This window comes from Cryptomeria japonica, chromosome 1 (genome assembly GCF_030272615.1).
Source record: "Cryptomeria japonica chromosome 1, Sugi_1.0, whole genome shotgun sequence".
In the NCBI taxonomy this organism is placed as follows: domain Eukaryota; kingdom Viridiplantae; phylum Streptophyta; class Pinopsida; order Cupressales; family Cupressaceae; genus Cryptomeria; species Cryptomeria japonica.
The window spans coordinates 594,037,238-594,099,591 of record NC_081405.1 but is presented as its reverse complement, the minus strand read 5'-3'; the positions used below and the strand labels follow the sequence as shown (position 1 = coordinate 594,099,591).

The following is a 62,354-nucleotide window of genomic DNA, read 5'->3' as shown; positions in this document are numbered from 1 at the left end:
CTTCTGTATGAACTTCGGGTGATTACAATGGCCAACAGTTATCAGAAAGTACTACGAATAAGTCTTATGAAGATCAAGAGTTGAATAAGTACTCAGGCTTGCCCAGTCTATCATTTCCGGAAAGACAAACCTCTTTTAGGTGGCCTTCATCACCTAGAGATATAATTTATACATTCCGGACATTTTCACATATGCCTCGGCCTCTGCAATGAAACGCTTCGCTGGAAAACTCTAGAGGAGAAGTCCTTGTCGTTTATTCGTTTTCCTTTCAAACTCCCCAGTCACTTCGCTTGGGCTGTGGTTGCTTGCTTTGTTAGGGTTTCTTGTAATATCGGGAGCATACCCATTAAAATGTGTGCTTCACTTCGAGAGTATTCGCATGGAGTATTTCGATCATGTAGAGATCACTGGGGCTTCCCTCAAATATAGCACCCGACAAAGTCCACCCTCTGTTTTGTTGTATATTTATGGTTCTCATCACAGTGTTAGAACTCACAATCTACGGCCAATGGTTCACAAAAGGAAGAGATCTCTGGCTCAAGTCACAAACCCTTCCACTCATTTGTCAGAAATGAGGATTGTAAAATGCAGTCCTAGAAAAAAAACCACTGCAATATATCAACAAAACAATAAAAATGAAATAAAAACAGAACTGTTACAGTGCTGCAGCAGAGACAATGATACACAACAAAAAGTAAACTCATAACACACTCTATATGAACAGCGATCAATACATTCCTTCCCATAACGCAAACAAAAAACAGAAAATAACTAAAATAAAGTCTGATCATTTTACACCGATGGAAACAGTCTATACTGCTGACTTGAAACAGAGATTATTACATAATGCGCACTGAAGCACGCTTTCTTCCAAATGAGTCATGTTGTACACACTTGAATCTTTGAATTCCGTAAAAAAGCACGGCAAAAAAAAAGACGTCGTAACTATAATCTATAGTTCAACAAACATCCGCTGGACAAATTCCAATTTAAAAACATTCAACGAAAATATGGATATTTCAACTACCACAAAGCAGCCATCGATATTGCGGGTCCATATGGTCGGTATCTAGTTATTAAAATTTGACGAATGACATTGTAGAAGCAAGAGATAAAATATATCTGAAATTAATAATGAATGGTTTCTAGATTACACTTAATACTTTATTATAACAAAGTTTTTATGATTAATTATATTAACTAGCATATCTATATTTTATAAATAAAATTTATGAAGAGGACATTGAGAGATATCAATTTTTTTTAAAAAGTAACATCCATAAATATAAACAAATTAAAAGATTTACTATTTAAAACAATTAAAACATATATAAAGATCATATTACATTGATCAGTTGAAAAGACAACCTTATTTAAAAGATAAAGAAATTCAATGTAATAAAATCTATAACTTAGCAATAAAATCTAATAAAGCATTGTTTTCAAATAAATAATTAATCAATCGCAATCCATTAATCAGTATGCTCTATCCTCTTTCCTTATCACTATTATAATTGTATTATATATTTGATTATGATAAGTAATCAATTTTAGTTCATGATTCAATCATATCAAATACAAAACTAAATATTCTATTATTTCATTTATAACATGGTTTTATTTTTTATTTAATATTACTTAATTGAATCTAATGATGGCTTTAAAAATTAATCGAACACAATAGTAGATTTTGCAAAGTCAAATACTTTAAATCTTAGATTAGATAAGCTTGATGAAGATTGCTTTAAGATTTAGTGTTATAGTTCAATTTAATTTTCAATTAGATTTAAGGTTAGTATTTAATTTTTGTTAAGGTTTTATATGTCTTAGAGTGCAATTTAGGTTTGGGTTTAGAGTTAGGCTTCAATTTCATTTAGTATTAGGGTTCAATTATGTTTGGTGTTAGGGTGAAGGGTTAATTTGGTTTTAGATTTGTGATGGATTAGATTTTACTAGTTTAAAAATATGTAATGAGAATATATTAATTAGAAATGAGATCACTTGATAAGAAACTAATTACCGTTGTCATTTAATTAAAAATAAATAAAATAGTGTTAGTATAAGCTCAATTCAAGATTTAGCATTAAGGTTTAATTTGGTTGAGTATTAAGGTTAGGGTTTAAAATCTAGTTTAATGTGTAGTTTGGTTTAGGGTTAAGGTTAGGATTCAAATTGGTTCAATATTTAATTTGATTTCTAAGACGATTATTTCTTTATCTTCAATAGGATTTTGCATGACCTAAAAATTAAGGTTTAATTTGGTTTAGGGTTTGTGTTCAATTTGGTATAGGTTAGGTTTGAATTTGACTTTGATTTTGAATAGAATTTGGCTTAGGGTTCCATTTGGTTTAGTGATAAGGTTCAATTTGGCTTAGTGTTAAGGTTAGGTTTAATTTGGTATAAGATTAAGGATCAAAGTGGTTTTTGTGTTAGGGTTCAATTTGGTTTGATTAGGACTAGGGCTAGGGTTGGGATTAAATTTGATTTATTGTTTAGTTAGGTTTAGGGTTAGGGTTTGATTTGGTTTAGTGTTAGTTTTATGGTAGATTTTGTTTCATGGCTAGGGTTAAAGTTTCATTAGGTTTAAAATTTAATTAAGATTAAGATTAGATTTCAATTGAGGATTAAGGTTACAATTAAAATTGTTTTATGATGTTAGAGTTTGATTTGGTTTAGTGTTAGAGTTAAGTATCAATTTAGTTTAGGATCTGGGTTCATTTTGGTTTAGAGTAATATTTCAAGGGATCTCTTTGTCTGTTTTTCTTTTCTTTTTATAGATTATAGTGTGATTCAAAAAATTATCACCTAGTTAAATTTGAAAGAATTTTATAATGATTACGTGATAGTTTATGAATTAATATTTTTAGAATTTCCAGGATCCATTTTTTTAATGATAGACTATATTAAGTATATGTGAAGGTCAAGAAATTTCACCATCATTCATCACATTCCAAGCCTTAGTATTGAATTATTTTTATTCTTCATGGAAAAAAATAGATAAGTTTTCCCAATTTTATTTGCTAATCGTATTGGTTCACTTTCAAAAAACTCATAAAATATTATATATAATAGGAAAAAAGAAATTTTGTATATAAAAAATAATAATTTTCTTACTATATTCATATTTATAGATATGGAAAAATAATTTTTAATATAATCTTAATGTTTTTTTGTAGGTAAATTATAGAAACATTATGGAATTGAGAATTAAATGTAAAATAAAATAATAAATATTTAAAACTAACAATTTTGTTTCTAATATTCATATTTATAAATATGAAAAAAAACTTTTGACATCATCTTAATTTACTTTACTACTTAAATTTTAGAAATATCATTGAATTGAAAGTATAGAAAAATCTTTATGCTTATTAATTATTTTTTTCTTTATTCATAGAGTTCAATTTAGTTTATGGTTATTTATTTTATTTTGGTTCTAGGGGTGGTAGTCAATTTGGTTTAGGTTTAAGGTTTCATTTGGTTCATAATCACAATTTATTAAGTAATTAAACTATAGAAATATTAATACAATGTTTTGTATGAGATTCTAATTTTTCACATTGCAATGTCACTTTCGTGTGATCCCAAAGAAAGGGCATCCTACAAGTCATCTAGGCAAGTTGATGTGTGGCAACTGTGCATTGGTCCATGACCTCTTGCCTAAGTAGTTCTTTTATCCCTCAGGGAAATGCTCTTGGGAGCCCTACAAAGCTTTCTTAGGTGGTGATTGGTGCTTGGGTGGGATTGTTTAGGGATTCTAATTTGTGTACTAGGGTTCTCAATGGTGAGAAACATCCATCATCCCCTATTGAGTCGATCTAGGATATGGAAGATGACATTTTGGGTTGGTGGGTGTGGATCAGCTGGCTCATAAGATGGGGAAATAAAAAACCCCTTGTGATGTAGTCTACCAAAACCCTTCTACAAAATTATTTTGAGAAGGATGTTCTATAGGAGGTTGATGACAATGCAGAATAATTTGCAAAAAAAGCCCTAATTGGGAAATTTTATCAGTTGTGGGTGAGTTTAACAGAGTTACATAAATGGATCTTTGATACTTGGATCCCTATTATAAAAGACAATTTGCAGATATACCCTTGTGCATGGGGGTCCTTCATTATGGTGTTTGGTAAATTGGATGGTTTTCCCTCCATCCTTTGTGATTACCAATGGGATTGTAAGGAACATTTTTTAATGCCGAAATCATGACACCATACTTTCAATCTAAATTCAGAATATTTTTTGGGGTTTTGATTTGGATAAGGATCGCGAACCTCCCTTTTTAGCTTTGGTAAATTGACTCTTGTTTCAAAGTAATAAAAAAATTTACTTTAGAAATTTCTATGGCTTGATGAGGGATCCTCAATTTTTTTGCACAACATATGCCCACATTTTTGTGGATATTGACATCACTAAAAACAACATTGTTGAGATATCACTAAACACAAAAAATGGTTGTTGGAATCAAGTTGTTGACTATGAAGGTATCCCTAGTAGATGTTGTCGATGCTACAACATGGGGTAAATTGCTTCCCATTGTACAAAATGGACATCTAGTAACTAGGCCACACGGTGGAAAGATGTCTCCATGCAACATTACTTGATGGATAAGGATGAGGAGGCTAAGGACGGTGAGTCCATTGAAGTAGATCCTATAGAATCTAATAGTGATCTCTATGACCCATCTTCGCATAATATTGGAGAAGTCCCAATGGGAAAGGCAGTTAATTCATTTATGGGAAGTGACAGAGGCACATCTATAGAGGTCCCTAATAAAATAATGGTCAAGTAGATTGAGAGCTTAGGAATGGTGCTTCTGAGAAAAAGGGATGAGGCTTAAAGGGTGGTAGATTAATTCTTTTGGAAGAAAGAGGAGACCCTCAACACTATAATCCCAAGAGAAAAATAGATAGCGGTTCAAAGAAAAAGGAAGAAAATCAGGTAAAATTCAATATGTAACTTTGCTCCCATTCTAAAGCTGGAGTAATTTCCTAAAATCATTTAATGTTTGGGCTTATCTCCATTTTAGACTAAGAGACTCTCTGCATTGTTTCAACCACCTATTAGTGGGTGTGTTTTTCTTTGGTGAGATTTGGGATTTTTGACCTAGTGTCCCAAGAGGTAGTATTATGCTAGGTTGGTTATCTATTTTCTGTGTAGTGTCTGTTAATGGGCTTTGGTGGCTTACTATCATGACCAAGTGTAATAACTCTTCCACTTTTAATATGAATGGGTGCATCCCCCTACTATTATTTACCTACAAAAGATAAATTATAAAAATATAATAAAATTGAATGTAAAGGCAACAAATAGAAATTAAATAAAAAATAAAGAAATTATTACTATATTGATATTTATAAATATGAAAAGATACTTTGAAATAATTTTAATTTTTTAAGTAATTAGAAACATTATAGAATTGAATATGTAAAAGAATAATTATTCTCATTCATTACTTTCTAATAGAACTTCGTAAATAAATCTTTCATAGGTTTTTTCAAAATAATAATTTTAGTACTATCTTCATATTTATAAATATAAAAAACATAATTTTTTTATGTAATCTTAATTTATTTTAGTTAATTAAATTATATAAATAAAATGGAATTGAGAATTGAGAATTGAATGTAAAAGAAATAAATAGATATTTTGGAAATAACAATTTTAATACTATAGATAAACTCATCAGTCAAATCCTAAATAAGATGGGAAAAGCTTCTGATACTCCTGCTTCTCAAGTGGAATATGTGGTCAAATAATATCAAGTCGACATCGCTAATGTGTTGTTGAATACGATGATTGCAGAGCTAAGCCTTTCTTTAGTGGGTAAGTTTGTTGATTTTTGCCCCTCTTTGGACTAGGTTAGGAAGTGAGTAGAGACTAATTTGAAACTAAAAGGAAGTGTATCTATAAATGCTATGTAAAATGGACTTTTCCTCTTTAGCTTTATTAATCAAGAGGATATGGCTTGCATCCTAATGGATGGGTTCTAGGATTATGGGAGCAGTAACTTCCTATCCCTTTGTAAATGGAAGCCAAATATTGACCTGTGGAAGGATTTAGGTACAGTGGCTCCTACCCGGATCCTTCTCCCTGATCTTCCCCTAGAGTTTCAAAATCTAGAAGTTTTTAAGGGGATTACCAACTCCTCCAGTAAATTCATTGCAGTTGATCGTATCACCCAAAATAAATCTAGATTATTGTTTGCTAGAATATGTGTTAATGTTGCTATCAATATTGTGTTACCGACCAAGGTGACACTCCTCTCTAGGTTAGGCTCGCGGGTCTAACCAATCGAGTTTGAGAATGCTAAAGCCTTTTGTCAAAGTTGCAATAGATATGGGCATCCTAGCACAACTGACAAGAAATATATGGGGGCAAAGAAATAACTCTTTGGGGTCTTGGATAAGTCAGAGAAGAAACATTGCAAGACTCTTGATATAGGTATGGAGAAGGGTCCCCCATCTGGTACGGGCCCTTCTAATCAAAATATTGAGAATAATCTTGTTAAGGACAAGAAAAAATAAATGGATGACCTCATGGCCTCTTCATCAAATAGTTCCATGCAAGGTGGTAAAATCCCACTACCTACTAATAATTAAATTGAGGATGAAGTGCAAAAAGATGCCATTGAGGAAGGGGAAATGGCGATTGATCTAACCCACAACCCAGTTCAACAGATGAATAATATGGGAGGTGAGGCATCCAAGATAACAAAGGATGCAGAGTCAAATGTCCCTACCCAAGATAAGGAGAATATTAATGTGATATCAAAAAAGGAGATCAGGTAGTTTAGGACCTAACTCCACTTTCCTCCCCACATTGAAATATGAAACAATCTAAGAGATAATTCACTTTGACCACTTCTTGTAAGAGAGAGAGAGAGAGAGAGAAAGCATCAAGGAATGTAGTTAGGGTTTCTATTTCTTTGTTACAATGATAGGAAGTGTGCAAAATGTGATAGTGTGGTCAACTAGGCTAAGGAGATAACTAGAGATGCTAACATAAACTAAAAATCCAGAAACTTGCAGATCTAAAACTGAGAGACTAAATATAGAGAAGGGAGGAAAATTCAAATGTGCATCTATTTCTGAAATTGGGGGCTGACTAAGAAAGACCATGGCGCCAAGCCCTAGTTCCTGATACAGAACTAAGCTGCAAGTCTGAAATCTATAAATTTGAGATCTTGCACTATTGAACTACCACAAGAAGTAGAAAACCCTAGATGACCAGGGTGCCACGCCTTGGTCCTGAGCTACAGAACCACACCCTGGTCCTATAAAGTTTGGATCTAGCTCTAAGATTGATTATGCACATGTGTGTTCCGTCGGTTTGAAAATTCATGCATCCGTCATATTCTTGTACCTGCACCTGCAACTTGAAAAATAGTGTATAGGTTTTTATTTAGGGTTTTTCTTTAGTCAAACCCCTTTGTTTTATGATTTCCACTTCCACAAATAGTCGATAATGTATTGAAAATGTGTGTGCAAGAATCTTGTGTGTATGCAAGATCCTAAATGAACAAAAAAGTAGATCTAGAGTTCTACCCTACACTTTGGAGAGAAAAATGTAAATAATTGTAATTGTAAATGTAAATGTAAATGCTTCAAATCACAAATGCAATAATGGATCTAAAGCATGAATGTAAATCTGAAAATGAATATTATGAAGCTCATACCAAGACATGAAAATAACATGAATTCATACCAAACTCTAAGGGAGAGATACAAGCCAATCAAGAGTCGATGATCACCTATTACTCTTCAATGTCTTCAAAGCTCCTAATTGATGAAGGCTGGATAAATGCTTGATGAATTCTTGATGAATTTTTCTGGATGCATCCTTCAAATGAGGAAAGGAAAGGCTATATGTATGAAACCCTAACTTTGTTTTTAATCATAAGCTGACCTAAAAAAGATATTTTTCCTCAATTTCCTAGATTCAAACATTAAAGTCTCACCAAAACATGCTTCTGAAATTCGAGGAAAAAGTCGAGGCCAATAGGCTGCCTCTTGGTCTGACCAAATTTTTGCCAAATTTTTTATGAAGTAAGATATTGTGATTCTAAATTCAATTCCAAGAGTGTGCGAAGATTAAAGGTGTCTAGATATGAGAAATCGGGCCTTGAAGGTCAAAATAGGACATAATTAGGGTTTTTGATGAATTAATTAAATTGAAGTATAAAATAAAAAGGGGCACACTTAGGGTTAAGGACCCACTTTTATGATGTGTAGAGTTATGAAAGAAGACTTTAGATTTAATTAAATTAATTAATTAAATCCTTAAAGAGAATTTGAAATGCAGTATGCAAACACACTAAGGCGGGTGCTAACCTAAGCGTAAAATTGTACCACCCAATTAAGGGTGTACAATTAATGATGCTACAATTAAATCAGAGAACCAGTTGAAGACTCTAAAGAAGAAAAGTAATAGAGCTTTTGTGAACCTCAAGGAAAAATTATAGTATTTGGGGTTCTCTTCTACCCCCCAACTACCAACTCAAAATTTTGGCTATCGCTGAATGAAAGTGATGACAAAGAGTGGACCTAGATAACTAATAAGAATAAAAGGAAGAAAAAAATGGATGTTGTAGGTGGTAAATCAAGGATACCTTCGCAAAAAGTTGCTAGGCTAAAGGATGCAATTGGGGAAGTTTCAGTAGGAAGACAAACAACCTTGGATGGTCTCTATGAGAACAAAAAGAAGAAAAATTAATCTATCCCAAGCTTGGGATATAGCCTCTACTCAGGTGAGTAGATCTTCTTGTGTTGTGGTTAAATGAAAATTCTATCTTGGAACGTCAAGGGCTTGAATAGCCCCCTGAAACAACATATGCTAAGGTGTACATTGATGGAACTAAAAATGGATATTAATTGGATTCGGGAGACTAAAATGAGAGTTGATATCTTCAAGAAGGCTATTAAATCCTTTTTGTCATTTGCTTCTTTCTTTTCTAGTAATGCGGATGGTGCATCTGGTGGCATTGCTACTCTTTGGAACCCGCTCTACATTGAAGGCATTCTAATTCATTTATCTAAAAATTTCTTGATAGTTAAGTTGTGGGACCCTGGATCTCATCTAGAATGGTTCCTAATAAATGTTTATGATCCCAATGCAAGATCCCCATGTGCTGCCCTATGGTCTTCACTAGCCAACTTTATTATGAATTAGGCAAATTCTTAGCGGATGGTGGCTAGAGATTTCAATTCAACACTATATCCCTTAGATAAATTTGGAGGTGTCGAGGACTACCTAGAGACTATGACAGATTTAGCAGACTTCATTTCAAATATGGGTTTGATGGACATTAACCTTACTGGGTCCATCTTTACGATGCCAAACAAATGGCAAGGGTAGAATCTAATTCAAGTTAGATTAGATAGGTTTTTGGTGTCCAGTAACTTGAACAACTATGGATCCTTCTTTTTTTTCTCCTTCTCGAGATCAAGATTTGATCATAATGATATTCTTTTATCCCTTGAAGACTCTAGGGAGAAAAAGTGATACCCCTTCAGATATGAGATCATGTGGTCACATCATCCTGAGTTCAAATCTCTAGTTGAACAATGGTGGAATTTTCCTGTCAATGGTACTCCAATATATCGTGTTGCCCAAAAACTCAAAATTCTTAAAGAAAAGGTCAAAGGATGGAACTGTTAGTCATTTGGCAATATTTTTTAACAAAAAAGGTCATCATTAAAAATTTGGAGAAGATACAGAAAAATATTGAAGACACTAAGGCATCACAGGATGAAAAAAGGGAGGACATATAATTAAGAGATTGAAATGGATCAAGTTGAATAAGAAAGAGGAGTTGTTCTGGAAACAAAAATCAAGAATACAATGGCTCAATGAGGGGGATAAAAAAACTAATTTTTTTCACCAATCAACCTTGAAGCATAGAAGCAAAGAGGATGGCTCACTTGTTGAAAATGAGGAAAAGATGGCTGAAATGTTTGTTCAATTCCTAAGTCTAAGTAACCCAAATAACCAAGGCAGTTTCCAAGACCCTAATAGCCTGCTAGATGTGATACAAGAAGTTATTACTAAAGAAGACCTATCTCAATTGACTGACAAGGTGACCTTTCAAGAGGTTAAGGATGTGGTGTTTTCATTTGGTGCCTTTAAAGCCCTAGGTCCTGATGGTTTTCCCCTTGCCTTTTCTCAAGATCACTAGAGAATTGTTAGAGATGATATCTACCTTACAATGAAAGACTTCTTTAGGTCAGGTAAAATTGTTAGTCAAATTAATGCTACTTTCATTGTCTTAATTCTAAAAAATGAGAATATTGTCTCCACGAAAGACTTTAGATCAATCAACTTATGTAATACTATGAACAAGATCCTCTCTAAAGTATGGCTAATAGAATATTTAACCTTTGCTGGATAAGATGATTTCTCTGAAACAAAAAGTTTTTGTCAAAGGTAGACATATCTTAGATGTTTTTATTATCGCTCATGAACTTGTCCACTCAATGGAAAACAACAAAAAACCCTCTATGAAATTAAAATTGGACTTTCAAAAGCCTATGACAGGGTCTCTTGTAACTTCCTCTTTGAGGTTCTTTAAAAGTTTGTTTTCAAGGGTAAATTTCTGAAAAATGATAGAGAAATGTGTTACTACAAAAACATCAGTTCTTTTAAATGGATCTCCAAAGGGTTATTTTTCTGGTGGAAAAGGGCTTCATGAGGGGGACCCTCTCTCACCCTACCTATTCATTATCATTGCTAAAGTGCTAGGTATAAATATTGACAAACTCAAAAGATGAGGAATGCTAAAGGGGGTAAGGGAAACTTCTATGCTTGATCCTATCTCTCATCAATAATTTGTTGATAATACCATCATGTTTGGAGAAGCTTATGTCTCAAAGGTGATGTATTGGAAGAGGACTCTAGATAAGTATGCTAATATCTCAGGGTAACATATAAACCATGAGAAAAGTAAGATCTTCTTTATGAATGCTAGTCACATCCTACAAGATAAAATCACCACTATCCTTTCTTGTAAGACTGTTGTTCTCCTAGATTCTTATTTGGGTTTACCTTTCATTTCCAGATCACCCTCTATGACTTTTTGGAATGGGATTCGAGAGAGGTTCTAGAAGAAATTGGTTGGTTGGAAAGGAAAGCTACTTAGTATGGATGGGAAAATTCAACTACTTAAATCTTGCCTCCAAAATATCCAAATATATTACCTTTCCCTTTTCAAAGTTCCAGGCAATGTAGAAGAAAAAATAGAGAGGATTCAAAAAAGATTTTTATGGATGGGTATAGAAGAAAAAAATAGACTATCCTTAGTTGCCTGGGACAAGGTTTTCTACTCCATTAAGTCAAGTGGACGAGGGATTAGGAAAATCAAATCCTTCAACATGGCGTTATTATCAAAATTTGGTTGGCAACTAACTAAAGGAAAAAAGGACTGGGGTGACATTTTGATCAAGCAAAATACCTCAGCAATTAAAAGTGCAGAAAATTCATAAATCAATTTGAGTTTCCCTCAGGATCATTCATTTAGAACAATATGGCAAAAAAAAAAATCTTTCTTCAAGAAGAATGAAATTTTTTTAATAGGGAATGGAAAAAAAATCATTTTTTGGGATGATGTAAGGATTCAAGACCAAGCCCTTTCAGATTTACCTCAATTCAAAATGTTAAACTAATTTTAATCAAGAGATGTGGGAAGCTAGTACATGACTATATAGTTTGGCAAGGAGACAAAGCTAAGTGGAAGAATTTGGAAGAGGATGATTCAACTTGGTGATATTCTGGTCCATCACCAGGATCAATTAATCATAGAGGTAAAATCTCTATTCACACTCCTGCCTAATTGTACTTTCTTCTCCCCTCAGATAGAGGATGAGTAGATATGGAGACATAATTCATCGAGTGCCTTCTCAGTCAATTTTCCCTACCATAGTTTGCAGGAGGAATTAGTTGGAGATTTCAATTGGAAAAACATATGGATTAAGGGTCTAATCCCAATAATCAATTGCTTTTGGTGGGAAATAGCTCAAGGAAGAAACCTCACAGTAAATAATCTTAACAAAGGAGGATTCTCCTTTGTTAATAGATGTGTCTTATGCTACCAAGATATGGAGAGTATTAATCATTTATTTTTGCATTGCCAATACACCAAGGAAGTTTGGGATGCACTGCTAGAAGACTTGAAAACCTCTTGGATCCTCCTGGATAATATGAAAGATTTTATGAAGCAATGGCCCCTAACCCCATATGGTCACATTGTGTCTAGAAACCTCTGGCTTTAGACTCCTCTGGTGATGTCTTGGAATATTTGGAAAGAAAAGAATAATAGAGTGCTTAGGGATGAAACAAGAAGCAACAAGGTACTCTTCAATATCATAAAATGAAAAATAAAAGATAGTATTAATGCGAGTTAGCCATGCACTTCAAAAGTTTTTCCAACCCTGTTGGACTTGAGACTGAAACAAAATTGGGGGATCAATCATGATCTATTAAGGCTAAATTGGTACACTATGCTACTTAGGAAGGCCTATAATTGATCCCCAACTTAGGATGGTTGGCTCAAGTGTAACTTCGACGGCTAGTTCAAAGGGAACCCAGGATTATCAAGGAATGGAGGCTTAATAAGGGATTGTAAAGGGTACATGATAGAAGGTTTATGTGCTAAATTCAGAAGAGGCACAAACAGGAAAGAAAATACTATGGCGGCATGGAAGGGACTTACTCAACTACAACATCATAAAGGAAGAAACATGATACTTGAGGGGGACTCAAAACTTATCGTAGACTGCCTGAATGATTTCACTTGAGCTCCATGGGAGATAAGAAGAATAATCCAAAACTATAAAGATTTATTTAGGGCTTTTAGTATAATAAAAGTACAACACCAATATAGAGAAGGAAATGCAGCAACTGATGATATTACGAATCAAGGGTTAACGAAGACAGGGTGTTATTACTTTAATTTTGTTGTGTCCTCAATGGGATTAAATCAGATTTTAGAAAAAGAAAGGACAAACTCCTCATGGGATGATATGGTTAACTCCTCAAAGGGGATAGGTGATAACAATCTACTTTTAAAATGAGTGGCAAAAATTTTTAAATTAAAATTAACCACCTATTCTCCTACAATATATTGAGTAGGATGATGATTACATGGCTAATAGGTATGATGTGTAAGTTTCCAAATTGGTAGAAGGATGATGTGGAGGTCATAAATTTGAAGGATCTAGAGGGATTTATGAGACAAATCCTCCCTTTCTTTATGGGGATTGCAAAAGATAATGAAATGATTAGTGGGAAAGGCAGTGGTCCTCATTCCTGACATGCCTCAAATTTTATTAATTAGAAAAGAGAACCTGCATGTGTGAACAACAAATCTCATGACCTTCTTAGGAAGTATTGTTTAAGGAAAAATGTTAATCCAAATAATATAAATTATTTTACAAGTCCCTTTTGTATCCGTTGGCTCTACTCTGCAAAGAAGAAGATAGATATGGGGGGCCCTCTCAAAAGGATTGAACCAAAAAACTATGATGTCTTGCAAAGTAATAAAGAAATTTGGGAGCTCTTCCTCAATGTGGATTTGACTCCTTATTTTATTTCCATGAAAGGGTATAACAAGGCTTTGTCTACAAGATTCTATAATTTATAGTAATACGGTGTGGTTATTATTGGAAGCATCTCCTTTGTGGTGTCCCCAGAGTTTACTGTTGAGGTCATGGGGCTGAAAAATGAAGGTGAAAAAGTGGAGAGCTAAAGCAATGAGGACTATAAAGCCTATATGAAGAAGTTATTCGAGAAGGGTGAGCAGCCAGTTGCGGTTTAAAATGGGTATGGATGCTCTACTCTCCCTAAACACTACCCAATAGTTAGTTTTTTCATTATGAAATACTTCACTTTGGAAGGGTGTTACACCATAGTTCAATGGTATCACTTTTTTATTCTAAATTACATTAGGCATGGCAAAAAAGTTAGTTTTCCCTATTTTTCATTCTCGTCCTTTGAGTCATGCATTGCAAATTTGGCTAATTTGCTGCTTCATCAAGCCTTAATTTACCTCATTTATAAATTTGCCTTTGACCATTCCCCAAACCACATTTGTTTGCAATCCTTACCCAGTATTTTTTAGTACAAGAAGAAAAAATATGGGTCCTCTATCAAAATTAAATTAATTGAATCCAAACCTCTCCATTATTCAAACTCCACTCCCTCGGGTAATACCAAGGGAAAGAAAACCATAATGTTGTAGGAAATTGAACCCCTCGAGGTTTCCCTTTTAAATATCAATCCCAAAAAAAGGAAAATAGAGACCCCCAGGAATAGCCTTACTAAATCCAAAAATATATAAAAAGAGTTAGTGAGGAAGAATATCACAATTGACTTGGACCTAGATGACTCTAAAAATGAGGAGGAGGACATACTATAGAAAGAAAGAAAAGAGGGTAGTTCGGAAGAGAGAAGATCGGCTAGGCTTTGTGTGAAGGAGAAGAAATGAATGAAAGAGATAAAGGAGAATCTAAGTATGAATACTTCTAGGTTGAAGATGAGGACCTAGGTGAATAGTATAAGGAAGAGATGGAGAAATAGAGAAAAGTGGAGGAGGACTCTGACAATTATGACAAGAGCCCATCGCCCCCCAAGAATAATGTGGACGAGCAGATAAAGGATCTCAAAGAGCGTGTTCTCAACCTGGAATAAAGAAATTTATATTATAGACAAAATTTTGACAACTTATGCAAGGTCTTCAGTTATCTCTGTGATATTACTGATGGTGTAATTAATAAGATAGTCATGGGAGTGGTAACTGGATAAGGCAAAATAAAGAAGAAAACGAGGAAGTTACTGAAACAGGGGAAGAAAATGGAGAACACTGAAGGCAAGGAAGATGAGCAGAAGGAAACTTATGCAATCCAGATTGACAGGCTCCAATGCAACTAGAAATTGATAAAAAATAATCAGGAACTTATCTCTATTTTTAGTCAAGTGGAATACTAGGTATAGGAAGTTAAAGTTTATGATAGTGTTAATGCTTTGTTGGGCCTGCGTGCCACTTAAAACTAACAATATTTTGATGATGATTGTTGCTAATGGTTTTAATTTTGGTAATACTCATAATACTATTATGATGATAGGTAGATGGCAGCTAGTTAAAATTAGCATGTTTAGTTACAGGGAGATGATAATTTTTTATCACTTCTGAGGGTATGTTGGGATCTTTATGACTAGTTGTTTGAAGTTGAGGTTTTGATGTTGTTCTATGATTTTTTTGTTTCATAGATTTAGGGCCTTCTCCGTACTAATATAGTCAAAAACAATTTTGATACTATTTTTATATTTATAAATATGCAAAAACACCTTTGACATAATCTTAATTTCTTTTAAGTAATTAAATTTTAGAAACATCATGGAATTAAGAATTTAAAACCCTTAATTATTTTTTAGCATTGGTATGAGGATAATAGCTTTCCAAAGAAATGTTGTTTTTTTTAAAGAATTAATAAAAAAATTAATAAGAGCATTAATATTCTATTTACTCTATATTTTATCATAAATTTAGCAAAATAAATTTGTTTTTAATGTTTTACTTGTGCAAAAAGTTGATTTCCCTATTGTCTAGATGTTGATATATTTGTTCATTGAAGATGAAAGTGATCATTATCAATTACATTTACAAAATAAATCTATTCAAGTTTCTTAATCTTTCCATAATCTTGTGTCTAATAAGATTTAATGAAAGATTGTGATTGAATAATTCAGACAATAAAAATTGTTCTTGTCTAGATTGCATTGGGAACTTGGAATCTTAATTCAAAGGATAATATATATGACAAATTAAAATCAAATGAAATATATATCCTTTCTCAAGATCCTTCGCCTGCAAGATATACAATAATAATATGATTGTATGCAACATAGAAGAATTGGTGGTATTTTATGTAGTTAAACAAAAACATTTTTTGATTACATTCTTTTATCAAAGATTATCACATGCAAATGAAATTGCAGTAGTCTTGAAAATATAATTTTGAAAGATAATAAAAGATATAAGAATAGAAATTGTCTGTTCAATTTTCCTCTCTTTTTTCATAAGGTGAATCCAACTCATTTCCATCAAACTTGTAATATGTAATTGTACAATAGAAAAGATAATAACAACATTTGTATAAATATGATGGGGCGGTGAAGGGGAATCCTGGACTTGCACGATATGGGGGAGTGGTGAGTGATAACAATGACAGACTGGTCTCAATGGTGGCCCTCCCTTTGGGTACCTAGACAAACCACTTTGTTGAGGCTTTTGCAGCCTATGCCGGAATCAAATTGGCTAAAGAGGAAGGATTGAGGAGGGTTTGGTTGGAATGTGACTCCCTAAACATAATTAATTATTTAATGGGTTACTTCCCCCTAGTTGGTCAATTGAACATATTATTGAAGACTACCTGATTCTCCTTAGATACTTTGATGAATTTCAAATTTCAGATGTATACCATGAAGGTAATAAGATGGCAGATAATTTAGCCAACATTGGGGTTGGTTTACCAAGTAGAAAAGTTTGAAATATTTATGATCAGATCCCACTAAATCTACACATCGTTATCAATAATGATTATAATGTGTGAGAAGTGCAAGGGGTTCTTGGAAATGATGGAGAATAATGAGCTTCTTGGTGTCCTGGGCAAGACATCATTTATGAGGGGAAAGTCAAACTTTTTGGGATCTTTTTTAATCCTTTTCATCTGGTTTAGCTTGAACTTGGTTGTGTTGCAACTTTCTATGGTTGGGATTTTTCATAGCATGGTGGGAGAGAAGAACCATTTGGAACCCAGCATTTATGAATAATGGCGAAGTAAGCCTGTTGTTTGGGATCAGCTCTCAACGGGAGGCTTGACTAGCTATATCGAGACTCTGCATGGTGTGGATGCCCTTACCACTGAGGCCTTTGTTTAAGGGTGGAAGGATGGTGTGATTAGTATCTATGGAACTGATCTGGAGGTTAATGAGGATCTTGTGGCTACGGTTTCCAACACCCTGACTGAGGGAACCAAATTCTACAGAGATAAGAAATGTGCGATTGAGGCTATGGAGATTTTTTTCTAGTTGAAAGAGAGGGAGAAAGTGAGGAAGAATAATGATGGCAGGTGGTATATAACTTCACTCCCAAAGCCATGGTGTGTGATTGCGGAGGTCATCATGCAATACCTCACCCTTGATGATAAATTATGTAGCTTATTCAACTACCATTTCATAATTCTGAATCATTTCGGACATAACAAGTGCATTTCTTTTCCCTTCTATTTGGCCTCATCTTTAAAACATAGCATTAGATCTCATGTGAAAAGGGCTTCCTCCGCTATTCTCCATGAGGGCTTAATCTTATTGATTATAAAACATGTGAAAGCCATGCATGTTGAGATGAACCCTAGGGCTAAAACTGGTATTGAATTTCAGAAGAATGTATGTGTCCATTATGGGGATAATTTTTCTTATGAGGAGGTGGACTCTGATGGGGATGCGGTCTTCCATGTGTTTGATAATCAGGGCCCCTTGTCATCCATTTATAAAAAACCTAACCCCATTCGCAGAAAAGGTATTGTTTTATATGATGAGGATGATGAACTTGAATATGTTCCTGATTTAGTGGACCCTAGTATTGATGTGAAGGGTAAAAGGGTGACTAGGGTTTCTGTGTCGAGTGCTAGGGGTAAATCCAAAATCTCTGGGCCCCCAGTGGTCAATGTCACTAAGCGAATGAAGGCCTCTTAGATTGACTTAGATGGGCCTATGAAGGTTCAGGGCATTAATGCTTTTACGCCTACTGATGCTAGTGGGGCTACCCCTAAGGAGATGGGGTCCTTGGTCCTTGAGAAGTTGATTTCTAATATCAATTTGAGGAATTTACAAGATAATCAAAATGCTCTATTCTTCTGGATTTTTTAGGAGATCAATATTCTTAAGGATCTAAGGCTAAACCGCATAGTGGGGACTTAGACAATATTTTTGCTAATACAAGGTCCCTGGCTAATGATATCAAAGACCTCAAAAAGGATCATGAAGAACACATTAAGTCCTTGGAAGATGATTATCACAATCTTAAGAAGAGTCTGAGTGTGGTGGTGGTGGTGAGTAAGGCAGCCATGGACAATACTTGTGAGGGTCTCCGTAGACTTAATGAATAGGCTGCAGTTCTTCATGCTATCTCTCAAAGAAGCTCCCCTTTTAGTAGCATGAAGTTGGTCAAGAATGCTAAGGCGGTGGATGAAGGTACACGCAAAAATCACAGGGCCCCATTTGAGGACGTGGATGAGGACCTGGATGTGAATGAGATGCCCCAAGTGAGTCCTTCTACAAGGCTCCAAAGTAAAGATAAGGGTATGACCCCTATTGATAGCATTAGTAAAAAAGCTATGATTATCAATGAAGAGATCATTCAGAAGAATGATAAATTGGGAAAATTACTATAGTTTTATTTAGGTGTTTTGTCTAGTTTTTTGATATCAAGTTGCTCTGCCCTGGTTTTTTGTGGGCTGGTTGGCATGTGTTGGGTTGTTGGGCCCCGAGGGGTTGTTGTTTAATATTGTTCTTTTGTTGACTTTGGGTTTCTAGTCCTTGTAAAATCAATTTTCCCCTTTAATCAAAATATTTGTATAAATACATTGGTAATAGTAGAGCTTTCTTGGAATTCTTAGATGTTATCTCCCTTTGTCTCATCCCCACCTATAATGAACAAAAATAAAAGAAAATAATAAATAAAACAAACAATTGATACTATTCCTATGTTGTTAAATCATGCTTAAGACCCCACTTTACCAATTGATCCTCATGTTGTGCAATTAAATACATACTTATCTTTCAAAGATGGGAAAATTAGAAACTTGGAAACTACACATTCTTTATCTGTCCTTTTTTTCTTTTTAATTTTATGACACAAATAATAAAGTGTGGTGCTATTATAGAGTTATACCTTGTTGTAAAATTAATAATATAAAATAATATAACAACTTAATTTTTCATTATTTTATTTAAATAATATAATATTATAATTGATAATATTAATACATATCAATTTATAATATTATTATAAAAAAAAATTAATTTAATTTTTTAAAACTTAAGAATAAATGACTTTTCATTTTTAAAATATTGAAAAATAAATCATAAATATTTAAAAATGCATTTTTTGCAAGGATATATTTATCCTTCTCATTCTTATGCTTTTTAATATGACATGGCTAATAATAATAAAGAAAATTACAAATTTGTTATTATTATCTTTGAAAACAAACAAAAAAAATTGCATTTACAACTTATAAAAATTGATTCTAGTAAAGGAAATGTTTTTTTTTTGCTTTAGAAACAAAAAAAATTGTATTTAAAAATCATATAATCTAATAATAAAAAATTTAAATTATGTGTCCAAGGGGTTGAACTTAACTGGTTAAAACACTGGGTTCTCATTGTGGAGACCCACATTCAATTCCCAATAGGGACATCTAAAGTGAAATTCTAAGTTGTGACTCTTGGCCTTCCATAATGGGGCAGGTCATGGGTCAATCTAATCAAACATAATAATAATAATAATAATTCAAAAAATATTGTGGCTTTGGCCTATTACCTATGAAAAAAAAATAATTAAATAATTTTTTTCTTTGAAAACAAAAAAACTTTGCATTTAAAAATTATAAAGTCTAATAATGATAAAGAAAATTAAATGTTTTCTTTAGTTGACAAATTTACTGACAACCAAATGCACGCCAAATTAAATGACTTTTTTTTAATTTACAAAAGCTTTTACATCCGTCTATGAGTGTAATATGCCTCTCAACATAAAAATAAATTAATATTGCGATGAATGAATTTATTAGAAGTGATTTCCAAACAAATTTTATATATTTCATCTTTATAAACATCATCTTTTACATTTGGATAATGTCTTTCATAATTATACATTTATCATCCTCCTAACTAACCACATGTAATAGACTTAAAATAACTTGCAGTATCATTAAGTTCATCCCCTGAGATTCTATAACTTCTTTTATATTTCTTCTCTTTCTCTAGTCTTGGTTGCTATATTTAGTGTTTTCCAAACTGCGAATATGGGTGGAGACTTTGTTCAAACTAAATCAAAGAAGCATGAAAATATTAAAAATGACTAAGACCTTTGGGAGATCTTGTAGAAGTTCAATTATGCCCCTTATATTCAATTTATGTAAGGGTTTAATCAAACCCTCTCCATGGAATTCATTGTTTTGTGGAAGAAGGGTGTAGTTTAAATTACTGATATTTCTTTCCAGGTCTTGGTACAAACCATTGATATGGCAACAAGTATTACTAACAAACACATGCAATTGGAAAACAAAGAGAAGTGAGACTACAAGGAGGCCATGCAAAAGTTTCTTTAAAAAGGGGAGAAATTTGATTGGCTTCAAAATTGTTACAATTGTGAAGATATTTTAGATGTTTGGGCGAGAGTTGCATAAGTTTTAATCAGGTACATTACCTTGGATTGGTATAAGAGGTTCCATGCCTTATTATTCCCTATTCTAAAACATTTTCATTGTCATTTAAAGCCTAATTCTGATAAGCCCCCCCCCCTCCCTCCACCAATGATTAATCCTTCGACTATTACAAAATAATATGGTCCTCACTCCCACCTTTAACCCTGTAAGGACCTCCTTGATTTCAAATTAACATTATTCATACAACACACATAGAGAAACATAAATTAATGCCACATGTTCAAATATACAAAATCAAAGACAAGAAATTACATTTCAATATAAAGATTTTGTGTTTAAGCCAATAACATAAACATAAGGAAAACATATTCCTTCACAAAAGACCATAAGGTTGAATGCAATGAAAGCATAATGTGAAAATCATGAAAACCATCATGACAGAAACTTATGACATCTATTTCCCGTGAGCACACCATGAGTATAACTTTGCATAGTGCATTTTTAGCCTACCAAAAAGTAGTTACACTTCTCTGAAATCTTTCATGACACGCAAGATCTAGCATGAGGAAGACTACCAATGCAAATCTAGCAAGAGTAATTAAATTTTGTGGAGCATGATATATCCATATTTCAACAATAATTTAATGATATCATGGGCACACGATGCATGTACAACATGCATATGAAGAAAAAAGAAACAACTCTTGCTTAACTATCATAAATCATTTCAAGATCTTGGCTCCATCTTAAATGCATTTATTCCAAGTGGTAAGCATAACATGAAAGTATCTCAAACATGGAGAAAATATAAGAATGCATTCATCCATACATAAGTTACATGAATAAAAAGAGTAGACAACAACACATATGAATATTTGAAAACAACTTCATTCTTAATTGTTATATAAGATAGCCAAATTATCTATTCATGAATCAACAAGGAATATGGCATTATGCAATGATAAGTATTAACCATAATCTTTCCAATTTAATGCAAGATAGATGTATAGTTTTAGGATTCACCCCCTTAATATCCAATCTAAGCAGTCAATGGAGATTACAATAGGTGTTGCCACTAAGTCAACTAGGACCATGGTCAAGGCAAAAATGGAGTCCTATACTACTTCATTGGGCAAAGGTTTGATGAAAAGGTTGTCTTTCTATGAGAAGATTAAAAAGTTAGCAAGGATTCGCATTGATTTGTGTCTTCTATGCATGGTGTTAGTTTCTTGGTGTCGGTCATTTTTTGGGTTTGTGTTCTATTGCTTTTTGTTGGTTTGGCTGGTTTAGCATTTTGTTGTTTTTTGTTGGTCTTGCTTAGTTCTGTTTCTTTTTGTGTCAACGAGTCATCATGTTCGGTGTCCTCAGTCCTTATGAGACCCTTGTTCTCTACCGTGTGGTTGCTATGTAAGCGTTTAGGCCCTTCCCTCTTTATCTAACCAGATTAAATTTGATCCAAATGCAATTTATGATGCCTTAATGGATTAGAAAAGTTCATAAATCTAAAATCTCTTTTTCAAAGTGCTCTTGAAATTGAAAGGTAGAGAAAATTGAACATATGACTTAATTTTGATATTAGATTAAATCATACAATATAATTTAAAATTATATATATATATATAAACTAATATATAAACTAATCTACGTTAAAATAATATATAATAAAATTAACTCATAAATTTTATGTAAAAGTCAAATTTATGCTAAATAAATAAAACTGAATACAACAACCATATATGCATATCATGTATTTAAATTAACAGAAACAAAGATGTAAAAGCAGAGAGTATACACTTTTAAGAAAGAGGTAGTAACAATAACTCTGAAACATGTAAATTATAACAGATTATGTTTGATTTGAGCGCACCTATTAGACTGATTTTTGAAGATTGGATATGTCGAAAACTATAAACATCTTCAAAGCATCCTATCCTTCAAGAAAGCGATATTCTTGTTTACGATCAGACACTATAATCAGAGCTATAGACGACTTTAAATGAAAAACTATAAGCAAGATAAATACAACACGTATTTATTTATAATTTAAAATATCTAGGAATCTTCTGTCGCTGAAATTGTTTTGGTACGTACATTTTCTCTAGCTAACTTGAGCTGTAGAGCAGAAATTGACATACAGGTAAATACTCTCGATCCCCATATCACTATAAAATTCAACTTGCCTTGAAAAAGCTGAAAGATGAGAAAGACGTCTGTTATATATTAATGACGTGACAAATTAGAGGACCGACTTAAACATTATGAGAAAAATGCTATGATATATCTTGGTGGTATTCATAAGCTGGATTTGGCTTCGTCACTATGTACAGTTATGCCACAAAATGAAGTTTTTCATTTCTCTAATTAGTAAACATTTTAAGTAATTGGTTCCTTACCAAATGTCTATAAGTGCCCTATTGTTGCGTATGTGGGGTAACCGACGTGGATATTTGATGCACAGATATAGACATACTGTAAGAGTTGTGTCTGACCAGAACATTTATGTTAGTCTTCTTAAATCACGTCTATATTCCTGTCAACTGGAGTGGAGGAATGTGCGCAGATATAGACATACTTTAAATCTGTTTCTCTTTTATAAATTCAATTTTGTCTTCATCATTCTCTTTCAAGTCAGCATGAAATTAAAAAAATCTTGCCCATTGTCAAACTGAAAGCAATGGAAAAAGGGTGATTCGCAAATGACGTTCTTTGTCCAAACATTGAATAATTATCAAGCCATTCTTTCCTAAAAAGCTGGCATGTTTTCGCGTCAGCTCAGCAAGGGAATTTAAGCACGCAACTTAGTTGTTTTCAATCTAAATAACTTTAGATATTGGAGTGTACATTGTCAACATTTTGTGAACAAAAGTCGTTACAGCTGGCATCTCACATCATTTAGGGTATGGGAGCACAAAATCAAATTGTCTTGAACCTCAACTTTGGTCTGTTCATAAAAGCAATAGGATTCTCAAGCATACGCTGCTTCGAAGTTTTAGAAGATGGACTACCAGATTCCTCTTCACTGCAGGGTAATTCCCAAAGATATTCAAAATGAGGAGATGATTTCCATACCCTTCGAAGATTGTACCGGGGAGCAATCAAAGCCTTCATGTGATCCTGACTTTCGTGCTTTGCAATCTGCAATGGAGCCCATCTCTTCTGTACGTTATTCGAGGGATTGCAATGGCCAACACTCATCAGAAAGTACTACAAGTAAGTCGTATAAAGAACAAGAGTTGAGTAAAGGTAAATCTTACTCAGGCTTGCACAGACTATCATTTCCGGAAAGACAAACCTCCTTTAGCTGGCCTTCGTCACCTAGACATAAAATTAGTGGAAAAGATGTACCTTCGTTAGATAATTTATACACCTACAAACGTTGTTTATCCATCCAAGAGGTAAGTTGTCTGCATAAAGTCTATTTTAAGCTATTAAATAAAGCTCCACTTATGTATATGATGCCATTTTTAACTGTTCGTCGTGGGGTTTAAAAAAAACACAGGAGCAAATGGATTCGAGATCTCAGAGCAAATTACCCTTTCTGCTACGAATTCATTCGGGACATTTTCACATATGCCTTGGCCTCTGCAGTCAAACGGTTCTCTGGAAAACTCTAGAGGAGAACCCCTTGTCGTTTATTCGTTTTCCGTTCAAAATCCCCAGTCACTTCACGTTTGGGCTGTGGTTGCTTGCTCTGTTAGGGTTTCTTGTAATATCCGGAGCCTACCTATTAAAATGTGTGTATCACTTCGAGACTGTTCGCATGGAGTATTTCGATCGTGTGAGAGTGAATTACTTCTTTGTACCGTGGATCGCAGGCATGATGCTAAGGCTTGGGCTTCCTTCTAATATAGCTTCTGACAATGTGCACCCTATGGTATGTTGTATATTTATGGTTCCCATCGCCGTCCTAGAGCTCAAAATCTACGGCCAGTGGTTCACCAAAGGAAAGAGGTCTCTGGCTCGAGTCGCAAATCCTTCCACCCATTTGTCCGTAATCGGAAATTTCATGATTGCCCGAATCGCAACAAAAGTAGGTTGGAAGGAAATTGCATTCTTCTTCTTTACTGTGGGATTAATTCATTATGCGGTTGTGTTCATAACTCTTTACCAGAGACTGTCCTCAGATATCACGGTTTCCAGAAAAATATGTCCAGTGTTCTTTCTGTTTATTGCAGCTCCAAGCTCCGCAAGCGTAGCGTGGGAAGCAATATCAGGATCCTTCGATACGTTCTCCAAGATGCTGTTTTTTCTCTCACTTTTCTTGTGTTCGGCCTTGGTGAGTATCGTCAGACATCAGAATTCATAACTGCAAATGAATTCTCTTTAAGTTATTGAATTCTAATAGTAAGCATGCTGACTTTCTTTACCTTATCTTTATCAGATAATGAGAATGATTTCTTCCGCGACAGCATACGGAGGTTTTCAATGATCTGGTGGGCATGTGCATACCCAATTACGACAACGTCAGTGGCGGCACTAAGATATGCAGAGAGCGTGAAGCATCCCATTGCTCGTACATTGGCTTACGCTCTCTCTTCGGTCGCCATGGTAATGATATTAATTCTTGCACTGTTAACTATTGTTAGCATGGTAGTGGCTAGGGACCACCTGTTTCCCAATGACACCGTCATTATCATTTGCTCCGAGACGCAGAGAAAAGTTCTGTTGCGAGCTAAAAGATCTCGTGTTTCTTTAATGCATTCTACTATATGATTTATAATAGGCACCGTTGCTTTAATAATTTCTGATCTACTCGAACGAAACTTTTTCTTCAAACAACTTGTTCAGTAGACGTCCTGTCTAGGTCGACACGATAATCTTTTTATGAAAACAATTGTACATAAAAATTCATTATGTTTGTTCTGAACGAAAATTTAGGTCTGACTTCGTTTGGATGTGGGTCATCCGAAGATTGCTACGCTCATGCATCTATGAAAGGACAGATTCGACTCTTTCACTTACCTGTGCGAGTATCCAATTAACTGACAATTTTTTTTTTCAATCGACTATTGTTGTAGAATATTTTAATTCCGTATAAATGCACAGCAAAAAGGGACGTCGTAAGAGTCCAACCATAATCTATAGTTCGACTAACTTCGCTGAGAGTCGTGAGTAATCACGTTATCTTGTGAAGATGTGAACGAATTCCAAATTTAGAAGCATTGAACGAAAACGTGTATATTTCAACAACCACAAAGCAGAAGTGGATACAGTGGGTCCATATGGTCACTATCTGTTTGATCTATGACATGGTAGAAGCCTGAGATAAAATATCACTCGACGCATTTTATCTTCTCCTTTAATCCTCTTTTAACATTTAAATGACTAAAAATATATATAAAAAGCTTTATTCAGAAGTTTTTCTTCATATTTGATTTTTTATAATTAAACTACTCGATAGAGTCCCCTTTCATTCATAATAGGAACATGTACATTGCAATCATGTAAAGATAATTTTATTACATAATATCAAGTAGTCTATAATGTCAGATATCCTATTAAATAATGAGTTTGCTAATCACAAAGACCTGCTCAAAATGGTCAAGTTTGAAATACAGGCATTAACATTACTTTTACAACTCCTAATCTCTACTAAAACCATTTCTAATGTTGTTTGTTCCATCTTTGAAATGGGAATTAAGGAGCATATTTAGTTTTTCCTCATAATTAATGGTTTATAAATTACAATATTTATTAATAAAATCATAATGAAGTAGTAAGTTAAATAAATGTTATTATATTTTTTTGGGGTAGTTGCTCATAGTATTTAAATTAAAGTAATATTGAAATGAATGATTTTATAAGTGAGATCGATATTTTCTTTTAAATATTTCAGTTTTATTAACATCTTCTAAGATATTGGTTCCACAACCTCCCCGACCTAGGATGGTTGAAGTTAAATTTTGATGGGTCTTCTAAGGGGAACTTGGGTTGGGTGACAGGGGGTGGTGTGATAAGAGATTCAGAGAGGAAAGTGGTGGCATCCTAGGTGGTAAACTTGGGTACTCAAACTTCCAACATGGTCGAGATGATGGTGTCCTTTATCGACATCTCCATTGCTAAGAAGAATAAAGGCTGAAAAATAATCATAGAAAGAGACTCGAAGAATGTAATCATGGTGTCACAAGGAACAACCATATTTGGATGGTAAGGAGAAAATATCATTTCAAAGTATCTTCATGTCACCTCCACACTTGACCACGTTGCATTTCAATAAATTTTAAGAGAGGGTAATAAGAATCCTGACAGGCTTCCCAACCTGGGCCCCTTCACCAATGGCATTAAATTTTGGACAAATCTACACGAACTTCTTCACGAAATACGTGCCATGTTAAATGAGTGCAACTAAATCTATGGAAACTAAAGATTTGAAAATCATCTTTTTATTTGACTTTCTCTCTATGGTGTACTTCTATCATATCTCAAGGTGGATTGATGCTATTAATGGTAAGGAAAGTATTTTTTCTTTTATCGCTTCTGAAAGGGATTTATTCTATCCTAGTTTGTGTGAAACTGCTTTGGCTCTTGGTGCTAGGTTTTCAGTGGGTAGGAAGGGAGGAGACTTAATCCAAACCGAACCTGATACCTATGTTAAATTCAAAGAGAATGATGCCCTATGGGAGAAAGTGATTGAAGGAAATCTTGCCAATTATGTGCAGGGTATGAAGGGCTTTGATCCTTTGATTTTTGATCAATTCGCCTAGTCCTAAAAGAATGGCTTCATTCAAGTTGGGAAGGAAAAAATTTCAATGTCGATGGAGACTATAGCAGTAGTGATACGATTGCCTATTGAGGGAAAGATCTGCTAGAACAAGCCCAAAGGGAATTACAAGGAAGATTTTAAAAGATTTGTGGGCCCAAGGGAGAAGGTGACCTACCTCCAAAGAGGCTTTAAGATAGACTACCTACCTAGGTTTTGGAAGGATGCGGTAGTGCTTTAGATGAAGTTCTTCTCTCTGGGTGGGCACTTCAAGCCGCTTCATTCTCAATTGTTCCTGATGCTCAATCACCTTCAACATGGGGTAACGATGAATTTTCCCTTCTGAATTTTCACCTCTATATCCTAGTTTGTTAAGGTTGCTAAATCTAAGGGTTCCCTTCCCCTACATCAAGGCCTCATCTTGTGTCTCTATAAGTTACATTTGAGTCTAATCCCTTCTAGTGGCCCTAATATTAAGCTTCTTGACTTGGGTTCTGGTTAATCAATCTGTGGACCTTTCTTCTCCAAAACCCCATAAGGTGCCCACCTAGGTTAATCCCTCTCAAAATTATAAAATTAAGACTCTTCTAGGTCCCCCATTTGGTGAAAGCTCTATTAAGAAAATAGTCATTGTCAAAGAGGAGTTAGACGATACAACCTCTTCTTGGTCTACTAGGTCAGATTAGACTCTAGTCAATATTGTCAATAAAGAGGCTAATCCTCTGTCCACCCATTCCCCCAATGATTCTCCTAAGTCCTCTTTTCGGAGTGCCTTGTTTAAGGAGGGATTTTTTCGTCTTTGCAAATAAGGTGAATAAACTTTGCAAGGGATTTAATAAGCATGGAAATACCATCTACTGGCTTTTGGGTCAGTTTGACGTGGTGAAAAAGAAATTTAATAGGCTCGAAGCTATTCTCAAGGGGAGGCTAGATCCTCTAGTTGGGTGGATGATGAGAAGCAATAGAGGGTGTGGATGGTGGTGAGGAAATTTGCTAGGATAATTTAGAAATGGGAAGTGATGGACAAATTTGTTAAAGAGGTCACAAAGAAATGGTCAAACAAAAAGTACAAAGGACTTAACTACTATGGTGGAGTTTCTCCAATAAATCTGCTTCTATCCATGATATTCAAGAGAAAATTGCAAGGAGGTGGGAAAATAAAAGAAGACACCTTGAGTCCTTGGCAACTGCAAGGTTGGAAGTGTCTGTCACAATGGTGAAAGCCACACAGGACTCCTCAGTTATTTCATCTGGGATAGATTCCACAAAAAATCTCTATGTAAGAAAAAATGAAAATATATCTATTTGGAAAGGAAGTTGGAGTTCTCTCCCACTCGGTATGCCACTAGTTCATGCTTTTGGTGAGAGAGTGTTTAGTTTTGTTGGTTTGTTTGTGTTTCTAGCTCCTAGTTCTATTTTTTGGGTTTTTTTTGTCTATGGTTCTACTGGGTCCATCTTTACAGTATTTTTTTATTCATGGGTTCTCACTCCTTATAAGTCCCTGATTTTGTTTTATTTTTCTATAATTTTGTAAGGTTCAATCCTCTCCTAGATTAATATTTTGAAAACATCTTCTAAGATATTATCATGTTTCATCCTTAGAAAAATATCTTTCAAAAAGTTCTAGTGCTTATTTTGTGTGATCGTTACCTATATGATGTTTTAGTATTTCACTTTATAAAAGGTTCTACTTGACTCATGTGAGTGATGCCTCTCTAAAAGTTCAAAAACTTAACCCAAGTATGAAGATCACTTCTTAGAAAGTTTTGATACAACCTTTGTGAGCATTATTTATAAGAAAATTTTGATACTTTATTTTTGTGAGAATCATCCTCCTAGATGTTTCAATATTTAGCCACATAATCATCATCTAGATGGAATCAATGTTAAGAAATTATGTTACTTCCTTCCTTAAATATCATCTAAATGTAATTAATGTTAATAAATTATGTTACTTCCTTCCTTGAATATTACCTAAGGATAATAAGTGTTAACTAAGCCATTCACAGTTATGACAAAAAGATTTTTAACAACTATCTATCTATACAATAGATGTTAAAAAAATAAACTTAAAAAAGTATGAGCCAAATCACAAAAAACATCGTGTAATTGAAAAATAAAAAATAAAACATTATGATTAAAATGTCTCTATAGAAACCTACACCCCAATATCATGTCAATATAAACATACTTGAAGAATCAATAAACCATAAAGAGAGATCATCTCCAAATCAAAACCATGTAATGTGTCCTTCTATAACACCAATGTGCTATATCTATGATGTATGATATTTCCTTCATAAAACCAAAAATTAAAATCCTTCACAAAAGCCAGCAATTCTACTCAAAGGTAAAAATATATTGTAATAATTAATATACTAACTAGGATGTAAGCTTCTCAAGATAAAGAAATATCAAGCCAAACATTCATTCAAAAAACTAGGGTTTAAGATCAAAACAATCTATTACAATCCTCAAATGTATCATAGTAATGTCAAGCTCATACTGTTAAGGAGGAAAAGGAAAAATAAATCATACCAAGTAATCATCAAATAATCCCTCTAAAAATAACATCGATATATCAAGGCTCATTCCCCTAAGAAAATAAATTATCAAACAAAATACATCTATAAACAAGGTGAGAAATACATATCAAACAGATCACAACTAAGAGATTTAAGTGTTTGAAATTATATTTATCCCTAAACATATGTCAAGCCACAATGATTATTTCAAATTATATACTTGATGGTAAATGGGATTCACGGTAATATATAAAGGTTATTTAAGGATGGGCTATTAAAGTCAAAATACTCCATTTAATTGAATGGCCATTTATAAACTTATAAATGAAAGAAAACTACTTGTAATTATAAATGAAAGAAAACTACTTGTAATTATAAACTTGGTAGAAATAAAACTATTTATGTAGTCCTCCCACCTCTATAACGACTTCCTAATCATTACATGATACTTAGATGGTTAGATGCCAGTATATAATGAATAGTTGCAAAAATCCTTAAGTTTTTAATGATACTTCTAGAAATGATGCTAAATAGAACTATGGTTGCTCTTGTAAGGAACCTACAAGAAAAAGAGAAAAGATATACATATAACACAAATTACGGAGAGCATAATGATTTGTATTATCTTTATAGCACCATGTTAAGAGAAAAACACCTCATGTAAAGTATACTCCAATTAATATTTTCCAAGTTGTTTTCTACTTGGGAACTTATTATAATTTGTGTGTATATATGATAAACAAAAACTATAATACCAGGCATATGGAATAAATACATTAACAAGTGGGGTAAATTACAAAGGATATGCACCCACACATATATTTACTATTTACTAATGGTGAATTGAAAAATATATATACCCATTGGAGCTAGATAATATACAAAAATAATGTCTCTAACAAAACTCTGAAACTAAAAACTTTGACGAACCATGAAAAATATGTAATCTTTTAGAAATATTTTATTTAAATGCACTTATACATTCTTACCTCCAAACCCTTTTGTTAGTATGAAAGGGGGTATTTTACCTAGCTAGTTGATTACATTGGTCCTCTTCATACATGCTTCTTAAGATTAGTTAGGGTACCATAGGATAGTTATCACTTTATGTCTCAATTAATATGATTAAGAAACATGTCATAATATTATGAAAGCCTATTTTCACCTTGTCCTATATTACCAAGGTCTCTCCTTTGCAAGCTCATATATCCATTATAATCTATCATTTATATCCTTTGATAGAATGGTGTTCTTATTTCATATCTAATCTCTCTTTTTCTTTTATGATGTTCCTAGATCTTGGGTAGCTATAATCTTTAGCCAAACCCTACATGGTATAGAGCATTCTATACAAATTATTACATTATATTAGAGCTTGTGAGATTAATTCTTGTTAATTAAATTGGGAGATCTAGGTTGTAAATATTGGTAGATCTTAAAAAGTTTAAAATTCTCTTTTATTGCACCAAATGATGATTTGAATAATAAGAAAATCTTGATATATCCTAGATTTGGGGGTTTCTTCTTTGTGTCTTTATACTATAGGTAAAATCTAGAGATTTGTGGTATATATTTAATCTCAATATTTAGTTCAAAAGGTTTAGGAAAGTCATTTTCTCTTTTTATTTCTTCCAAAATAAACATCTAAGGTAAGATCTATGAAGTTTTGAAGTTGGTAGGTCACTGCTAGATCTAAAAAGTAGCTACATTTTTTGGGTCAAATCTAACCCTTCCATTGTGTGTAGAAGATCCAAGAACCCTAAGATTGACTATTAATTAATATAAATTAAATCACTTCATCAAAATCTTGAAGAAAAAAGGGTCATGACTATCATTAATGTTTGTGTAGGGTCATATGTGTTAAAAAAAGTTGAATTATCAGGGTAAATAAATTTTTTGGTTTCTTATTAAATATTTTTGAAAATATATATTAATTTTTTTTTTATCTCTATGTAGGCACTAAGTATGGTAGGGTACCATAGCCACCGTAATGTGCCACATGGTGCTCTCACATTTTCAAAATATTTTCTATGTTAGACCTTCTAGTGCTAAAATATTTACCTATAACTTTATCAAGCAAGGTTTGGTGATGAGGAGAGGATTGAAAAAATAATAATTTGAAGGTTTCATTGTTGGAGTAGTTGATGGATGCACCATTCCATGCAATTGAGTAGTTGAGAAACTCAATATCACTCTGGGAGACCATAAATACAATTATTTCTATGCAATTATGTTCGGAGATACTAATATACTTCTTGGATTACAATAGTTGTATTCTCTATGAGAGTATTCAAATAACTACACAAATATGGAACCTAAGTTCATAGTAGATGGAAAGAATACATTCCTTAGAGGGATCTCAAGTGGAGCTGCATACGTGGTGGTGGAAAAATAATGTATAGAATCTTCCATAAGTGTTAAACAATATAGGCATTAAATTTTTTGATTCTCCATTGTAATTCCCCATCATGCAAGAAAGTTGTGCATCATGTTGATATTTAGGAAATTGTAAATAAGAATTGTGTAGTTTTTAGCATGGCAAGCATCAAAGACTACCACTAGATATAGGGTTTCAACATGATATATAATTAAAAGAAGGGGATAAACCTATTATCAATATACCATACTATCATCCAAGATGGTATAAAGAGGAGATGGGGAATGATATCAAAGAGCCTTTTGACCAGGTGGGATTCATAAGACCTATCTTAATTCCAATTACATCATTCATAGTTCTTGTGAAGATAGATGGAACTATGAGGATGCATATTAAAAATAGAGCCTTTAAGAAGAAGTCAATCAAAAATAGATATGTTATTCTAAAGATACATGATCTCATTGATAAATTTCATCGATTTATATGTACTTTCCCAAGATTAATGTAACATTAGGATACTATCAAACTAACATGAGGGACAAAGATGTTCTAAAGACAAATTTCTAGTGCCATTATGAAAAGATTTCTTAGAATATATTGTTGTAAAGTGGAAAATTGAACCCTAGTGACTCCCCACCTAGGAGAGAGAAAGGAAGTCACTAGAATGATTTTCAATTGGGAGAAACTTTACATTCAAAAGAGGGGCTTGAATCCACTAGATCCAAATCAAAGGGGAACAAGGATATGGAATTCAAGTGGATGGCAAGGGTTGGAAAGTGATTTACCCTCTTTTGTAAATAGATATGTTGACTTGTTGACTATGTAGAAAAGAGAGATAAAATGGATGAAATGAGGAGCTAGCAGTTCAAGATAGCACTGTAATTTTAGATTTGATATATTTAGACTGATACAGATCTGCCCTGCAAATTTGGAGAAAATTTGTTGGGACCATGTTGAAAGTGCACATGGTCCTCTGAAAAATCCGTGTGCTGAAAAGGGTTTTTCCATCTTTGTAAATAGAGTCTAGACTTGCAATTATAGTTGCACACCTATAACCTACACCTTAAAAAGAAGAAAGAAGGGTTGTGGATAGGGGTTTTCCTCAATGAAACCCTGGTTGATGAATCAACCTTGAAAGAAAGTAATTGCAAATGGTTATATGTAAATGATAGAAATATATACCTTGTAGATCTACAATTGATTGATGGTGATATCTTTGCTTCTTGAATGTAATCACAAATGTTGTATGCAATGGCATGTAACATGACAAAACCCTAATACACACACATGCTTACAAAATTAATGTTGTAATGTTGCTCCAATAGATGAATGAAGAAGGCACATGAAGAAGAAGACTTGATGAATGCTTGAAGACTTGAACACTTGATGAAGACCTTCGCTTGAATTTCACCTATCATGTATATTTATGTATATCATGTAATCCTCCTATATGCAAATGAGAAGATTAAGTTCCTTTTATACATGCCTTGGAGAATTAATTCACCTCACCAAGGGCCGACATTGAGGAGATTTGAAATAAATGCAGATAGGGCTAGAGGGACCTATCTTGGGGCACCCTAAGAGGGGGGGACATGGGCACCATGCCCCTGTCCTGCCCTATCTTGGGGCCTGGAAAAAGTCCTGAGGTAGTCTCAGGGCTAAAATGGGAGGAACTCGGGGTGAAGGTGCAGAGAGGGGTCTCGACTGAGAGAGGAGATGTTTTCACCTAGGGGAGGACCGAGAATGTGGTCTAAATTGTGAGGGTCACAATTTTAGGACACTACATTTAGCCCCCACTTTAGTGGGAGTATGGATTATGCCAATACTGCCAATAAAGTAGAAGAAAGAGACTTGAAGATGAGAGAGGTAGAGCAATACCAAAAGGAGTATAAGACATCGCTAATCTTGAGGAACAAACCCACCAATCTTAGGATCTTAACTCACTCAAACATATGCAAGAGCACACAAAACAAAAAGAACAAGCCCAGATAAAATAAGACAAAGCACAAAAGACATTTGACAACAAGTAAACACAAGACCACACATCAACTAGCCAAAGAGACCTTGATACAAACATCTCAGACAACTAACTGAAACAGAAAGACTAGTGCCATCACATAAACACCAATAATCACATAAAAGAGAAAATATTATATCATCCATGAACCATCAATATAAAAACTACGGGTTCATGAGAGGAAGAAGAGAGAGGACATGAATACACAGTTTGGTGACCATGAGAATAAAGGAAAACAAGAGGAAGCCATGGATATCTCTCCCCTAGAATTAGGTGATCCATGGAGAAAAAGGACATGGAAAACTAGCCCCTAGAGTCTGTCTAGGTGATCCATGTAAGGGAGGAAGGTGAGAACACCGTTAGTTCCACTTAACCTTGTGCACATGTGTTCAAGTGAGGTTCGAAGCACCTCATAGGAGTCTATGCCCGAGTATGCTACAACCTATATAAGATGTATAATACAAATGTCAAGAAAGCTGTGACATATCTCTCTCTAAGAGACCGTGCTCTGGTTCCAAGAATAATCACCCTGTATAAAAGAGAAGTGGTAATATCTCTCTCTAAGAGACTATGCTCTAGTTCTGAGAATATCCCATTGTAAAAGGAAAAAGCGGTGACATCTCTCTCTAAGAGGTTGTGCTCTGGTTACAAGAATATGCCACTGTGCAAAAGTAAAGTGGTGACATCTTTCTCTAAGAGGTTATCCTCTGGTTCAAAGAATGACCCATTGTACAAGGAAAACAATTCACAAGACCAATATAGTACAAAAGGAGAAATGTGGGTGCCCCCCCACCTTAAGATGTCAACATTGTTCTATGTTGATTTCTTAAGGAAAGAAGAACAAGGATACCTTCCTTCAACACCAAGAAGATATCCATCATGAAACAATGTCATAAATCCAAGAAAGAGAGGAAATACTCTTCAAGAAAGGGTAAGATAGTTGAAAATAGATATCTTGTTGTGAGTGTAAAGGAGATCCTTGGAGGAGAAGAGATCTTTGCTCAAAAGACATCTACTCGCCAAGAGGAGTTGTCTTAGACAAATATAACATCTTCTAGAACAAAGTATAGAAGATAATAAGAATGTAATCCTTCCTCCTAGTGCTAGGTGAAAGGGATTCTTGATGAAGGTTGACTCACTTTTATCCTGATGTGGATGGGAGAAATTATTATAGTGTACATTACCAAATGTAAAAGAGGTTGTAATCAAGGACTTACACCTCTTGTATAAGAGAGAAACCTTGAGAAAACAATGATTTCATACAAGGAATGACATCAAGTAATGAAACTCACACCATCCACCACATAGGAAAGATTGGACGCTTTGAGAAAGAGAGAGAGAAATCATTGCCTCCCAAATGTAGAGACAATGAGAAGAGCTTACACAATATTCTAGAGAGAGATTAAATATAAAATAGAAATAAATAAAATATAGAGACAATGAGAAGAGCTTACACAATATTCTAAGCTAAAATAGAAAGAAAATCACATATTCCTCAAGAGGGATTAGTCATAAGAACGTACCATTGTAAGAAATGATAATCACATATGAAAAATTTAGCCCCTAAAGGAAATAGAAAGAAAGAGAAAGGAGCAAAATCCTTTCCCCCCAAGTGAGAAGAACAAGTAGAAACATTACACATCTTTTAATGGTAATCATTTTCAAGTGATATACCTTCCTAATGGAATGAATCCTCTCAAGGAAGGGTCATGTACTCCAAGAGAGATCATTCTATTCTAGGGGCATATCATACTTGTAAATAATTGAAACCATAGATGAGGTAAGGTTTCCAAGAGAATGAAAGCAAGAGAAGAAGTCTAATACTCATTAAATATGCTCCTATTCAAGCAAAAATGAAAAACCAAAGAACAATTATATGCTCACATAACCTTATGCAAGAAAGGAGATCTAATAATGAATAATGCATGAAGATAAATTAATGGGAAAAAAGAAGAAGAAGTGAGCCTCATGTTGCTACCCCATTAAGTATTTAAAATTGAACAATACCACCACAAATGATAAAGAGCCCCTATTTAAGTTGGTTAATTATTTCATAGGGTGAAGAGCAACATGAAAAGAAAAGAAGTGCTAAGGCACTATGTTCATGTCAAGGAAGATAGCTAGATCTATTGTAAGAGAAATTTGAGCATGATCATATTGTATTTGAAAAAATTTCCTAAATGCATGACATTTCCCAAGAGAATGTGAATATGAATTATGAAAAATGCAATATTCCTCACCTTTTACTTGTTTAAGATTATTTTTTTGGTTTTTAGGAGGAAAGGAAATAGTTTTATCATATTTCAATCTCCAATAGATTCTCAAAGCTAGTCTTTCAGGATGATAAATATATTTTAATTCTTTTTCTTGACATGGAAGAGAAGAATTATTAGAAGAAGAAGGTTTATCATCTACAATTCTAATTTTACCACTGTCGATGCCATCTTGGATAGATTTTTGAAAATTAGGGCAATCTTCAGCATCATGATCATGGGTTTGGTGAAAGGAGAAAAATGGATGTTTTGAAGAACAAGGATTCTTGTGGGCTCTTTTGATTTTCTTCTTTTGGAGATAGTTCTTAAAATTTTCAAGCCTAAGGAGTTCCTCCTTAGAGAGAGTAGTTTCTCTTCCTAGGCCTTTTATAGTAGCTTGCGTAGGAGGGTTTATAGGGACACAAATTTTTTGTTCAAATTTCCCATTTCGTTATCCTCTAAAACCTTGTTTTGTTATTATATTAAAGCCATGACTATAAGAAAGTTGCAAATGACTAGGTGTGAATAACATCATGAATTTATTTGAAACCTAATGTGTAAGGGGGAATAAAAGGTGTTGTAGATGAAGAAGGAATATCATGTGAAAAGATAACCTTCTTTCCTTGGTCATGCTTATCTATTTTGGGAGATTTGGGATGATCATCTTCATCATCTAAAGGTTCATATTTACTCATCTCTTTGCGGGGGGAAAGATCATGAATAAAATGCATAACATCATCCTCTCTACATATGTTTTGATGTTGAATATAAGTCCTAGCAAAATAAGGAGGCTCTAAAGATGTAAGAATATTGATATTATAATTTTGCCCCCCTTGCTCAGGGGTATGTGTGTTAGACCCAACCGGTGTTGAGAGGGGAGGGGTGAATCAACACTATACCGGTTAATTCAGATTTAACCTTTAATCAAAATTTCTACTCAAACTTAACAATTATCAGAATAAGAAACATGCACACATAAAGTCAATCACACACGAATGCCAAGGTTTATATCGTGGAAACTCAAATGGGAGAAAACCACGGTGTGAGTAGAAACTAAAAAAAACTGCACTCTTCTAGAGTACGCCCAGTGAGGAACCATCCCTGTTAGGAGATTACAAATACATTCTGAGGTTCCACCCGGTTAAGAGATTTTCTTCAAGGCCTGTTAGAACCCTTACCCTATTAGAGGTAACCTTGCTAAAGGACTTAGAATCATCAATTAAGATGTAACCCAGTTAAGAGATTTTACAAAGGAACCTGTTAAAGTCTATCTGGTTAAGGGATTTTACTTTTGTATCTATTGGAAAATAATAGAGAGAATGATCTGCTAAAATAACTAATCTTTGCTTAATCAGATCCAATTTAAGATCTTTTTTTTTACCACCGGTTATGCTTGCTCTGCACTCTATTGGTGCTATTCACTCCTTCTCTACTCTATACACTATTCGATCTCTACACACTCTCTTCACCACTCTTCTATTCACTTAGTAGTTTTTCACTGCTTCTCACCTTGTTGGATCACCTCTCTTCTCGATTGCACTTAGCAATTTTATGATCAAAACTCAATGGTTTTCACTAGAAACCTTTATGCCATATTTTGCCACCACACAAGTGTTGTTTCCTAAATGAGTTCGAGCCTAAAACTTGGTAGATTTTAAATTCAAATCTTTCTACATTTTCTCTGCATGCTCTCCGTCATTCTTGCTAGAAACTCATCCTTATCTGCCACCACAACTCATAATTTTAGCAACTTTTGAGTCATGTTCTGACCCCCCTTTTTTTAATATGAACCAGAAAATCTACACAAATCTTGCCTTAACTAGTTGTTAACTATTGTAAACTTCACTAGTGGTTTGTTTGATGATATCTCTCCTTGACTAACTCACTTTTGGTCCTCGCATCGAACTTACTGGTCACCACTCTGAGATTATTGGTGGAAAGCAACCTTCAATTGTATCACTGGTTCACCGATTTAGTTATTCATCTTTTCCCACCGGTTGTTGATCATCAAGTAGATTGATCACCTGTCTATCCAGAATGTTTTGGCTATACATAAGACTACTCAATTGCAATCTAAGTCACCTCCTGTGACTGTATCATCTTTTCAACTAACAATTTGAGAAACTAATCTCAACACCTATCGAATGCTTGACTGACTGGTCAACTACTCTGTATATCCTTCAACTGATTAGTTCTTCGACCAACACACTGCTTAAGTGTATCAATAATACATATTAGGGAAGCATTGAATCCTCCATACTGATTGCAGCCATGAGTAAACCATTGAGGTTTACCACACCTCCTTGCCTATGAGTTTGGCCTTATTTATCAATAAGTATTTGTCATCAATGAAAATACTAACTGATGAACTGGTTGTGCCAACACCATTAGTTATGCAAATAATATACCCCTTTGGCATTGATGGCAACACTTCAAACTTCTCTTTAGCAGCTAGTCATTTTTGCTTCTGTTGTACCGATCAACTACTCTGATTGATCTTGAGTAATGATCTTACTCCCCCTTTTCACTGGTTTCCTTTCATGATGAACCGATTGTGCCAACAATTACCAATCTCCCCCTTTGATAGCAATGCCAAAGGTGTAGTCTTAGACATCCTATTTCACATACTGCAATGAATTCTCTCCCAAATAGGAGTAGTCCATAATCATCAATCCAAATACATATAATTTTTCAAGAAAATCATACCGGATTGATGTTGTTCCAATCTTCACTCACCTTAGAGTATGGAGGGGAACTACCCTTAGCTTACCTCTGAGATACTCAAAAGTATCCCTTTTTAATGGCTTAGTGAATATCTCTACAACTTGTTCCTTGATTGGCATATATTATAGTCTAACTTCTTTGTCTTGCACCTATTCCCTAAGATAATGATATTTCATATTACAATATGCTTGGTTTTTGAGTGCATTACCAAATTTTTTGATATGTTGATGGTACTTGTATTGTCAGAGTGTATCACCACAGGTTCTATCAACTTTTCTTGGATACCTTCCAAGATTTTCTTAATCTATACTACCTATGTACAATTGATTTCAGCAACCACATAGTCTGCCTCAACTATGGATTGAGAGATGCAATTTTGTTTTTTGCTTGTCCATGACACAATCCTGTCTCAAAGAAAGAATGCACCTCCAATAGTTCTCTTTCTATCATCAATGTTTCCTGCCCAATCTACATTGGTGAAGACACTTAAGTTGAAATCTCACTTATGTGGATACCAGAGACCATACTCATCAGTCCTCTTAAGATATCTAAATATCCTCTTAACCACCACCATATGAGTCTCTTTTAGATTTGTAGAAAATCTAGCAACCAAGCCAACTCCTTGGGCTATATCTAGTCTATTGTGCCCTACATACTGCAACTTACCAATCATAGATTGGTATAATGTCTCATTCACTTCATTAGCCTCGTCATCTTTGGAGATCTTGCAACTTGTAATAATCAAAGTTCCAAAAGGTTTGGAATCTTCCATTCCAGAGGTCTTAAATATTTCCCTTATATATTTGGTCTAGCTAATAAATATACCATTTTTTCCCTGAGATACTTGCAGCTTGATGAAGAATTTTATTTCATCGATCATGGACATTTCAAATTATTTCTTCATCTCTTCTGCAAAACCTCTGCTCATGTCATCATCTCCTCCAAAGATGATGTCATCTACAAAAATATCTGCAATCAGATGTTTTCCTTCTTGTCTAGTCTTTAAATATAAGTTATTGTTGTCACTGGTTCTCATGAACTCTATACTTATCAGGTATGAGCACAACATCTCATACCAAGCTCTTGGTGCTTGTTTTAGCCCATACAGAGCCTTTTTTAGCTTACATACCATATCTCTTCCATCTTTTGAAGCAAATCCTTCTAGTTGCTTAATGTACACTTCTTCCTCTAGAACACCATTCAAGAATGCTGATTTGACATCCATTTGGTAGACCTTGAACTTCCTATAGGTAGCATAAGCAAGCAAGATTCTAACTCCTTCTAGTCTGGCCACCGATGCAAAGGTCTCTCCATAGTGGAAACCTTCTTCTTGTGCATACCCTTTGTAGACTAACCTTTCTTTGTTTCTTACTACTTTACCAGTTTCATCCATTTTGTTTCTAAACACCCACTTCCTACCTATCACATTTTTGTTCTCCGGTCTGGGCACAAGGGTCCAAGTTTTATTTTTCTCAATCTACTCCAGTTCTTCCTCCATATCTTTGGTCCAGTCTTCATCTTTTAGAGCATCCTTTTCTATTTTGGGCTCAATTGTAGAGAGTAGATAGGTACTCTCCCTTGCCTTTCTTCAAGTCAATACTCTTGCATTTTTGTCACCAATAATATTGTTAGCGGGATGATTCTTTCTGACATACCTTGTTTGTACCGGTTCATTTCTTGGAGCTTCTTCTACCAGTTGTGCAGGTTCTACTTCACATGTTTCCTCATTTGCAGCTACATTAGAATTCTCTATAGTAGGTTCGACCGATACAGTGTAATTGAATCATTGGTAGTCCTCTGGTTCACTCTTGTTCTCCTGTTCATTTTTCTCAGAGAACTTGTCTACTTTGACATTTGCACTCTATACAATCTTACTGGTCCTTCTGTTCAAACATCAGTATGATTTACTCTTTGTGGAGTAACCTAATAAGGTTCCTTCATCACTCTTAGGATTGAACTTTCCAAAGAACTCATCCCTCTTGATGTAGCACTTGCTTCCAAATACATTGAAGTAACTCACAATGGGTGAATATCCACACTAAAATTCATAGGAAGTTTTATTTGTCCCCTTCTTCACGTGTATTCGGTTCAAGGTATACACAACAATACTCATTGCTTCTCTCTAGAAGACATGTGGAATATCATTTTGTATCATCAAAGTCCTTGCATAATCAATTAGAGTTTTGTTTCTTCTTTCAGCAACTCCATTCTGCTGAGGTGTTCTGGGTGTAAACATCTCCCTCATAATCCCATGTTCTTCGCAATAATTTATGAACTCTTGAGAGGTGAACTCTTCTCCTCTATCCAATCTAAAACATTTCATATTCTTACTAGTTCCTCTCTCCACTCGAGCCTTGAAAACCTTAAACATATGAAAGCCTTCAGATATTTCTTTCAAGAATACAACCCATATCATTCTTGAGAAATCATCTATGAATAAAAAGAAGTCTTAGTCCCCATAGAATCTCTTAGTTCTCATAGAACCACACAAGTACATATGCACTAATTCTAGCATATTCTCAGATGAATAGGATTTGTTGCTGAAGCTAGATCTGGTCAACTTTCCTAGTTGACATTTTTTACACATAGCATTCTCAGGTTTCATAAAGCCAGGCATACCTCTAACAGACTTCATTTTACTAACCTTTTCTATGCTATCAAAATTTACATGACACAATCTTTTGTGCCACAACCAACTATCTTCTACCTTTACCATTAGGCAACTTCCTACAATGGTGTTTAGGTAGAATAGATTACCTCTAGTTTGTTTACTGGTATCAATCAGACCTCCTAATTTATCACTCATTTTGCATATCCCTTTATCAAACTCTAACAGGTAACCCTTATTGGTAAGTTGTTAAACACTTAACAGACTATACTTTATCCCTTCTACCTAGTAAACATCTTCATAATTGGTTTTATCATTTAGGGCTATAGACCCCTTACCTTTTACTGCATAGGGAGCATCATTGCCAAATCTCACTGATCCTCCATCACAATCCTCCATGCTAAGGAATTTGTTCCTGTCACTAGACATGTGGTGAGTGCAACCACTTTCAATTTCTCATTCTCCACATGGGTTTGAACTAGAGATCAGTGCCATCTCTATTTCCTCTATGATATCTTCCTTTACCACTACAAATGCAATTCCATATCCATCAAATCCTTCTAATTCTTCATTTGTAATTCCTTCTTCTACAAGATAGCACTCCTTCTTTCTCTTCTCTTTGTATCTTCTAGAGTTATCCTTCCTATCATTGTCAGGACATCTTGATGCAATATGACCTATTTTATTGCAAGAGAAACACTTCACGGGTAGGTTACCTTTGTACTTTCCTTTTCCTCTTGGCAACCTTCTTGCTATTATAGCTTCAAGCTCATCTTTTTCTTGTTCTTTAGATAACAGGTTCTCATGTTCATAAGAATGACCGGTTCTTGTAGTAGAACTGCTTCCGGTTTCTTTTCTTCTCCTTGTTGGTGCAAGTGTCAAGGAATCTTTGAAGGCAGCATCAATCTTTGGCATATTGTTATCATAGTTGCTCAGTTCAAAGGAAATCAACTTATTGATCAGGGAGTCAAGTATTACCTTAATTGTTCCCAAAGATCTAAGCTCTTGGATTACAGAAACCCTTATGGCATATTGTGGTAGCAAGGCTCTCAAGATTTTGCTGACCACATCATCAACTTCAAGTTTTCGTCCAACACTTTTGATGGAATTTAACTCATCCTCTATTCTTTTATTTAATTGTTCTATATTTACTCCTTCTTGCATCCTCATCATCAAATTTGCCTCTTAAGCTGTCCATCTTAGCCTTCTGTACATGAGGATCTCCTCCATAAATAGTCTTCAACTTATTCCACATCTCATAGGTTGTTTTTCAGATCATGAACCTTGGCATACTTGTTATTAGATAGAGTACTAGAAATCACATCCATAGTTGTGATGTTATCTTGCCTCTCTTTGATCTGATCTGTAGTGAGAACCCTTGTAGGTTCATTGTACTCTATGCTTACATGATTCCAGTATTGATCTCCTAGGGTTATTAGGTAGAGCTTCATTCTGCCACACAATAATGTGTAATTATCTTTAGAGAACTTGGGGCCTTCCTTTCGCATCATCTTGGATCTTTCCTTAAGTTGTTAAGCTCTTCTGAATCTAAGGACCAAGGCTTCGATACAAATTGTTAGACACAACCGATGTTGAGAGGGCACCAATTCGGTGCCTATCACATTTTTGTTCTTCTGATTGGGCACAAGGGTCCAAGTTTCATTTTTCTCAATCTTCTCTAGTTCTTCCTCCATAGTTTTAATCCATTATTCATCTTTAAGAGTCTCCTTTTCTATTTTGGGCTCAATTATAGAGAGCGAACAGGTACTCTCATTTTTCTTCTAGTCAATACTCTTGCATTTTTGTTACATATAATATTGTTAGCAGGATGATTGTTTCTGACATACCTTGGTTGTACCAATTCATTTCTTGGAGCTTCTTCTACTGGTTGTGTGGGTTCTACTTCACATCTTTCCTCATTTGTAGCTACATTAGAATTCTTTGTAGTAGGTTTGACTAATACACTATAATCGGATCCTTGGTAATCCTCTGGTTCACTCTTGTTGTCATGTTCACTTTTCTCAAAGAAATCATCTACTCTGACATTTGCACTCTACACAATCTTACTAGTCCTTTTGTTTAAACATCGGTATGCTTTACTCTTTGTGGAGTAACCTAAGAAGGTTCCTTCATCACTCTTGATGTAGCACCCTTTTCCAAATACATTGAAGTAACTAACATTGGGTGAGTATCCACACCATAATTCATAGGGAGACTTATTTGTCCCCTTCTTCACCTATATCCGGTTCAAGGTATACACATTGGTACTCACTGCTTCTCTCTAGAAGACATGTGGAATATCCTTTTGTATCAACATAGTCCATGCACAATCAATTAGAGTTTTGTTTCTTCTTTCAGCAACTCCATTCTCTTGGGGTGTTCTAGGTGCAGACATCTGCCTCATAATCCCATGTTCTTCACAGTAATTTATGAACTCTTGAGAGGTGAACTCTCCTCCTCTATCTGATCTCAAACATTTCAGATTCTTACCAGTTCCTCTCTCCACTCGAGCCTTGAAAACCACAAACATATGAAAGGATTCAGATTTTTCTTTCAATAATATAACCCACATCATTCTTGAGAAATCATCTATGAATAACATGAAGTCCCAGTCCCAATAGAAACTCTTAGTTCTCATAGGACCACACAAGTATGCATACACTAAGTCCAGCACATTTTCAAATGAATAGGATTTTCTACTGAAGCTAGATCCGGTCAACTTTCCTAGTTGACATTATTTACACATAACATTCTCAAGTTTCATTATATCAGGCATACCTTTGACAGACTTCATTTTACTAACCTTTTCTATGCTATCAAAATTTACAAGACATAATCTTTTGTGTCACATCCAACTATCTTCTACCTTTACCATTAGGTAACTTCCTTTAGTGGTTTCTAGGTATAATAGATTACCTCTAGTTTGTTTACCGACTATACTTTATCCCTTCTACCTAGTAAACATCTTCATAATTTGTTTTATCATTTATGGCTATAGATCCCTTACCTTTTACTACACAGGTAGCATCATTGTCGAATCTCAACAATCATCCCTTACAATCCTCCATGATAAGGAATTTTTTCCTATCAGTGGTCATGTGGTGAGTGCAAGAAATATCGATTACCTAGTCTCCACATAGGTTTGAACTATAGATCAGTGTCATCGCTCTTTCCTCTGTGCTATCTTCCTTTACCACTACAAATGTAATTCCATCTCCATCAGATCCTTTTGATTCTTCATCTGTAACTCCTTCTTTTGCAAGATAGCACTCCTTCTTTCTCTTCTCTTTGTATCTTCCAGAGTTATCCGTCATATCATTGTCAAGACATCTTGATACAATATGACCCATTTTATTGCAAGAGAAACACTTCAGGGGTAGTTTACCTTTGCAGTTTCCTTTTTCTCTTGGAAGCCTTCTTTCTATTATATCTTCAAGCTCATTGTGTTCCTATTCTTCAGATAACAGGTTTCCATGTTATCTCATCCTTTATTCTTTTGTTGTATTCTTCTATATTTTCTCCTTCTTGCATCCTCATCATCAAATTTTCCTCTTAAACTATCCATCTTAGCCTTTTGTATATGAGGATCTCCTCCATAAATTGTCTTCAACTTATTCTGCATCTCATAGGTTGTTTTTTAGATCTTGAACCTTAGCATACACATTATCAGATAGAGTACTGCCAATCACATCCATAGTTGTGATGTTATCTTGCCTCTCTTTGATTTGATCTGCAATGAGAACCCTTGTAGTTTTATTGTACTCTATGCTTACATGATTCCAATATTGATCTCCTAGGGTTCTTAGGTAGAGCTTAAATCTACCACACCATAATGTGTAATTCTCCTTAGAGAACTTGGGGCCTTCCTTTCGAATCATCATGGATCTTTCATTAAGCTATTGATCTCTTCTGAATCTAAGCACCAAGGCTCTGATACCAATTATTAGACCCAACCAGTGCTGAGAGGGGAGTGGTGAATCAACACTATACCGATTAATTCATATTTAACCTTTAATCAAAGTTTATAATCAAAATTAATACTTATGAGAATAAGAAGCATTAATAAGAAACATGCACACATAAATTCAATCACACATGAACACCAAGGTTTATCTCATGGAAACCCAAATGGGAGAAAACCATGGTGTGAGTAAAAATTCACAAAATTTGCACTCTTCTAAAGTACGCCTGGTGAGGAGCCATCCCTATTAGAAGATTATAAAGACACTATTAGGTGCCACTTGATTAAGGGATTTTCTTCAAGGCCTATTAGAACCTTTATCATGCTAGAGGTAGCCTTGCTAAAGGACTTAGAATCATCAATTAAGATGTCACCCGATTAAGGGATTTTACAAAGGAACCTATTAAAGTCCATTCGGTTAAGGGATTTTACTATTGTAGCTATTAGAAAACAATAGAGAGAATGGTCTGCTAAAACAACTACTCTTAGCTTAATCAGATCCAATTTAAGTTCTTGGTTTTGACCATCGGTTATGCTTTCTCTGCACTCCTTCTCCACTCTATACAATATTCGATCTCTGCACACTCTCTTCACCACTCTTCTATTCACTTAGTAGTTTTTCATTTCTTCTCACCTTGCGGGATCGCCTTTCTTCTCGATTGCACTTAGCAATTTTATGATCAAAACTCAATGGTTTTCACCAGATATCTTTATAGCATATTTTTCCAACACACAACTGTTGTTTCCTAAATCAGTTCGAGCCTAAAACTTGGCAGATTTGAAATTCAAATTTTCCCACATTTTCTCTACGTGCACTCCATCATTCTTGCCAGCAACTCATCCTTATCTTCCATCGTAACTCATAATTTTAGGAACTTCTGAGTCTTGTTCTGACCCCTTTTTATTTTTTAATGGGAACTAGAAAATTTGCACAAATCTCGCCTTAACTAGTTATTAACTTCTATAAACTTCACTAGCATTTTGTTTGAGGATATCTCTCCCTGAGTGACTCACCTTTGGTCATCACATCTAGCTTACCGATCACCGCTCTGTGATTCTCAGTGGAAAGCAACCTTCAACATGTATCACTGGTTCATCGGTGTAGTTCTTCATCTTTTGCCACCGGTTGTTGATCATCAAGCAAATTGAGCACATGTCTGACCAGAATGTTTTGGTTATACATAAGATTACTCAACTACAATCTGAGTCACTTCCTATGACTGCATCATCATTTTAACTAACAGTTTGAGGAACTAATCTCTATACCTATCGGATGCTTGACTGACCTGTCAGCTACCCTATATATCCTTCAATTGATTAGTTCTTTAACCAACACACTGCTTAAGTGTATTGACAATGCATATTAGGGAAGCATGGAATCCTCCAAACTGATTGTAGCCATGAGTAAACTATTGAGATTTACCACACCTCCTTGCCTATGAATTTTTCCTTATTCACTGGTAAGTGTTTGTCATCAATGACAATACTAACTGATGAATCAGTTGTACCAACACCATTAGTTATGCCAACAATGTGTTTGAGAAAAAGATGGATCTATATCATTGTCCAATGCTTGTTCTTTTGTAAAGAGATCATTGGTTAGAGTATTAGCTTTCATCTTATTCACACCAGATACCCTAGGAGAGGTACAAGAATTAGAATCTCTAAGATTGGGATCTACAAAAGTCTTAAGGTGATTAATGTATGAAATGCATTTTGTTAATAACCTCACTATAATGCAACAAAAATGATACATGAAAGCTTTGAGATCAATTTGGAAAGGAAATGAATTTGAAACCCTAGCAACACAATGTGACCAAGTGCTATGAATCAAAAGACACATGATTTTAATAAATGTATGTTAAAAACAATGTAATCATATGTGAAATAGAATATACATATAATCCATTGATTGCCATTGAAAGTCACTTAATTAAAATCTCAATTAATTGAGCAAAGATCTAAAATTATGACCTTCTTATGAAAACTAACTTAAAATGTAAGAGTGTGAAAATTTGAATTTGTATTTGACCTTAAGGGGTGCAAAAATTGATAAAGTGCACCAATTTTCTGGATTTAAGCAAAAAAATACAATCAATTTTGACTCCTGAAATTTTGGGAAGAAAGCTAGGGACTGTGTGCAAAGTGTACTCGATCCGACCAACTTTGTTCAAATTTTTTAGGGATAATAGAAATTGTGATTTTATTGTAGAATCCAAAAAAAAAGCCTATTTGGAGATGTCTAGATTGGTCAAATTAGCAGTCAAAGGTGAAAATAGGAGATTCTTAAATATTAGGGTTTTTCTTTTTAACCACTTAATTTTTAGAATTAAAAGACAGATTGGAATTGCAATTTTTAAATAGAACTTAGATCTGAAACAAGCAACTAAAATGCTACACTTCACAAGCTCAATTTTGTCAAAATGAAAAATTAGGGTTTTTATGCAATTAACCTCTAAAATATGCAAAAAGATCAAACTTGGAAATGAAATTTTGAAATTCAAATTATAATTATTTAGATCTAATAAGAAGAAATCGGAATTAGAGTACATAAGATGCCAGGTTCACCAAAATGTAAAGTGGAAAACTGAACCCTAGTGACTCCCCACCTAGGTGAGAGAAAGGAAGTCACTAGGATGATTTTCACTTGGGAGAAAATTTACATTCAAAAGAGGGGCTTGAATCCACTAGATCCAAATCCAAGGGGAACGAGGATATGAATTCCAAGTGGATTGCAAGGGTCGGAAAGTGATTTGCCCTCTTTTGTAAATAGATGTGTTGACTTGTTGACTATGCAGAAAAGAGAGATAAAATGGATGAAATGAGGAGCTACCGGTTCGGGATCATGCTATAATTTTGGATCTGAGATATTCAGACTGATACGGATTTGCCCTACAAATTTGGAGAAAATTCGTCAAGACCATGTTGAAAGTGCACACGTTCCTCCAAAAAAATCTGTGCATTGAACAGGGTTTTTTCATCTCTATAAATGGAGTCCAAACCTGCAATTATAGCTGAATACATGCAACCTACACACAAAAGAGAAGGGAAGAAGGGTTGTGGATAGGGGTTTACCTCAGCCAAACCCCAGTTCACGAATCAACCTTAAAAGAAAGTAATTGCAAATGCTTAAATGTAAATGATAGAAATGTATACCTTGTAGATCTGCAACTGATTGATGATGATTCCTTTTCTTCTTTAATGTAACCATAAATGTTGTATGCAATGGCACGTAACATGAAAAAACCCTAACACACAAACATGCTTGCAAAATAAATGTTGTAATGTTTCTCCAATGGATGAATGAAGAAGGCAAATGAAGAAGAAGACTTGATGAATGCTTGAAGACTTGAATGCTTATTGAAGACCTTCGCTTGAATTTCACCTATCGTGTATATTCATGTATATCGTGTAATTCGCCTATATGCAAATGAGATGATTAACTCCCTTTTATACATGCCTTAGATAATTAATTAACCTCAACAAGGGCCAACATCGAGGAGGTTTAAAATCCTGAAATACAGATAGGGCTGGAGGGATCTATCTTGGGGCCACCCTAAGAGGGTGGGACAGGGGCACCATGCCCCTATGATGCCCTATCTTGGGGCTTGGATAGGGTCTTGAGGCAGTCTCAGGGCTGAAACGGGAAGAACTCAGGGTGAAGGTGTAGACAGGCGTCTTGACTAAGAGAGGAGATGATGTCGCCTAGGTGAGGACCGAAAATGTGATCAAAATTGTGGGGGTCACAATTTTAGGACACTACAGTTGTTATTACAGACAATTTGCAAAATGAGTCTCTAAATCTACTTAAATCTTGACTAACTTGATAAATAAGGGGGCCTCTCTATGGCTTGAATATGCTTAAAATATTTTTTTCCAAGTTGATAGAGGTAATGAGATCATGTCCCGTACTTACCATTGATTTTTCATTACCCATTGTTGTTGAATGTAATACTTTTAGAGAATGTGAGATGATGAGTAATTGATATTCTAGGCCAATAAATGTAAACTAAAGATCCCAATCCCATCTCATAACATTGGAACATGAAAAGGCATAGTTACAGTACTTAAAGGATAGCTAGGCATTAGGATTCTATTTATTTGTTACAAAAGAAATGCGATTATGAAGTGTGCATATGATTTGCGTTAATGATACTAAAATTATTGATTTTAACAATAAATAGTGGATACATAATGAAGAACCAAAAAATTAAAGTAGAGATCTGGAATAGAGATATAGAAAGGAGTTGGGATAAAAAAGATAGCGAAAATTGTGTGGGATAGTGGTATTTAAAACCATAATCAAGAGATGACCGAGGTTGCTAACTATGATTTTAAAAAAATGCAATATCGAAATCTTACACAAATATCTCCCAAAAATCTAGATCAAAGTGGTAGGATAGAGGGTTTTGGGTGCCCAATTTTGAGGCTTTTCATACATTTAAATTTTATCAAAAACAATCACTTTCTACTTTGTACTTATGTAACTTTCTCACTATCAAATTTACACCTACACAAATTAAAAATGGAGAAAAGTGTTGTGTTGTTTAGGGGCTTACCTAAGTCAAACCTTTCATGTTACAATTTCTACATCCAAAACATCAAATAATTATATCTAGGTGCATTCCCTTGCAAGGATATAAGATAAACTAGCGATGAAACGTTTAATTGACAAGTTTGTTTTTTTACTCTAGAGGTATCCCTGCAACCTATCCCAACACCCAACCTGCCTTACCTTGGACTTACTTACTACAAAGTTGGGGTTAGGAACTGGTGAGGTAAGGTTAGACTATTCGTCTAGGGATGTATGCAGCTACCCGCAAGCCACATGGATCGTGTGAACCTGAGTTTAGGTGTATGAAAACATCTAGTTTTTTCTTAGGGACCACTACATTAGGGAAAGATAGGAATTTGATAGATCTAAACCTAAGAGGTCTAAATGATGATCAGATTCTAGGGGTATTGAATATGCCTCTTCTTTCCCTTAATTTTAATTGATTTGTTGAAGATGCTAAAATTAGGGTAAATGTGCTAGAAATTGATGTGAAAATACATAAACAATAAGCTACAATCGTCGGATTGAGCCAAAAACCTAGATATGAGGATTGTAAGAGCATTCAAACCTATTCCCACAAGGAGCTCCTAATTTGTTGGGACCACTATGATAATCACTCTAGTCCTCCGCACTTTTTGCACTTCAATGGTCGATTGATTTGTCTTTGTAAATAAAGCTTATTATGAAGACCACAACTTTGTACCTATTTCCTACACATAGAAAGAAGGGAAAATTGGTTGGGAATAGGGCTTTACCTAGTTCAAACCCCGATTTAGGAAATAACCTTTAATGAAAAATTATAAATAATAAAATAAATAATGGAAAGATATACATCATATCTATAATGGTTGTTAATGATGTATTTCTTCTTCAATATAGTCACATATGTTGTATAAAATGGCATGAAGATGTGAAAACCATAATCACACACACACATGCTTTCATAGGAAAGATGTAATTTGCTCCAAAATTATTGAACGAAGAATATGCAACCTTGAAGAGCTCTGGAAATGCTTGATAATAAACACTTTAATGCTTGAATGCTTGATTGCTTGAACATGGAGACCTAGAATGCTTAGGATGAAATTAAGTTTATCAAATTCCTTTATATATGAGATCCTAGGTCAATTTACTGATTAGCCCAACCTCCAATGGTAATATAGAGCCAACAAATTCATTTCCCACCAGAGAGATGAGTCTCATCCCTCCCTTGAAAATTGGGCCCCATTGAGGGGAACCAGAGTGCTGGGCACCCTATTCCTCCTCAATCAGGACCAAAATTAGGGTCTAGCGAGGAGGAAATAGCTCCAAGGGATCATTTGGTAGGTGTATTAGACATAAAAGTTGGAATTAAGGTACTAAATGGACCTGGATAGGAGATGAGAGGGAGACATGCTAAATTAGGGGCATAAACATGATGAGTAAATTGGCTCGGTGACAATTTATGAGACTACATTTAGCCCCCATTTTAATGGGAGTGTGAGATCATGAAAATAATCACAGTAAAGTAGACAAAACAGAGATGAAGGACATAAGCAACAAAGCACAATTACAAGGAGTATAAAACATCACTAATTTCGAGTAACAAAAACCCCAATCTTAGGATTTTAACTCACTCAAATGCATGGAAGGGAACACAAAACAAGACAAAAAGGAAAACAACAACAAATAAAGAAAAAAGGCAAAAAAGAAACACAACACAAAAGCTAAAGACCAAAAACAAGACCTCAAGTCAACTAGTCGAAGAGACCTCATATCAAAATGTCTCAACAACTAAATATCCTTCTTGAAAAAAATGCCATCTCAAGAACACAAAAAAACACATAAAAGAGAAAAGAATGGATCATCCATAAAACATCAATAGAAAAGCTATGAGCTCAAGAGAAGAAGGAAAGAGAGCACAAATACATCCTAGATGTAGTTTCCTAGGTGATCAATGAGAGGGATGATGAGAAAGAATATGGATACATACTCTAGATGTGTTTTTCTAGATGATTTGTGTTAGGGAGGAGAGTAGGAATAGTCTAGCTGTGTTTTTCAAGCTCCACTCATTCTTGTGGATGTGTGAAAGTAATGTTTGGTTTCAAGTGTATGGAACCCCATATAAGAGTTTGTTTACTCTAGTTTCGAGCATGCTTCAACTTGTTTAAGATATATAATGCAAATAAAAATGCCAAGGGGTGAGTCAAGTTCTGAGAACATCCATGTAAGAGTTTGTTTGCTCCAGTTTCGAGAATGTGTAATCTTGTACAAGACAGATGCATGCCTTGTTTCAAGGAAATCTTGTGTAAGAGTTTTTTTTCTCCGATTTTGGTGATGTGCACCCTGTCTAATACATATATCCAATTCTTGGTTTGTTTTTGGGCATGAAGCATCTCATATAAGAAGTTTTTTTCCTCTAGTTCCAAGTCTAAACAACCTATTTAAGAGATGTAAAGAATGATATGCAAAATGTATGGTATAATATAGTACAAAGAGGGCAATATGGGTGGCCACCCTAAAATGTAAACATACCCCTATGTTGATTTCTTTTGGAAGATACAAACAAGGATACAAACCTTCAACACAAAGGAGATATTCTTTAGGCAACAATGTCATAAAACAAGACTAAAGAGGAAATACTTTTACAAGAAAGGATAAGATAACTTTGAAAAATAATTCTTTCAACAAGTGTAAATAGGATCCTTGGAAGAGAAGATATCTTTTCTCAAAAGACATCTAGCTCCAAGACAATTTTCTTGAGAAAATATAACATCTTCTACCAAAAGAAGAGAAGGAGAATAAGAATTTATACCCTCCACCTATTGCTAGGTGAAAGGGATTCTTGATGAAGGATGACACAATTTTAACCCAATGTTAGGGGTAATTTTATAATAGATATACATTTCCAAGCAAAAAAAAGGTTGTATCCAAGGACATATACCTCTTGCATAAGACAGAATCCTTGAGAAAACAACAAATTTACAAAAGAAATGGCATCAAATCATCAACAAACATCACCCCACAAAGGAAAGTGGATCCTTAGAAAGGATAGGAGAGAGAGAGAGAGAGAGAGAGAGAGTATCATTTCCCCTCATGTGTAAGAACAATCAGAAGAATTACGCAACTTCTAAGGAGAGATTAAACATAAGAAAATGCACAATATACTCACATAAATGAATATTCAATGCAAGAAAAAGATATTAATATATGTAAAATGCAACTCTAAAGAAGAGGTAATCTTCAAAGAGATAGAGATAAAAGAAAAGAAAAATCACAAATGCCACCAAGGAGAGATTTATCATGAAAGACATGCCACTTCATGCAAGAAAGGATATCAAAATATGAAAAATGTAACCCCTAAATGAAATAATGATATTTGAGATAGACAAGCAAGAATGAACCATGTTTCTGCCCCAAGATGTTTGATATTGAAAAAGAATCACCTCTTATGACAAATATCACTTAATTAATTTAACTACTTGTGTCATAGCGTGAGGAGAAACATGCAGGGTGAGAAGAGTGCTAAGTCACTACTTTCTCACCAAGAAAGAGAGCAATATCAATAGAGAGATTTAATTGAGCCTTATCAAATTGTTCTTGAACAAATTCCTTAAATGCTTCACATCTTCCAAGATAATGAAAATAACTACAACAAAATAGATAATTCTCATCACCTTCCTTATGCTTCTTGCTAAAATTTACAAAAGGAAAAACAACATTCTTATCATACTTTAATTTCCAAAATATTCTAGTTGCTAATCTTTCTTGATCATCAATAGGATTAGGCATTGTCTCTTGTCATGTAGGATAAGGATTGTTAGAAGAAGAATGATTGTCATCAATTATGTTAACTATGCATCTATCAATGACTCCTTTCATTCCATTTTGAAAATCGGTGCAATCATTGGTAGTGTGATAATAAGTTTGGTGAAATGAGCAAAAATAAGTTTTTGAGGAACAAGCACTTTTAGATCAAAGATAGGTTTTTTGTCTTGTGAGATGATCTCTGAAGTTTAGAATCCTAAGGATATTATCCATAGGATAATTATGATAATATCCTAGGCCTTCTATGATAGCTTTTGTAGGAGTGTTTATATGGACTCTAATTCCTTGTTCAAATTTTCTAAGTCCTCGTCCTCTAAAACCTTGTTTTGATATTATGTTAAAGCCACTCGTATAAGACTATTTTTATTGGGAAGGAGGGGGAATATTATAATAAATTTCTTTGAAATTTTTAGTGTAAGTGTGTTTATAAGGAACAAAGGGACAAGTAAATGAGGAAGCAATATCTTATTGAGGACAATTTTCCTCTCTATCATCAAGCATATCGTATTTCCTAGATTGAGAAGGAAGATTCTTGTCATCTAAGGCCTCGTCTTTTCTTAATGTTATGTTAGGAGATAGATCATTAATAAAATTCATAACATCATCTTCTCTACAAATTTTTTGATGACTAAGAGAGGCTCTTTGAGAATAAGGAGGATCTAGAGAGATAGAAACACCAATATTTTGATCTTGTCCCTGTTGTGCTGGGGTATGTGTATGAGAAGAAGAAGGTGCCATGTTTCTCTTAAATTCTTTCTCTCCATTAGAGAGATCATTGATATAATTGTTATATTTTTCTTCATTCACATTGGATACCCTAAAAGAGGTACAATATTAGGTTTTCTATTAGCATCTCTAGGATTGGGACCTGCAAAAGTTTTAATGTGATCTATATATGAAATGCATTTTCTTAAAAATATCACAATAAAACAACATGCATTATAAATGAAAGATTTGGGATCTAATTGGTTGAACGAAAGAAATTTGGAAATTCTAAAAATGCAATATGCCAAAGTGCAATGGATGAAAAGAAGCATTGTGAAATGAAAGAAGTCATTATCATGATTATGATAAATATAAGTGAAAAGAAAAGTAATCATATGTGAAATAGAAAATAAATCAGATCTGAAAATTAATGTGATGAATTATGCAACCCACAAATCCAATTAATCAAAATAAATCAAGGTTTTTATGAATAAACCTCTAAATTTGTGTACTTTAATTAAAATGAGATCTATGAATTTAAATTTGAAGTTTAAAATGTTTCCAAATCAGATCTGAAATACTTAATCCAAATTAGACAACCCACAAGCTCAATTTTAGAATTAAAAATTAGGGTTTTGTGAATTTAACCTCTAAATTTTTAAAATTCAATGAAAAATTAAACTTGAAAATGTAAATTTGAATTTGAAATTTCATAAACACTCAAATCTAAGAATATAAATTAGAAATACATGTGTGAGGAGTCGAGATCACCAAAATGTCAAGGGTGAAAAATTAGGGTTGCCACTATTAGATGTATGAAAACCTCTATTTTTTGCTTAGGGACCACTACATTAGGGAAAGATAGGAATTTGATAGATCTAAACCTAAGAGGTCTAAATGTTGATCAGATTACAAGGGTGTTGAATATGTTTTTTCTTTCCCTTAAGTCAAATTGATTTGGTTTTTATTATGATAAATGGGTTTTACAGGGACCCGAAACCCAAAGTCAAAGAGCAATACAAAAAATGAATAGTTGTTATCTAGTCCAAAACCAATGGCAAAATAGCCACAAAAATAGGGGCCAAGTCCACATTGTTAGGATTCCCATAGATACTGAGAGGAGGGGGTGAATCAGTATCTAACCGGTATATAGATTTTCTTAACTTAAAACATGTAGAACATATTAATACTGTGCACCGGTAAACAAAAAGTAATGCAATAAACAGAGATAAAAACAACCACATGAACAACACATCATAACACAAGGATTTAACGAGGAAGCCTAGTGTGGGAAAAACCTTGGTGGGATTTGTGACCCACAATATTCACTTACTGGCCAATAAGACAATATTACTGCTACAAGAGGGGCCTGCACATGCAGGAAGGCCAATTGCCTAGAGCTCACTGCTCAAATGCAAAATAGGAAGTCTCACTAACTTACAAAATGAATTATATAAATCCAGTGTCTTGTACTGCTTCAAAGTAGCATCTATAATGCCAAATCCAGTACCAGTTTCTGCTCTGCTTCTTACATAAACCCTTAACCTATAATTTGCATAATAGGTCTGCCTTATTTCGCCTAATTACATTCTTCTTACTTACTTACTTACACAAATGTTCTACAATGATCTCTCTTATATAAGAGTCATTTTACAACTTGCAAAGTTGTCTTACAATGATTTTACAAATAATAAACAAAATATATTACAACAAAAATCCTGTTGGCCTCTGTGTCGGTATGCTTCCTTTCACTACCAGTGCCAGTGATCTGAGTGTCGGTGTAGAGTTTGATCTTGCTAGTGCCAGTGGAATGCCTTGTCGGTGTCATAGGATTGTAAGGTTGCCATTAATGACAAAACCTTCAATCACCTACAATGTCTCATTGGAGTGTGCATATGCCAACAATCTCCCCCTTTGGCATTGATGGCAACACTCATGAGAAAATTCAAAAAGTGTATCCAAAACTTGTAATCCAAAAATTGTTTCCAAAAATGTGTACCAAAAATATATGAGCTCCCGCTGAGCAGATAAGTCTTTTGTAGATTATTTTCTCATACTACTACTCCCCCTTTGGCATCAATGACAAAGGTTGTCAAGGTGTCAATAGAGTTGTAGTTTTCCTGTCTCAACCTTGTAACTGGGTGGTTACAATTTGAAAAAGATCTCCCAAAACCAAATTTATGCTTTCCATAAATTTCTTACTCTCTTTTATTGCTGCCTTTGTTCTTTGAATTGTACCGGTGAGGTGCTACATATGCTCTGCTAGTGTTTTCTATCCTTGTACTAATGCCTCAGATATTTCCTTCCTCAAGGCTTCTAGATAGTCCAGTCTTGGACTTAGTCTTAGTCTCAGATTTTTAGACTTGTTTATTATTCTCTCCTTTTCTCTCTCTAGCTTCAGTAATTCTTCCTCAAAACTAGTTATCTTTTGCTCAAAAATTGATAATGTATCAGGTAAATTAACAAAATTGTCAGCAAGTTTACTTATTTCTTCTTGTACCTTGCTCATTTTCTTATCTATGTCAACTATTAAAAAGTTTGTCTTGCAAGTATCTTTGTACAGAGTTTTAAATTCCTTCAATGAGTTGCATAGTTCCGGTAGAAGTGTGTCAAATTCCCTAGTACACTTCTTTATTTGATCCTCAAAGAATTTTTGTTTTTCAATTTCCAACCTGTCTTTGAATGCTTGTTCCTTTATTTGTTCAACTGTCACTATGTTTTCAGTAATATACTTCGATAAAGTGTCAAGTTGACTCAAAGAATCCTTATTATCTATGTTGCATTTTGGAGCTATCATCTTCAAAATTGGGATTGTGTCATCTATAGCTTTATAAGCTTGTGAACTACAATCAGTTATTTTCTTCAAAAAATCTAAAAGAACTTCAATTACATTGGTTGATTTATAACTTGCTGAGGAGGAACAAACATTCTAAATTCCACTGATGGAGGAAGTAACCATGCTTGTAGTGACCTCTGGTAGGTCAGTTTGTGTTTCCATTTCCTTAATCAAGGGTTTTTGTTTCTCTCCTGTTGCTGGTGGCACTGTTTCCACATGAACCTGTTGTTGTTCCGGAGCCTATTGCTCTGCTTGTCTCTTTGTCTATTGATCTATTTTAGTCTTTGTTGGAGTCTTTGTCTGTTTCCCTATGCTATCATCTTCCACTTTTCCTTCAGTGTTGTCAATGTTGTCAGTTGCCGGTGGCTCACTAGCCATGTCAGTCTTACCGGTTGTGTCTTTATCTACCACAATGTTGACCTTTTGAGTATCAACATCAACTGTGTATAGTATCTCTGAATTAGTATTAGTGTCCTCTTGTGATACATCCATACTGTCATCTGTTGGTTGGTCTTCTTTTGTTGTTACCGGTGGAGTAATCAAAGGTAGTCGGGATAAGTTATCTTTTATTTTGATACAAGGAGGTCCACCAACCTTTCCTTTACCCTTATCTATGTCCTTTTGATAGACTTTGATAGGCTTGGGGTTCATGTACTCTTCCTACTTTTCCTTCTCCACAAGGAATATATCCCGTCCATTTTTTGTTTCTTCTGTTACCTCATTTACTCTTCCTACCATTAGTGCAATATGTCGGTGTGCAGTAGAGAATATTGACTAGTTGGCCTTTGCAATTAGATCATCTATTTCTTTTGGAGAGTTGACTGGGTAGATAGCAAGTAATTTTTTAATTTTGATTTTCTTGTCAAGTTCTACAACAGATTGTCTTCTTGCTTCTAGTCTCTTGAATAATTCATTTGGTAGTTCATCTACAACTTGCATCAAAAACTTATTATAGATATCCAGGTGTAAAATGACATTGTTTTCAACTTGCTCTTTCTCATCTGCTGATAGTGTATCATATAATTTTTCTATGTTCTTGAGATTTCCTTCTTCTGTGATTTCAGCCAATGGTTTTTCAATCGGAGAAATATTCTCTTGAGTCCTTTTCTTCTTAGGTGTTAGCTTTTTCTTTGGGGTTGTCTTCTTTACCAAAGACCTCACTGCCTATTTTTTTTGTCTAGTTCTTCTAGGCGAGGGTGTGGATATCGGTGAAGGTTGTCTTTTCCTTACAACTCTTTTAAATTCAGCTGGCTTGTCACTCTCTAAAGAAATTTCTACCAGTGACGAGTGAGTTTTTGGTTGTTGTGCATGTAACTCATCTTCAGTGATACCAGTTTGTTTCAATACATCTTCTTTTATAGCCTTAGCCTGCCTTGAGCCTCTTCTCACGGTTGCTTCTACTTTCTTTACTCTCTTCTTAAATTGAATTTGTCTTTCAATGGTCTCAGCACTACCAAATACCTCTTCCTTAGGTTCATTTGGTGCTTCCAGAAGGGCTTTAGCATATGTTTCAATGATGTGGTCATCAGTCTCATAGCCCATTTCAGTAACCCAAATTGTTCTTGGGATAACTGCTTCCATCCAGATCTCATCCTTTTTAATCACAAAACATATATCATCTTTGTATTTGTTAACAATTTCTTGTGATAGTCTGACTCTTTTGTTCATTCTGGCCTTTAGTGCTTGAAAATACTTATCAATATTCTTTTGTTTGCTTTCACCCATGTTGTTGAAAAAGTCTGATAACTGTTTCCCTACCAGTATGTCAAATCCAAGGTTCTTGATACCTATATCAGGCACCTATTTGGTCATGTGTACCATTAAGCATACAAGTAAGTTGCCAAATCTAAATATTCCTTTCTTATCCTTCTTGATCTTCCCTAAATTTTCAATCAATTCATCTTTTAGCCATTCACATACATCAATTTTTACATTATCTTTAACCATATCATGTGCACTTTTTATGCATAAACTAGAAACTGAGTTAAGTCTGTCTGCATGAGTTGCTTTGTTTCCTAAAATTATGCTAACAAATCTGACATTTATGTCGGTCACATCATTAACCCTTAGAGACCTTCTATCAGATGTTGCACTAGTTAGGTTCATTACTAGGTCATTTGAGACCTTCTTTGTCTTGTTTGGTTTGTTACCAGTGGAAGGTAACCCTGTTATAACTTTCATAGCTTCCTTGGTAATTTTGTGAATTCAATCTAGCCAGAAAAATTCACCATGTACCCTGCTCAATACTATCCTAATAACTTCCTTAGGAAAGTCTGGAATGCAGAGGATCTCAGTGAATCCTAGGGTTTCAACAATTTTGTGTTTAGGTTTTACTTTACTGAAATCATCACAGATAACAGATTTGTAGATGTTCTCAATTTCTTCATCTCCTAATTCCTATATGGCAATGGATATAGATTCTAGGGTCTTCTGCAAAAATAACTCCTTTTGGGATTTGGGAGAAAGCACCTACATTGTCATCCTTTTTAGCTATCTCGGGAACTAGCTAAAATACAGGCCTGGGGCATTTGATTACCTCGACTACAGTAGGTTTTGCTATGAATTCAGGTATAGAGGAGGATGCCATGATTATAAATACCTTTTTTTGTCTTTGGAAAGATTGATTGCTCAAATGCTTTGCCTCTTTGCTCAAAATGCCTTAGCTCTGGAGATTTCGTGCTCTTCAAATGTTTGAATGCTCGGTGAATTAAAATGGAGCCCAAATCATGAATTTATAATGTCAATTTGCCAACTACCACATTTAATGTTTGTTGGTTAAGTAATCACTTAACTTTGTCTACCGGTATAGAAGTAATTTGTCAACTTCTTACCATCAACCGAGGGAATAATAGCATATGTCTCATTGATTGCCAAACCCTCAAAGAAATTTCTTCAATTTGATGAAGAGACTCCTATCGGTGGAGTGCTACTCTGTTTTGCTGGTGGAGTGTTGCTTGGTTCTACTGGTGGAGGAGTATTCCTATCCACATTCAATTTTGATTTGTTGATCCATTGTTTTGAGAATTCATGCTTAACTTCTTCAACTTTTTCTTTACCTTTCAAACTAGAACCTTTGTTGTCTACCGGTGGCGCCTTACTTCTGCAAAATTTTGCAATATGTCCAATCTTGTTACAAGCATAACAAGTCACATTATTTTTCTGAATAGCCTTTGCATAACCTATACCGGTTGGTGTTCTGCATTGATTAGATAAGTGTCCAAATATTCCACAAATATAACATCTCACATTCATTTTGCAATTCTCAGAGTTATGACCAACTTTGTTGCATTTTGAACATTGACCAGTGGGGGTGTTGATATTCTGATAATTTCTAGATCTACATTGATTTTCTCTATGACCATACTTATTATAGTTAAAGCATTTTCCATTAAATTTGTAAGTAGTAGGTTGTCTTACCAGTTTGCTATGATCATGTGTGTTTGCAGTACTAGAGCTTTCACCAACTTCAAAGCCAATTCCACAAGTGTCAACTTTAGGTATTTGATTCTTCAATAAGTTGCCAAGTTCTTCTGAGCTTTTCTTGAATTTTTCTTTGTGTTGATTTGCAGTATCTAGTTCTCTTTCTAAGATTTCTTTCTGCCTCATCAGTTCATTTGAGTCATTCTGTGTGTGCATCAAATCTGTCTTTAACAAATCATTTTCATAGCTGAGTCTTGTGTTTTCATTTGCAACATCACTTAGTCTTCTAGTCAAATCTTCTTCATTCCTTTTTCTATCTTCAATTTCTTTACAAAATCTCATAGTAATATCCTGCATCTCATTCTTTCTTGTCATGTTCTCTTGTTTCAGCTTGTTTATCATATCATTAAGAGTTTCTTTTTCATCATTCTCATTTTGCATCTTTTCACAAAGTTCTCTTCTCTTGTTTCTTGAAATACTAAGATTTTATTGAAGTTCTTGAATAATATCTTGAGCAGCCTTTAGATCATCTTCAAGTTTGATATTTTTCATTTTTCTGTATCATAGACTAAGAGAGCTCCTTCAAGTTGCTTCATCAAGTTTTCCATCTCTACTAGTGTCAAGATCTTCCTCAAGCTGTTAGGCTTCTGAAAATAGAGGACCAAGCTCTGATACCAATTGTTAGGATTCCCACAAATACTGAGAGGGGGGGGGGGGGGTGAATCAGTATCTAACTGGTATATAGATTTTCTTAACTTAAAACAAGTAGAGCATATTAATACTGTGTACCGGTAAACACAATGTAATACAATAAATAGAGATAATAACAACCACATAAACAACACCATAACACAAGGATTTAACGAGGAAACCTGGTGTGGGAAAAACCTTGGTGGGATTTGTAACACACAATATTCAATTACTGGCCAATAAGAGAATATTACTACTATAAGAGGGGCCTGCACATGCAAGAAAGCCAATTGCCTAGAGCTCACTGCTCAAATACAAAATAGGAAGTCTCACTGACTTACAAAATGGATTATATAAATCCAGTGTCTTGTATTGCTTCAAAGTAGCATCTATAATGCCAGATCCAGTACCGGTTTCTGCTCTGCTTCTTACATAAACCCTTAACCTATAATTCGCATAATAGGTTTGCCTTATTTCGCCTAATTACATTCTTCTTACTTACTTACACAAATGTTCTACAATGATCTCTCTTATATATGAGTCATTTTACAACTTGCCAAGTCGGCTTACAATGATTTTACAAATAATAAACAAAATATATTACAACAAAAATCCTGTCGGCCTTTGTGCCAGTATGCTTCCTTTCACTGTCGGTGTCGGTGATCTAAGTGCTGGTGTAGAGTCTGATCTTGCTGGTGCTGGTGGAATGCCTTTCCAGTATCATAGGATTGTA

General features: G+C 34.5%; 1 protein-coding gene across 1 annotated transcript; it reads left to right on the top strand.

Moving 5' to 3' along the window:
• Positions 1–23,440: 23,440 nt before the first annotated feature.
• Positions 23,441–25,157, top strand: LOC131029001 (S-type anion channel SLAH1). The gene is made up of 3 exons (XM_057959380.1): positions 23,441–23,839; positions 23,944–24,729; positions 24,834–25,157. The coding sequence occupies exons 1-3, from the start codon at positions 23,441–23,443 to the stop codon at positions 25,155–25,157; spliced, it is 1,509 nt and encodes a 502-aa protein (XP_057815363.1).
• The last annotated feature ends 37,197 nt before the right edge of the window (positions 25,158–62,354 follow it).

What these genes read in the sequence shown, in the direction of transcription:
- LOC131029001 (XM_057959380.1), top strand. Translation starts at nt 23,441, where the DNA reads ATGGACTACCAGATTCCTCTTCACTGCAGGGTAATTCCCAAAGATATT. An exon ending in GTTGTTTATCCATCCAAGAG is followed by an intron (nt 23,840 to 23,943) that starts GTAAGTTGTCTG and finishes AAAAAAACACAG; the next exon opens with GAGCAAATGGATTCGAGATC. An exon ending in GTTCGGCCTTGGTGAGTATC is followed by an intron (nt 24,730 to 24,833) that starts GTCAGACATCAG and finishes TCAGATAATGAG; the next exon opens with AATGATTTCTTCCGCGACAG.